Source organism: Cupressus sempervirens, chromosome 11 (assembly GCF_028749045.1).
Source record: "Cupressus sempervirens isolate cs-2001-9-10 chromosome 11, ASM2874904v1, whole genome shotgun sequence".
Taxonomy (NCBI): Eukaryota; Viridiplantae; Streptophyta; class Pinopsida; order Cupressales; family Cupressaceae; genus Cupressus; species Cupressus sempervirens.
The window spans coordinates 466,219,356-466,291,444 of NC_143128.1; the positions used below are offsets into that span (position 1 = coordinate 466,219,356).

A 72,089-nucleotide genomic window follows, 5' to 3' on the forward strand; every position below is an offset into this window, starting at 1 on the left:
TATAAATTTCAATATGAAACTAATAAAACCTTCTATTTATCCTTGTACCTTGCATGTACAAATTTTATCAGTTTCATTAGTCATCTTCACAACTTCAAAAATGTTCCTAAAGTGTGAACTCCTACATCAACATGCATCTTCACGTAGTGAATTTTGGATAGGGGCAGGACCCCTAGTTTACCACTTAGATACTCAAAAGCATCCTTAGACAATGTCTTAGTAAATATGTTAGCAATTTTCTCTTTAGATTTCACATATTCAAGCATCACTTGTCTCGCTTGTACTTGCTCCCTCGAATAATGATACTTAATTGATATATGCTTTGTTTTTGCATGCATCACCATATTTTTTGAATTATTTATTGTATTAGTGTTATCACAATAAATAGTAACATGCTCAATTCTCTCTTCTTGCTTACCTTCCAACAATTTCTTATGATATTTGAACAATTGATTGTAGTAGCAACATATTCAGCTTCAGTAGTAAATTATGAAATACAATTTTGTTTCTTGCTTGTCCATGTAATCAGTCTTTCTCCTAAAAAGAAAGCTCCACCACTTGTGTTTTTTCTTTCATCAACATTATTGATCCAATCAGCATCTGTGTAGACTTTAATATTATAGTCACCATCTTGTTTGCACCATAGGCCATAATCTTCAATGGTCTTTTCATAGCAGTCATGTGTGTTTTGTTTGGATTAGGTGAAAACCTTGCAACAATTCCAACTTCAAGTGCAATATCTGGTCTATTGTGCACAACATAATGTAACTTACCAATCATAAATTTGTATTGTGCACAACACTCGAAATTCATTTAGTAACCATGAAGGATTTCCTTTCAAATGTCCTCAATGTAATGTACTTAGGAATTCAAAACAATAAGTCTCATTTTCCAATGTCCTCAATTCAAAAGTAACTTTCCTAGAAAATGGATTCCTAAATGATACAAGCCCAATGTTTATTTCACTCAGAATAATTAAGGTTACATTATAGTCATGTGACAAGAATTCAAATATTTGTTTAATCATCTTAAATTAAGTTTAATCTTTTTCAATTTATTTGAATCTATAGTGTAGGTCTAAATTGGCACACCTTCAATTAAGAACCAATGGTTAAGATCTATTCATTCTACCAAAGTTTTTGGACACAAATATAATCTAACCTCCTCACTTTTGTTGTTTCAATTCCTTTGAACACTCAACAAGGTTTGATCCATGAAAAACTTATACAAGCTATTAAACATTGCCTACAAACCAACAAGTCTTACGTTTTACCAAGGCTGAAAATACGACTTTGTCCTTGATTGCTTTTGAAAAAGGCACACTCTCCAAGGTTTGAGAAAAGATGAGTAAAATTAATTGAAATCTAGAATCATTCAAAGCCATTAATTTTTTTGACAAACCAATGGCCCTTTAGCTTCCCAAATCCCATATTATTTCAAAACAGAGTAGATGGTTCAACAACTAAGTTGGGGTTACTTTTTTACTCTTTTCAACTGATTTTCAAAGACAATCTCTTATGCTTGACAAAGATTAATGTTTAAGTCAAGGATCTGAACCATTCAATTATAAAAAAGGTAGAGAAAGATTGATTTTTTTCCTAAAGGAATCCTAACTATCTCACAAATAAAATCAAAAAATACCAAAAACAAATTGTAAACCCTGGGAAAAATGTGAGCTAAATTCTAGGAACAAGAAGATGGAGCAACTAACTGATGGTAATGAATTATCCAACAATAGGTTTTCTCTTGAAAAGAGTTCAAGATTTTGATTAAAGTTTATGCCAAAGAAGTCAATAGAGGAAGCAAAAGAATAAAATATTCATCCTTTGGGGTTTTCTCTGATTCCAAGAGATGTAAAATAGCATGCATTGTTGAAGAATGGCAGAGAGGAGAAGGAAACCAGGGTTCTGAGATGTCGGCAGAAGGCACCGTTTGCAACAGGGCAGAGATTGGCATGCAAGCTTCAGGTTTTTATGGAAACCACCCAGATTTCAGCCAAATAAGCATGAAGGGTGTAGGGAGATCTAGAGAGATGAACATTGGCACACAAGTGAAGGTTGTATCCACCAAAAGGATGCTTTCTCCCCAAGCTCAGGATGACAAGAGACACTAGGAGATGGATCAGAAAGGATGTCAATAGGAAGTTGAAAGCAATCTACTTAACAAAGGACTCCCCAGAGATAGTTAACAATAAGGTGATCAACATTCAAATTGATTCAGAGGAACGAAAATCCACAATATCTTTTTTGAGAGAAAGGGTGTTCTTTATGAAGTGGGGGGAGGATGGTCATCTTTGGCCAAGATGAAACAATGGATCGCAGATATCTAGGGACTGCAAATGATGATCAAGACTCTGACAAACAATTTCTTTTTAATCATTATGGAATCCAAACTAGAGAAAACTAGAGTTATGTTTAATGGTCCCTTTCTGATGGATGGAGTGGGTTTCTTCATTAAAGATTAGATTCCTAATTTCAACCCTAAACAAGTAAAGGTGGAGGAAGTGCCGATTTGGATAAAGTTGTACAATTTTCCTCATGAGTATTGGAACAAGGATATTTTCAAATTGATAGGGGATAGATTGGGTTCTTCCATTAAAGTGGATGAAGCCATTGAACAAAAAGATTTTAGCCAGTATACTAGGATTTGTATTATGTGGAAACTTCATCCTCTACTCCCTCATGTTATTTAGATCAAAACGGTTGAGGGTTATTGGTGGTAGGAGATAGGGATTGAGGAAGCCATCAGCCGATGCAAACTATGCAAGATTTGGGGACACACAAAGGAAGAATGTAACATAAACAAGAAAGGAAAGGAATCGATGGTGCAAGGGCCTTTGGAATTAAGAATGGACCCTGGCCCTTCAGGTACAATGGGCAGAGAACCTATCTGAGCTGAAGTGGCAACCGAGCTCCTTTTAGATCATGGGTCTCAAAACAACTTGCCCAATGGTAGAGAAAGGTGTTGCCAACGAGGAAATGTTGGAACCTAACTATCCAGGTACTAGAAAATATTATTTGGATGGGCAGGGCGTTGATAGGGAGCTTGTATTGAAGGCTGCTTAGGAGGATTCTTCAAAGGTTATGGAGGCTAGGGTGGAAGAACACATGGATTTGGATAACCAATAAGAGGAGGAAGGGGTTAATCTAAATTCTTTACACAACCTTTCTGAGGAGCTAAAGGCCTATGAGGTTAAGGATGGGATCTATAGTGCTTGCCCCTAGTTTACATTTTTGTATAATTGTTGAACTCTTTTAGGCCAGTTTTATACTTAATTATTAGTGGTATTGTTTTGATTATCATATATTGTTTCACATTCAGTTGATTATATGATGAGATTACTTGGTACTCTATACTTCATGTATGCATGATGATTATTCAATGATTTTAGTTATTGATGATGATTAGTTAGATGGATTATCATGTGTTTTCTTATGAATACTTACCCCATACTGCATGTGTATGGTGTGCGTGTATGTTTTCTTTATGTATGGTGTTTCTGATGTGGTTAAGGAACGGAGTTGTAGTCACTTGCTAGTCGGGACTTACACGATGCACCACTTTCTGCCATTACCTGTTTAGCTTAGTATATATGTGTTTGTACATGCGTGGATTTTATTTAGATTGTAGGTACCGAGTATTGACTTCCTTGAATTGCCAGGATGAGCATACCCTATCGCATTATCTCAATGGTAAGAGAGGGGAGACAAATTCTTGAGTCCAAATCCTAAACCTTTAACCCATTTGTCTTAGAAAATTAGGAGAAGTATCTGAGTTGCTTACCTTTTGAATGCGTCAACTGACATTAATTCGTAATTATAACCTTTAGTTTGATCTTGTATGTGTTTTTCTATGATGGGTTTTCGTATTTTGTTTTATGAGTCTTTGGTAATTTTTCTATTAATTAAGTCAAATTAAATTATTAAATTAATGAATTAATTTAATGAAAATTAATTATGGTATTTTAAATATTTAATTTTATTTAATTAATTGGGAAATTAATTAAATTAACGATAAAAGCTATAAGTTTAATTTTTAGAACATGATAATATTTATTTAATTTAATAATAATAAATTTAGAGTTCATTTTTAAATAAATGCTAAATACTATTAGTATTTAAGTTAATAAATATTTTATCAATCAAACGTTCGAAAATAAATTAAGTGAAAAAGATATCAATTTATTAAAAGTTTTAAAATTGCATAATGTGTGTATGAGATTAAAATTTAACAAATTAATTGAAAAGAGAAGTCAAGTGAAAATTAAATAAATTTATTTTATAATTCATTAAACGTGCATGAAAAAGGTAAAGAAAATATAATAAAGAGTTAAAGTCTGTTGAGCAAGGAATTCTCTTAGGTGATCGCACAATTAGTGCCCCAATTTTAGGAGAGAACTCCTTATCAACAATTGAGGGTTCATTTTTTAAGGACCGTGGATTTTGGAAGAGGAAAGGATTTCGGAAGAGAGAAGGTTTTCAGAGGAGAAATTTCTCTCATAATTTTCTTGGGCATAGCGATTAGCATCAGAGTCCAGGTCGCACAATTTATTACGCTTTCTCTTTTCCTGTCTTCATCATGACTATCGAATGGTTACCTAAATAATTCTTGTGACGAATGTTTCAGTATTGTGAATTTCTTATATGTATGTTAAATCTTTGTACATAGGAAAAAAAAATTAAAGATCAATAAAATCCTTCTTCAGTAGATTTTTTTTTTTTAAATGGAAATTGAACGGGGAAGGGTTTTGTATTAAATGTGAAAAAATTAATTGAAATTCGACTGGTTGGTTGTATTTCCTCTATTAGATTAAGGCTAGAAATATATATATATATATATATATATAATTGAGGGAGGGTTATTGTTTAAATTAAATTTTATAAATTTTAAACAATTAAAAAAAATTAAAATATATATAATAATAATAAAAAGGAGGCGGGGTCATGACAGCCCCACCTCCCCCCACCTTACCTCCACCTCACCTGCCTCGGTGGTCGTAGGCTGGACTACTGATCGCGACTGTAGTATTAACTGTTGCCTGCGGCAACAGTCAAACCAGTCGCCGCAAGCCAAGATCAACAGGCCTTGTAAAACGAAACGCATGTAAAAAATGCGTTTCAATTTTCATTTTTGTTTTTTGTTTTTAAGTTGTTTTTAATATTATTAAATTTTAATTTTAATTGTTAATTATTAATATAATTATTAATTATTAATAAAATTATTACTATTTTATAATTTATTGATTAAATTAATTAAGGATTATTAAATATTAATTATTAAAGAATTTTAATTAATAATTATTAAATATTAGTAATTTTAATTATTAATTTTATTAATAAATTTTATTTATTAGTAATTATTAATTTTAATAAATTATTAATGAATGGTAATATAGTTAGTCTTGTATAATTATTAATTAATTTAATTAAATGTAATTTAATTAAGTTGAATTAATACTAGAAGTTAATCAATAAAACTCTAAATTTATTTAACTATTATTAGAATGTTGATTTTAATAAAATTGTAGTTTGTTTTAAAAATCAATGAGTATTATTTTTAATATTTTAAATAAATAATTACTTATAAGTCATTTGGAATAATTGACTTAAAATCAAATAGGGGTGATTGCACAAATTTTTTAATATAAGAATGGGTTAATTGTAAGAGTGAACTATGAAACTTATTTACTTGAAACATATATTAAACTGGAAACTGAAACCTTACTGTAAACTGAATTTATGTGTTTTCAAAATCATACCAAACTGTGAGATTATGTTGTTCTCTATGTATTGTCTATGCTTTGGGGTTTCATGGTTGACTTAGCTTTGACTAGTCTTAGGATGTTACCAGAGGCTTGGGAGTTTTGTGATTGTGATGCTATGCTGATTTGATCTCGATCTTTTAAAACTCAACAATGGTAATATGTTGGTATGCTTTATGATGAGTTGTTTTTATTGTTCATTATTGATTTCCAGTGTTCTTGTGAAAAGCTAAGGTGAATGTTATGACATATTTGACTTAACCATTTTGAGAATCTTTGATCAGTTGTATTTGGATTGCTTTCCAATCGCTTGTATAGGACTGAAGTGTTTGTATGATCTATTTGACTTAACCATTTTGAGTCTTTGATTAGTTATTTTTGGGATGCTTTTTAGTTGCTTGTAGAGAACTGATGTGTTATTGTGAATTATCTTTTGATGCTTTCCAATCACTTGTATAGGACTGAAGTGATTTTATATGATTATTTTATTTATACTTTTATGAGCCTAGGGTAGGTTATCTATATGTAATGTTGGGAAGTGGCTTGCAATGGAGGCCGAGGCCCTAAGTGGCTGTCAAGGTAACCCATTGTAAGTTGTTTAATGAGTGAAAACACTACACTAAATGATAGTAAAATGAACCTAATAAGAGTCTTTGTATGTTCTCACCCATGCCTTGAGTGCTAGTACAAACTAGGATGGGAGTAGAGAGAACGCTTGGTTGTGACCTTGCATCATTAGTATGCCTTGTCAGTACAAGAGGATACTAGTAACTCATAGGGATCACTAGGGGGTCGGGGTCCTAAGATACTGTCAAGGTAACTCTAGTGTGATTTGTTCGATGATACTTGCCCACTTACATAGTAGGTTTCCTATGTGTCTTTATGTGCCTCTGGGTTTAGATGTCGATTTATCTTGAAACCTTTGAGTTAGATTACTTTTAGGACTTCCTGGACTTAGAGAGTACTTTTGATATTTGGATGGATATCCTATTTGAGACTTGAGACTATCTCCTCAGCGCGGTGGGAGTGGGCCATTTAGGTTACACACGGTCGGGTGGTAATGTTTTTTTACTCTTACCATTGAGATTCATCCGTTGATGTCATGGCTAGAGTTTCCTTGTCTACATTTCCTTTCATTCTATTCTTGCGTATTATGGTGGATGTTTATATCTTTTATGATGGATGGTTTCATTTTTTGTATTATACTTTGTATCATGGATCCGAGGAGGATGATGAAATTCTATTTGTATAAATGTATATTCTTTCAGCCTTTCATACCCTATGACATGTACAATGGATGATTGAGCATTCTGAATTTTATTGCCAAGTGGCATTCGAAACAAATGTATATTATTTAAATGGACTTTGGACTTTTAATTATTCTTTCATATGGATGTGGTATTTATTAGACTTACTAGTAATTAAATTTAAATGTGATTCAACATCTTGGGATCCTTAAAGAATGTAATCTATTATGATTACTTATGTATGATTGTATGTTATTACTTCCGCTACTTTATGTTTGATGTGTATGTTATTCTTTCTTTCTTTTTTAAAAAGTTTTGCAAACTTAATCAAAACTTTAGGTTAATTCTTTTGGACCCCTTGGCGGGGCATTATAGGATCAACACAATCTCCTCACTCACAAAAAAGGGGGTCTCTTATCTTGGAGGAATCTCGAAGATTGAGGAGTGGTTGGGAGATGGAGACTCGACGGAAGAGGAAGGCTTGGGGAATTTAGAGCTACGCACTATTTCACAGACCAAATCAAGCAAGGCTAAAAAGATGTCAAGAGGGTCGCAAAAGAAAAAAGGTAGGAAAAACAATTTGGAATTACTAGTAGATGTAGGGAATATGCGAGGTCAAACCCGCTTGAGATCAAGGAGGGATATTGTCTCTCCTAGGAGACTATGAAATTCCTTACATAGAATATCAGGGGCTGCAATGCTCCTAACAAAAGACGCTTGATCAAGCGATCCCTTGATCAAGCAAAAGAAAATATTGTATGCATTCAGGAAACTAAGATGGAAGTAGAGGAAGTTGCGAAGGTTTTTGGAGTTAGACAAAAATGGTCAGGTTTCTTTGTTGAGGTGATCAATGCTTCGGGTGGTTTGGGTATACTCTGGATTCCAAGACTTCTAAAGGGAGATCCCCTGGTGAAGGCAAGATTTTGGCAAGCTTTTAGGTTCTCTTCACAAACTATTAACTTTTCAAGGGTTTTGATCAATGTGTATGGGCCAACTAAAACAGAAGATAAAAGGTTATTTAGGGGGAGATTTCTGCTTTCTACACCTCTCTGGGCAACGAGCTTAAGGTGATTGCAGGTGATTTTAATGCCACTTTGACTACGGCGGGTAAAAGGGGAGGGATTACTCTCTAGGTTCTGTACAGGAAGACTTTCTTCTTTTCCTAAAAAACAATACGCTCTGGGAAGTACCTACAAAAGGTGGACACTACACATGGACAAACAGAAGGAAAGGCTTCTCTCACATGGAAAATGTCACCAGTTGTCTTCGAAGGAAGAATTTTGGAATTATCAAGCTCTGACCATTATTCGGTCTCAATGGTGGTACAGAATGATGGCATACCAATCAGGTGTCCTTTCAAATTTGAATTAATGTGGTTCAGAGATGAAGGTTTTTTTTGATAAAGTGCTTTATTGGTGGGCTAGTGCTTTGCCAATTGAAGGTAATGTGGCCTTTCAGTTTTTCTCAAAGCTTAGACATCTTAAGGCCATGCTCAAGGAATAGAATAAGACTCATTTTGGGAATATCTTTCAGAAGAGAGCAGGTATTGAAGCTGACATTGCGGCTTTAAATAGCAAAGTGATGAGTGCAGGGATGGATGATGTTGACTTTAGAACAGAGCAAGATCTTTTGGGTGATTACCAAGAAGTTGTAAAAAGAGAGGAAATCTTCTTTAAGAAAAAATCGCAAGAGAATTGGCTTAAGGTTGGAGATAGAAACACTAAGTTTTTTCATAGCTCGATGAAGACTAGATGAAGTGTTGATTAGACATTGTCCATTGAGAATCAACAGGAAGTTCTTATGCAGGATTTGGACAGCATTAACAAGGAGGTTGTCTTTTTTGAGGAGTTGTAGAGGGAGGATCAGGTGGATAGGGGTAGGGCATAGGAGAGGATTTTAAGTGTAATCCCACGATCTATTTCTGAAGAAGATAACAAAATGCTTTTGGAACCAATTAAAGTGAATGAATTGAAAGCTATGGTTTTTGGGCTTGGAGGTGAGAAGGCTCCAAGTCCGGATGGTTTCCAGGCCTTTTTCTACCAAAAATTTTGGGAGCTTTTGAAGGATGAATTGTTGGAAGTTGTGGAAGAATCAAGAAGTGTAGGTTTCATTTTGAAAGACTTCAACAATATGTTGATTGCTCTTATCCCAAAGAAAACACATCTGTCCAGGGATGAGGAATTTCGGCCTATTTCGCTTTGTAACACAGTTTATAAAATTATTACAAAAAATTGTTTCAAATAGGTTAAAGTTGTTGTTAGATTCCATCATTTCCCCAAAGCAAAGTGGCTTCACCCCGAATAGAAGCATTGTGGATGGCATCATAGTAGCCCATGAGGCAATTCATTTGGCCAAGAAAAGTAAGGAAAGAAACATGATGCTCAAATTGGATATTAGGAAAGCTTATGATAGGGTCGATAGGGGTTTTCATTTTGAAGTCTTACGGAGGTTCGGCTTTGAAGACGGCTGGTTGAATTGGATCAAGAGTATGATCTCATATTTCAGAGCGTCAATGCTAGTGAATGGCAGCCCACAGGGGTACTTCAGAACCAACAGAGGTATTCGTCAAGGAGATCTGTTGTCTCCTTTCTTGTTTATTATCTTGGTGGAACCCTGGGGAAGATCTATTTCAAGAAAAAGAGCCCAAGGATCGTGGAAAGGCATTTTGATCACTCAAGGAATTGAGGCCTCCACCCACTCTCAGTTCACTGATGACACTTGTTTCTTTAGGGTTGCCTCCATGGCGGAGGCAAAATGCATGCAGCAGGTTTTGACCAAATATAGCAAGGCTTCAAGGCAATCCATCAATTGGGAGAAATCAAAAATTTATTTTTTCAACACCGAAGTGGGGTCCCAGAGGGCAATTGCAGATTTTTTCGGAGTAAGAATTGGCACACTACCAAGGAGATTTTAGGCATGCCTCTCTTTGGTGGGGCAAGTAAAGGGCACATTTGGGACAAGTTGACTGAAGACTGCAGGAAAAAGATGGAGAGCTAGAAGGGAATGGTTAACTTTGGCAGGAAGAATTACAATGCTAAGAGCAATCATATCGGCCTTGCCGATCTACTCTATGGCTTGCTTGAAAATCCCTACGAAAATCATTCTTTCAATTGTACAAAGTATGAGAAAATTCCTTTGGAATGGGGCTAAGCAAGGTGAAAGGGTCCCTCTCATGGCTTGGTCAAAAGTTTGCAAACCAAGAGGGAGGGGAGGTGTAGGGATTAGGCACTGGTCTTTCCTCAACTTGGCTCTTGGAGCCAAACTAGTCTGGCAGATCTATAGCACATGTAACCAAAGATGAGTTAAGATTCTCTGAGCTAAATACCTTGATAGTATGGAAGATGATTGCATCTTGATAGTGGAAGATCCCCCCCGAGGCTCAGTTGTGTGGAACTTCCTTTTGGAGTGCAAATTTTTAATCACAGATCACCTGACATGGAAAATTGGGGATGGGAAGCAGGCAAATTTTTGGAGGGACTATTGGTATGGGGGCATTCAATTAGACAAGTCGGAAGTCTTAGAGCAGTTGGTAGATACTACTAAGCAGCAAGGGGGGCACAAAGTTGAAAATTTCATTGAGATTCCAATCAATGGAAAAGTAACACAAGGAAAATGGAAAGAGTTGTCAAAATTAAATCTGAATCCAGCAAACAATGTTAGCTTGCAACATATTTTCAAGGGAAGAATATTAGTTCCTTCTGGAAACAGAGACCAACTGATTTGGAGTGGCTCTAAGAGTGGTAAATATACAATCGAATTAGGATATCAGCTCCTTGAAGGCATTCATAATCAAATCCCATGGGAACAAAATTTGTGTTGGGATAGCGCATGCCTTCCCAAGGCAGGAGCCTTTACATGGCTAGCTGGCAATGGAAAGATTCTCTCTGGAGAGATTGCAAAAGATGGGCTTCCAAGGTCCTTTTAGATGCCCCCTGTGTAAAAATGAGGAAGAAACTATAGACCATCTTCTTCTCCATTGCAGTTTTGTGCAAAAGGCATGGCATATGACAAAATCAAAATTGGGGTGCGGAAACCCACTATCACCCACTTTACAAGGATGGATGGAAGCCTGGCCAACAAAGAAGAACAAACAAGTGTTCAGGCATGCATGGGGGATCATTCTGTTTATAACCCTATGGGAGCTATGGAAAGAGATGAATAGAAGGATTTTTTAGGAAAAGGAAGAAGTTTGGCCGAGGTTTGGACAGAGACTTGAGAGGGCAACTGTAGAGGTAATATCCTCTGCATCGTTAGCACATAGTGCCCAACACTCAGTATACACTAGGCATGATGCTTATTTGCAATCAAGTTTCCCAACTATCAAGTACCAACCCATTCATGGGCTTATTGGGGGTAATACAATTTTGAAAAAGGAGATGGCGTTATGCATACCAACAAAGGAGGGATGGTTAAAAATTACTTTTGATGGGGCAGCAAGGGGAAACCCAGGTGTATCAGGATGTGGATGTCGCAAGAGACCATAATGGCAACATACTTGCGTTTGCAGCTAAACGCTTGTAGGATGGTACAAATAATACTGCAAAATGTTTTGTTGTCAGGGAGGCTTTGGGATTAGGAGCAAAAATTGGATGCAAACGTATACATTTAGAAGGACACTCGGAGAGCATTATAAATGGCATTAAGAGAGGAAAGATGGAGGCTTGGCATCTGGATCAAAGTATACGGCAAATCAAGGAACTACTTCTGGACTTCGATGATTTTAAGGTTCCACATTACTTTTGGGAAGTGAATAGAGTAGTGGATTGGTAAGCCAATTTAGGTACCAATTTAGCATTGGGTCCTCGATATAAAATTTTTAAGGACTTTTATCACCTTGGTGTTAATTAAAGAGAGAAAATGTGTTCAGCCATTAGACTTAATAATTCACTCATGGTACTTCAATTTGGAGTCTGAAGGGAAAGGCATCATTAGTCTGACTTATGATGACATTAATCATTCCACGGTAAGCAGAGATCTCCATGCTATCGATGTATCCCTCGCACGTGTCAAAAGGAGTATTTGGTTTGCTTTAGTTCTTTGTTCCAAATAAAACTAAGGCAGTTATATTCAGGCTTAAGGCAAGTAAAGTTCATTTGCTTTCTCTGAGACAAAAATGGAGATGAATTTTGATCTCGGCTCGGATTCTCAGATAAAGACCTATGAAGGCCAAATATCCACGTGGCGTCTGAAACATGTCTTTGTTTTTTATGACCAAAGCTTTCTAAAGGGCATTCAACAGATTTTAGGGTTAGAGTATCTGGAGGCATTCTAGAAGAAGAGATCAAAATTTGGATGTGGCATCGTTGTTTGTTGTGCTCGCATTGATGGTGGCGAGATCGAAAGAAGAGGTTCGTTAGGTTGTGGTTGCAAGTGTGGACAGGCAATGGCTTCTAGGACTCGGTGACATTATTGAGATAGTCGTTATGGGTGTTGGAATTGAGATGGGTACTGAGCCTTAGAGGCTAATTGGGGAGAGGACTCTTCCATTCAACCACCGATGGTGTGGCCTTCTTCAAATCTGCAAGGCGCTCATATCCCCAAAGCAAAACAAGGTTGGAAAATGATCATGGAATTCTTGACTGAGCACATTTGGGTGACGAAGGAGCGTGAACGAAGCTTTATGAAGGCCACACTGAGGAAGAGCACGCTAGCCCCTAGACAACAAATTCACCATCAAATTGCAAAGAAATCTCACTTGCATGAGGGCGCATCCACAATAGAGGGATTTTGGGTTGATGCCTCTCTGCTTGCCGACGAGGGGAAGGGCAGTGGAAAGTGTCACAGGCTGAGCCAAGGATCTCAGTGATGGATGACCGCTCAACTCCATATTTCCCTCATGAGTAAGCGACAAATTGGTTCAAGAAGTAGCTGACAACGAAGGTGGTGGTGGCTCTTTTTGTCTTGGTTGATCGGTTTAATGTATGGGTGGGTAGTTTGTACTTTCAGAGTGTTTATATTATGGTTTTTGTTTATCTAATGGCATCTGTATGGGCAGAGTGAGGGTAGTTTAAATTGTAAGGCTTTGAGCCATATTGTCATAATGTACTCTCTTTATCAATACAATACAAATATTATCTATCACAAAGAAAAATAGCATGCATCGTTAGTATCTTGTGCTTCAGGTCTTCACCATTCCATCTCTAAAGCAACATTGAGGTATTATTTAGACAAGAGCCCAACATTGAGTTCCAAAGGACAAGATTCTTTTGGCACTAAGAATAAGTGGACCATGACATTTCCTATAAAGGAAAAAGGTCGGCCACAGCTCACTCCTAAGTATGTTATACTCGCACTTTGAAAGGAAATTTATAGTAGATAGTAGTTTTCCACAATCCATTAAAATTCTTCACTATATTTTTTGGATAGATAGTGTTAAAGGAAATTTATAGGTTTCTAAAAGGATTACACTTGTTAGTGTTTTATAGCTTTTGTAGTGGTAATGTTTTCTCTGGCTTCTTTATGCTAGATTAGATAAGGTGTACGTAGATTTCACCTCTCAAAATTTGTGTTCTCAAATTCACGAACACAAACCCCAATGGATAACCTTCACATTAATAGCTAAAACGCAAAAGATAAAATATCCAACTCACTTGAACTTCATTACGTAACATAAACAAATTGTCTAATTTACAAAACAAACTGCCTTATTATAAATCAAATAACACGAAATTAGGCTTAGCATTTGCAAATCCTTGACATACTCTACAATCTTTTTATTTGCAACGAGCTAACTCAACAGTCAACCGACGAGTGACATTACCCATAAGCCCGTTTCGTTGCTGGAATAAGAATTGAAAATTAGAATAGAAAAATGGAATGGGAATGGAAATAGAAAAGGGCAATTCCAATCCTGTTAGGTTCACTTGGAATTTGATTGAGAATATGTTAATCCGTTGTTTGGTTGTACAAAAATAAAATAAGAATAAGGTTAAATTTTGTATTTTAAAAAATATTTCCTTTCAATTTTTTTGTTTTTTATTTATTATTTTTTGGTTAATTTTTTCAATAATAGTTGAAAGGTTAAATTAGTTTTATTTTTTATTTTTTTATTTTATTTTTTAAACAAATAGATATAATAAAAAAATGTTCAAAAAAAAAAATTAAATTAAATTTATAAAAATGGCCTATTCCAGTTCCAACTATTTTTTGGCATAGAAATATGCTCATTGTAGGGGCAAAATTGGAATATGTCTTCCTATTCTCAATTCTGATTGCACGTACCAAACAACAAATATAAAACATTCTAATTTTCTCTTCCTATTCCAATCCTATTCCAAATTAACTTTTTATGGTAAACCGTAGGGTTGCTATGTTCTCTCACAATACAAATACAAGAATGTAGGGAGATCACTTAAATGTCCATCGACAAGAGACATTAAACTTGATCTGTTAAAATTGTTATTTTACCCTTCATTCAGTAACAAAGCACTAATAATGTTATGATTATTTTGAAATATCATTGCTACTATTTTGTTTTTATTGTATACATGTTAATTATTTAAAATAAAAATTACTGTCAAATCTAAGTGGGTTTTATGCACATGGTAAGTCATGAGACTCCTTACTGCTGCTGTAGAAAACAATCAGATGAAAATCGAGAGCTGCTGACATCCTTACAAATCCACTCGTGACAGAAGCGTTCCAAAGATGCAAAATATTGGCAATAGAAATTCCATATAAATGCTTTCTGTTGCCTTAAACAACAGGCCCACTCCGGCTGTTCACAAAAGTCGGATGGTTGTGTACAGTATAATTTAAAATGAATACGACACTGAAGAAAGAACGAGGGTAAGGCTTAGTGAAGCTAGCTGGAACCATCGTCTGTAATCTCCTCTCCACATCCACTGAGCACGTGGATATCCATAGCAATACGCAAAACAAAATTGATAATATGGCATAGCTAAAATTGTCGATCTGTAATCTATTCTTCAAGATAATTAACCAAAACAAATATTTGTATATATATATAGAGGAATGTGAAGAGGAAAACTAACAGCGAAGGTCAGCCTTCAACTATCTGAGGACATTGTCAAAAAGCACACTTTCAGGGAACAACTATAAAACCTCAAAGAACTATGTTTGCATAGTCATTGGAGATTAAATAGGCTATATGACTATCCCGTCCTGTCCATCTAATGAAAGAAATGCAACTATGGTCATGAACTACAACTTGCTTATGCTCATGAACAAACACGGAACTCATGAGGAAACCCACCAAGTGAATAATCCCATTGATTTAAAGAGGAAAGGTATATTAACAAATAAGTGCAGAATAGACTACAATACATGTACTAAGTATCAAACCCCTACAACAGTCTGCAATATGCTGCCTACAAATAGTTGTAACCACATTATGACAATCCTATAAATCCGCTAGGTAAGCCTGGAAAAAAGCTATTGCAAACTTGAAATTGTATTTTACATGACCCAGTTGCTTCAATTACGATATATTTATCAGCATTTGCATTGAGAAAATCAGAAGAATTGTCTTGCCCTATTTAAATTCTTAACCAATTAAGATAAGTCATAGAACGGATGGGGCTATACACCACCAAAACATGCAGCGGCAGTAATCTTCATTCACGAAGAGAGGGAAAAAAAACTTGAATTGTATACCATTTGCTATTCTTGTGATTCTTGACAATGTATAGTAGCGAAAAAAAAACTTGAATAGCTATTCACTATTCTCATGATTTTCAACTCTGTATATTGTTCATATTACACAACACGTCAAGCTTTACGAGATTCACAACTATAAAAACATTAGATTGGACAAACAGACAAATGAAATCGCATAAAATAAATCCACAACTAGATCATTGCTTTTGAATTCCCTGGCACCAAAACAAAAATAATATACAATGCCCTCACACCAGAAAGGCCTCTTTTAGGTAATAAAAAAATGTGCATTCTACAATCAAGGCCCTGTCATCACTAAATTTAGCCAATAACATCACATAAAAAACTTGAATTCAACAGGTACAGATTTTCAACTGAGCCACCTAGCAATTCCATCTTCTTCACTTATAGCAGCCAGGATCTCAATAGACACATCCAATACAGCCTGCACACATACACATAAGCTTAATTGCAAGCACCAGAGAACTGCTCAAGAAATGCATGTCAAGATTCTAGAAAAAGTACTCTACAATGAATCTTGTTCTAAAAGCAAAATAGATTTTTAGTATAAAGATAACTTCCAAACACTCCTTGCACCAATTGAATATATTTGCAACACCCATTATTTAATATTTAGAGCATGATTTGTTATGGTGCACTACTATACAAATTACATTATAGCCCAGCTCTCTCCCATATTATGGGTGGTTTCACCTATAGATGATGTTCTTCAAGCATGGAGGACGACTGATGATGTTGATCAAGTATGGAGGATCTGAAGCCAGATTACAACTGGGTCACTGATACTGGGCCTGGTAGCATTGGAGACAAGAACAGGTAATCATAAGGCCATCCATTGATTGTCCCAAAAAACGAGCCTGGGTCAACTAGTTTCAGAAAATACATTCTTAACACTGTCTGAAAATTATGTTCCTCGACATCGTTGACATTTGTAGTAGTCTCTCTATGTAAACCTATTTATTTGTATAACCCAAATTGCACTCAGTGTATCTACTATCCTATGCCATACTGCAATACTAGTTTGGATTTATCGGATAATATTCAGATGTTGCAGATGTATCAATACTGACCTTAATTCATGCTCAAACATTTGCATGTGGGTTTTTATTTTTTCCTGGTCAGTTAGGCTATGAGTTTTTATTAAAACACCAGGAAAAATACTGGCCCGGGTTAGAGGTGGCTACAATCAGAAAAACCACCTTCCCATGAAAAGCAATAGATACACACTTATAAACAAGTCTAAATCAAAACCCACATCCATAACATCAAGACAGATGGTCATTAGGATTTACATGCTTTTCCTTTTGTCTGTGATTGATATGATATGATATGATAGATTTTAATGACGTCCACGAGACTAAAGTAGTCTATGGGACCCATGCAATCACCCTCCCGAGTCAGGAGTGGAACTAGTCAGTTGCAAAGTTTTGGTTAACTTGTCTCTCCTTCTCTAAAGTTTGATAATCAAATCCGCTGTTCTCTTCACTTGATCTTCCTCGAATAAATAGTTGAAGTCCTTGTTCTGCAGTATTTTTGTATAACCAGCTCTGATGTCATTGTAAGCCAGGCACTCCTTGACAAAGTGATGCTCTGTCTCAACTATTCCCATAGATTGGAGGGTCATTTCAAAGGAATACTTCTTCCCACTCGTCTTTTTTTCCATTTGCCAACCTGCCAACCCTCTTCCACTTTAGCTGCCTCAGTTTGCCAAACCTGGGGAATAATCTTCCCCTCAGCAGAAGGACAATCCCCTTGCTGATGCTGGTTTTCCTCAACCATTGGCCTCTCCCCTGTAATATCAGTGTTGCAGAGCTTTCAGACCAATTAACAACTTTCATAGTTGTCATGGGACCCTAAAAGAATTTTGGATGAATTTGGGAGACTTTAATTTTGACAGAGGAACCCAAGATGAATTTGGGGTGAATTTGACTGAATAGGTCATTATTTTTACTTTTTCATTAAAGATTTTTTTGCCAAATTAGGTCTACTTGACCCTCCAACTCTAAAAGTGACCACTACCAAAGGGTTGTTTTGTGTGTCATTTGTGCATTTGTGAATGAAAAGAAAAGCTTCTTGCCTCCATTTGTGTATAGACTTATTTGCTGAATATTTTATATATATATATATATATATATATATATATATATATTGTAGTATAAATTTTGTACGGACAAACCCAAAACAAATCCGAACTCGGACCAAAAAAAATTTGGACGAATTCTGAAATCGAATCGCAGACTGCATTTGTACCAGAATCCAAACCGGCAACTTAAAAAATTCACAAAGTTTGGAGTCTCTTAAGGAAAACTGACTGAGCACAAAATCAGCAAAAGTAATATGCTGATCAATATTGAAGTAAGAGAACATTTGAAACAAGAGATATGGTCTTAAGAAGAGGAATGCAAAGAAGTTAAAACCATTATTCAGTGGCAATTCCAAAATCATACAACAAATTGATCCTAACTCCTAAAGCTCATATAAATTTCAGAGAAAGAAGCTAAAATTAAAACAATAACAAAATATCTAATTTGATGGAAAGATCCCCCTGAAGAAGATGCTGAATGGGAGAATATGGAAATTCTTGAAACATCCAAGTTTAAGATTGTGCATGGGAGAATATGGAAATTCTTAAAACATCCAAGTTTAAGATTGCTTGAAAACCAACATATTTGGAAAAAGCGGAATGTACTGGTTCATGGACTTACAGGGCATGGACTGGTTCAACAAACTGAGGAGAAAACCTCAGCCTACAAGTAGAGGACCAAATGCTAATTTCAATTGATTTTAGTGGACAAAAACCGCTTAGACAAATTTGAAGACAACTCAAAGACATTAGAGAAGATAGTTCACTGCAGATAGAATGGATAAGTTCACTCTTCTCTCAAATGTTTTCTAAATATTACATTTGAATTATAATAAACTGTTAAAACTGAGGTTAGTTACTATAATATTTATAATTGAATGTGCTGCTTTAATTGTCAGTCAAATTTCATTATTTAAAAAAGAAAACAAGAAGATTTTAGAGGACACATGCAACAGCATGGTCCCATCCTGCCAGTCCCAGCACAATTGCAACCCCAGCATGCAGAGACTTTAGATTTATAGATGAATTGCTTTTGTGTCTTGTGGTGTCACCTAATGCTTGCAAAACCTGATTTATGGTTAAAAACAGTAATATATGTACAATTATGATGTTCCTTGAACTTTAAGCTATTATATGAGCTAAGTTATTGAAAAGACAGAAGATGTAAACTTGGTATAGTAAATGAATGGTTTGATGATCTTGTATGCAGTTAATTTTGTACCTTCAATTGCTTGTGGCCGTGTGTTTGAATGAAGGGAAAAAAAAAAGGTCTTTGTTGTTCAACATGAAGTTTAAACTTAAAGTAAACAAAATGTCCTCATTTAATAATTGAAATTCTGAATTCTTGATTCTGTTTAAATGAGATTATTCATTAAATTGCATGCTACTATCCATAGTTCAAAACACAAACTCATAAGCCCAAAGTTTTGGCTTGTCCTTAACACTACAAAATCTCAACGGAAACAACAGAAACTTGCAAAATACAAACAAAACATAATTACATAAAAAAGACAAAAAGTAATGTATTAAGTGAGAGCACAAGTCTATTCTAAACATCAATTTGTCACAAATCAAAAATTACTTGTTACATGACCCTCAAACCATGTAATGTCCCCAACTTTTGGGAAGGCAATTAATCAATGATTTTTATTAAATTGTCAAAAAATAAAATAATAATTAATTTAATCAAATAATAATAAAATATTATTAAATGTCACTTTAATAAATAAGGTTATCCAAATATGATTAATATTAAAGTTCAAAAAGTCACCTAATACTCTAGATGCTTCTGGAGGTCTTTATAAAGAGGTTGGCCGGGTAACATGAGCTATGCTTGTGGATTGAATATGATGACTTATGTTTTCTGAGGATGGAAACCTTCAAGAGTTTGACTTGAGTGTTGGATGAAACCCTTGCTCTTTCTAACAGGTAGAATTTGTTGAAGATTATTGCTGCAATAGAGATCTTTAACTCTGATATTGCTATATATTAAACTTCTGAGATAATGCTCTGCATTGCATCAGCAACTAGAGAAGAGACTTATGATGATGTTTCCATCATAAATACATTTGTATAATCAAGACAGCATGATGTGGCATCCAACGTGTGCTAAGTGTATCACCCAAAATATCTGACATTTTATTATGTGAAGAGACATGTTTGGAAATATATAGAGTCTAGCATTTGGAAATTGAAGAGACCATTGGCTATAATATGAAGAGTTTATCAATTAATTAATTATATATATATATCCAACGTGTGCTAAGTGTATCACCCAAAATATCTGACATTTTATTATGTGAAGAGACATGCTTGGAAACATATAGAGTCTAGCATTTGGAAATTGAAGAGACCTTTGCCTATAATATGAAGAGTTTATTGATTTTATATATATATATATATATATATACACGATTGATTTGTGTGATACGAATTGTATTCAGTTGAGAGCATTGTACTTATATTTTATTTATCTTAACAAATGAAATATTTTTCTGGTATGGCTAGGTTTTTTCCCCTCAAGTTGGAAGGTTTTCCCAGGATAAAATATTGTCTTTATGTGATTTTTTTGTTCTTCTTCTGTGTATTGTTGTCTATCTTTATTTCTGGGCTAAACGTTAACATGGTATCAGAGCCAGGTTAGATAACAGCAATTAGAGAAGTTTATTTTCACTAGCTCGTATATTTGTTGAGGTTTGCATAAGTGTTTTAGGCAATTTGTAAGTGTTATCATAGCAGCGATATAGATCTTCTTTCATCATTACTCCTGCTCATTCATCTTGTGTATTTTGTTTGTACCTCATTAAGCTTCTGATCTCGGTTAGTGGATACTATATCTCCTTATACTTTGGTTGTGTTCTCTAGTTATTTATCTTTGTTGTCTACCTCAATTCATATGATTTTCGTTGTCATCTTTCACTGCTTATTCTGCAAATGTCTTGTAAAGTATATATTGTACAGGAATCGTACCTTCTCTTCTATGCTTATAGCTGCATTTACGATGGTGCTGACTCAGCTTTGCCATGTGTGTCAGTTTTGATGACAGAAGACCTTCGTTCTATTCACTCTGTTCCAAGTTTGTATGTGGATTATTATTATTATTTGGTTGAGCCATGTATAGATAAGGGTTGCTGTTTCCCATCTGTTGCTTGTGTTCTATCTCTCAACTATCTTTATTCGTTAGTGGTGATAATTGTAACAGAAAAAGCTTTGCCATTTTTCTCCTGCTCAATCTTGGGATGTCAAGAGTAATTCTCAATGTTTTTCTTTCTTACAAGAATATGGCTCATTGTAGCGATTGAAATATCGTTGTGTCATGCATCAAGATTGCTAGAGAAGCTATTGTATATTGTATGCCCATTCTGTAAAGACTTTATTTTGAATACCGCATGTAATTATCAACATATGCAGATACTGTGATTACTCACAATAAGCTGACATTATCTCTGTGTTTGAGCTTATTGATTCTCAGGCTAAAGAAATCAATGTGATTGACATTAGTATTTATTTAGTTATCATATTATATTTTTTCTGTAATGGTTGTGCAGCATACTGTATGCACATTGCTTTGGTAAATTCAAATGCTGCATCGAGTTGTTGATTTTTTCAACATTTTATTAATCTAGCATTTTGAGCAAATGTTGTGATCATTATATTAATACTGATTCTTGTGTATGGATTCATACTTGCGTGCATGTTGAGGAGAAACGGACTACAAAGATAAAGTATACTATGATTATACATTTGAGTATAATCAGGTGCGCCCGCCTTGGCCTTGCAGAGCCAGAAGTGCAGGGAACTCGGACTACACTGTTCAGTTCCGTCAAGTTGGCCATAACCAGTTGGATATCCTAACATCGAGTTGGCAAGACTCGTAGGATTCCAATCTCTCTTGCTACGAGGAAATGTGAAGTTTATAGCTACGATAGAAATTTTTACCTCTGATACTACTATATGTTAAAATTGAGGCAATGCCTCTGCATTGCATCAGCAACTAGAGAAGAGACTTATGATGATGTTTTCATCATATATGGTTGTATAATCAAGGGAGCACGATGTGACATCCAATGTGTGCCAAGTGTCTCACCCAAAAAATCTAAAATTTTGTTATGAGAAGAGACGTGAGTTTAAAAATAAGAAGAGTCTGGCATTTGGAAATTGAAGAGACCTTCGGTTATGATATGAAAAGTCTCCCAATTCAGTGTATATTTATGATTGCTTTGTGTGATACGAATTGTATTCAGTTGAAAACTCCGTACTTGGACATTTTACTATTTTAAGAAAAGAGATATTTTTCTAGTGTGGCTAGGTTTTTCTCCTCAAGTTGGAGGTTTTCCCAGGATAAATTGTTCCGTCTTTATGTGCCTTTTCTATTCTTCTTTTGTTTATTTTTGTTTATCTTTAAAGATTAACAGAATGAAATTCATGGATGAGCTTTAATTTGTTGAGTCTTTCTCCGAAGATGAATTTGCAGTAATAAAGTTATTTGGATGTATTTAATATTTATGTCTGATTTGAAAATTCAAAAATAAGATCATTGTTTTTCTGATTGTTATTGTTGAGACATAGAAGCACTTCATTTAGTTAATTTCTGGGGTTAAATTTTCCACCTAAAGTTTCTATTGGAGTAGGGTATAATTCTTGTGGAACCCTTGGCTTTTAAATATCGGGACAAATAAACCTTATACTTGTTTGGTTGGAGTAATGTTTTTTTAATGTGCGGCCCAATCTTTAATTATTAGACTCTTCTAAGTATAGGCATAAGATTGGATAAATTTATTAATGTCCAATGAGAAACCACAGATCTAAGGGACTGAAAGCATACAACAAGGCGACAACCAACAATAGGAGCACCAAACAATCTTAAGGAAAAGAACAACGCAAGAAAGAAAAAGAACCATACTGAGCAAGAAGTAATCCAGCACCGAAGGATATGGTCCTGGGCAAGAAAGAGCCTCAGACCATCTCGTGCTACCACTAGAGGTTGGCTGCCTCAACTGAGTTTAACTCTTGTGAGGCCTCACAAACTTGGTACGACTGGAAGCAAGGAAGCCAAGAGGGTGCTTTGTGCCTCGAGTCTGGGACGTCAAAGTAAAAAAGGAGGTGATAAGCTGATTTCAGTCTAGCTCGATGGGAATTAAAGCTGCAAATGTGATCGCAGAGCTCCAAGGCCTTCTAGAGATAGAGTGCAAGATACCATTAATCGGTGTATTGGGAAAAAGGATGAAAGGGATCTGCACTCTCTAAACAGGTAATGGAACCTCCCCCGGATCTCATAGTAAATGGGGAAAGAGAAAATGAAATGTCTTTGCTTTTGTCTCCAACAAAGTGCAGAGGTGGCAGATCCAATCCTCCTTGTCAACCTAGTGGTCTATCTAGATGTGAATCCAGTGGGAGTTGACTCTGAAAGTGCCCAAGGAAATGCAGAGGGCATGACTCCGACAACAAGTAAGGTACAAAGGGCGCACAATGTCCCCATCTTGAGTATCCATATAGTGCTCAGCATAAAAGGCCATCCTTGAACGAAATCCCCTAAAGGATTTCTCCATGTCATAATAATGTACTGTTTGTAAATGTTCAGTCTAACATGCTTGTTCAGCTCATGTTGAGACAGAAGAAGTTGATTGGGGGTATCTAGAGAGAACTGAAAAGGGGGGAGACGATCGATATCAATCTCCACATAACCCAGCAAGGCAGAGGCCTAGGCGCACGAGCAATGAGCTCTGCCAATAGAATAGGAACTTGCAACCCCCTTAGGAGAGAGATAGGCCAGGTAGGAATATCTATGGTGACCATCCACCAAATCAGCAAACCCCTGAAGGCGGTTAAGGAACCAAACCAAATCGAGAATGACCTCAAGCCTGAAAGGGTGGACCCCAAACTCGACCAAAATGATGTTGTGAGTAGACCGATGAAATCTGATGATGCATTAAAGAAGAAGAATTTGGACTCTATCAACTGAAGCCTAGTCAGACACCAGGAGAGGGGCCCCGCACGTCAGATCCGTAAAGCGCAATCAACCTAATCAAGGAGTCTAGGAGGGACAACTTGGACGTGGTGTCCTCAAAGTGATGCCTGAAACACTATCTCTCCAGCATAGCCAAGGAAACTGACCCCTTGTTAACACGGGGTTGCATGGCATGTCTCAAACTAAAACAGGGTCTAGAGAGCTTAACCCTAAGGCAAGTGTATGAGGATGCAATCTTGATTTTGGAGCCCTAGGAGTAAAAGTGAAGATGGGAGGTCTTCAAGCAATTGAAGACCATCACCCCGGACTTGCTCAAGTTCACAACCAACTACCACAAGCCATGGAAGGAAGTCAAGCCATCAAGAAGTCATTGAAGATCCTCCAAGGAAGAGGCCAAAAGAACCACATCATTGACGAAAAGGAGAATGGAGATAAAAACAAGATTCAAGTAACAACTGTCATCAACGAGCGAGAAATCCTAGAGAAAAGCCTCAACCTCGTCAATATATATGCCAAACAAGGTAGCAGAGAGAGGACACCCCTGCTTCACCCCAATGGTGCTTTGGATTGCGTCCAAGAAACCCTTAGGAGTCCTGAACCTGCCCACCACTTTCCCATATAATCTCATAATAGTCGTCACAAGAGTATCAGAAATCCTAACATCTCAAGTCTCTGGAAAAAGGGCCACCCAAGGAACAAAATCAAACGGTCTGCAGATACAAAGCAGCAGTAGACTTTTGCCAAGCCATGTCGAGCCTCCTCAATCATAGTGCACGGAGTCAGAATGTGGTCCATGGTTTGAAAATCTGTATGAAAACCAGCCTGCCCCCTAGCACGACAATGTCATCGATCGAGCTCCCTAGATAGAATAGTGTTCAACATGGTGGAGTAAAGTTTAGCAAAACTGTGCCCAACCATAATGGTCCTATAGTTGCTGGCATCAGAGGCCAACCCGGTCTTATGGATCGGATAGATAATGTGTCACAACCAAGAATTAGGAAAACTAGGACAAACCACCTGATTAAAAAGCACTGTGACGAAGGAGCCCAAGGCTGTGATACCCAACATATTCTAGGCATATGAAATATTTAATCTATGCTATTGCAGTGATCATTCCTTCTAACCCAACATATTCTGGAGCAGCTTCTGCAAATTATGCAGAACTCCCTAGAGTGCAGTTCCTTCCTTTTGTGGCATGAGCATTCATTTTCCTTGCTAGACGGGCTCTGGATGAACTGTGGCCTTCGATTGGCATAGCTAGTTGATCAGAGGAACCCATTGACAACAGCAGGGGCTCTTCCATAATCACGGGCCTGTGATCTTGTTTGGTGTGGAGTTCTTTCTGGAAAGTATTCAGATTTGATTATTTGCCTGAGGCTGTTCATTGCTGTGCAAAGTTCTAAATTGGTAGCTGACAGAATCATTGGGTTGAGTTCTTGGTTACATGTTTGACATTTAGATGCATTCATTATCAGTGTACACCAATGTATGTTCACTATACAGGAGCACAGAAGGAGCAATTCTCTGCAAGGCACAATCTGTTGTTTAGTTGAACCAAATAATGAGCAATTAAATATTTTCTTTACAAACATTTACTGCCATTCACTTCCTGAGTATTGCTGTTGCCAAAAAAGACATATATACATTGTTACTGAAATTTTTATTTCCCCAAGCAGCTTGTTAATAGGATTTTAGATTTCATGCGAACAGTTAATGAAAATTCGTTGTCATGATATTACAAATTTCTGATAGAAATCAGTGAGAGTCATACAAACCAACAAATTATACTTTCAAGGCAAAAGAGAATTACTTGGAAGACTTGAGAGAGCTTTTTACAAGACACAGTTGAGACAGTTTTTAATAGGACTAAACCAAGAAGTGATAAGTTCTTGATAGATTCTTGGCACAGGAGTTGTCTCATCTTGAGATGTTTTGCTTGACATTAGTAGCACCTTGATGAGCATACGCCAAGCTTTCATTCATTGCTCAATGAGTTGTTTGGTGCATTATTCAGCTGTTGTAATTCTGGGCGGGCATAAAACTTCCTCTTCTTACCTAGTATCTTGGTAAATTGGTCATCATGGGAGGTCCATTCCCTTTGGTAACACTCATGTTGGTGCCTTATGTAACTATAGCTCTTCTGCCACATAAGGTGTGCAGCATGAGAATGCATGTCAACCATTCATCCATCATATTCTTTTACATCACTATTCCCTTGAGCAGTCATCAACAAATATCATCCCCATATAGTCAGTATAAAGATGGCATCACATGTGGCAAAGATGCCTGAATGTGCATGTTGCATTACAATTCGTGCATTGCTTTTTGGCTTCAAAAAAAACTTTGTTGGTTGCGTTTTGTTAAATTTTGTCTATGCTGAATTATGGGCATTTCATTTCCTACCTATTTGTGGGAAAAATTAACAAGATGGAAAATAAAAATCAAGGAAGTTTACCAACCACATTTTGGCTCCCTGCTCCTCTTCCGACCCTTAAGATTATGTGCAGCTTAGTTGCATGTGAAAACCTTTCTATGCCTTCATGCATTGGGAATGCAGATGTCTCAGATTAAGGTGTTCTAGATTTCTATTACAGACTGATCAGTTTTTATAAGGAAATTTAGCCCCCATTTCCCCAAGCCAAGATCAATCTTCATTAGTCCATCTCTATGCTTAATGATGATAGTTTAACTGTATGGGGAACACTGATTATGTTTCAGACTTATTAAGAAGAACTAGTATCAATAGCATCAAAACATATTTTGAATCTCAGTTCTGTCTTCTTTAGTCAATTTTTACTTATTAAACATTCCCAAAAGACCAGTGCCTTGAATTTTTCATCTGTATGCATAAGATTTTGCATGATTATTTTGTGATGGTTTAGATTCTCTCCTTAATTTTATTCATTAAAAAGTTCATATAAAATATTAGTGGCAATGAATACTTCATTCTGTATTAAACACACATTAAGCATAAAATTATCAGTTTTAGATTGCAAAACCATAAATATAGACTATAATTCTTCCAAATATCATCTTAAAAGAAAAAATCTCCCAGCAAGTGAGCTGAAATAAATAACAATGTCAAGAACCATCCAAGTGATTTTATTCTCATATATGAACAAAACCACTCACCGTGGGAACCCTACTATTTGTTAGTCTGCAATCCTCCAGCGTTGAGCCTTCAAAAATCCAACTCTCCCAAGCATCAAAATTATGACTCGCAAAGGTAAGCTCCATTTTCCTATTTACCTGTAATAAAAGCACAGCCAAAGTTAAGCAATTTTTACATATTTGCATTAGACAATTAAATCCAGAGAACTTTTTCTGAGCAAACAAAATCCAATTATTAGGATTGACAACATCTTTAGAATACAGCCTCTGTTACAATGCAACATAGATAAACAACAGCATGCAAAATATACAGTGATATACCTATTGACTCTGATCTCCGATGCTACAGGGTGTTTAAAAAGAAAGAGAGGTATAACAATTCTAGGCTAAAGTGTGGTACCAAGATTAAATTAAGGAAAGCACAGAATTCCAGAAAAGCTTGTCTGATAATATGATATATTGATCAGTTTCTCAATATTGAGTCCTTAATGCATAGTAACAGCTGCAACATAATATAATAACCAAAACCAACAAAAGGTTGTATGAAAAAAAAACACCCAAGAAGGAGAAAATAACAAAAATGATGGAGAGGTCACACTGGGTATCCAAGCAAAAAGGAACCACAAGCCCAATAACACTGATGACTGCAAGTCCCATCTTGGGTGATTGCACTACCAAATGAAAACACCTGAATTATATCAATCCTAAGGCCTTTTACCTGATCACCTACCAATTTCTTTGCATAGATACCTTGCACGGTTGCACTAATCAAAAGTAAGCTTTTTACAAAAGTGTTAAAAACCATGTAAAGATTAAAAATGCTTGTCATAGGATGGGTGGTCCATAAATGCTTTCCATACTGGAGTTCTTGTACAAAAAAGAATCAAAAAATGCCTACTAGAAGATCAAATATGTTGTACACGGCACATCGAACAATCCACAATGTACATACCCTACTAATCATCAATTATATTTAATAGATCAGTCTCCCAAATATTGAATGAGATTGTCATTTTGATGTCGGTACTATGCTGATAATAATGGCAAGATGTTGCAACCTATAATGTTTAGTTGTAATCATACTATTCAAAGGAAAATGAGATTGCTTAAATTGTAATACTAATAAGTGATTAATATAGCACTCAATATGTAGCAGGCCAGAAATTGGAATGTATAGTTGCATGTGACATATAAGAGTCATCCAAACAGATAAAGAAAGGCTCCACATTGTAAACCAGATAAGCTAGAATAGAAAATCAGCGAGTTCACAATACCACATGACACAAAACATGACCAAAGTTTGAGTATCACTTGAAAAACAATTATACCTGCAATAATTTGCCTCCACCTGCTAAGGAACGTAGACCAACATGGTCCTACACAAGATCAACCAAGGGATGTAATTTTTTAGAGAAAATCAGTACATTATAGATATGTACATGCTGTAACTGGTTACTAATTTAAAGGATTAAACTTTGGAAAATTTGAAGTTCTATTGGAAAATTTACTGCATCCACTTGCCTTGCTTTGGAAAACAACAAGAAATTGGGCAGCAGGATCTCTCTTAGTCACATTGGACATGGTGTCTAGATACCAACCACCACCTGGACCTCTTTGTCTGGATACATGGTATCCTGGTCGACCTTTTGCACGTAGTGATATAACAAGCCCATCTTTCAGGAGGTCACCTGTTGGAGAGTAAGGGGCCTTACTGATCACAGTCTGCTTCTCAGATGCTGTGTCCACTGTTGACCCACCATCACCACCACGTCTATGCCTTGTATCCTCAGGTGAAGCAAACCGTGAACTAGAACTAAGCACTTGATCTCTTCCACTAATGCTAGCACCACGGTCATCTCGTTGCAATGCTACACAGTTATTTTCTTGTTCTGGTACAATTGAACTATCTGACTTTTGGCGTGACTTACGCCGCCCAGGCCTCTTTTTGCCCTTCTTTCCTGATCGAGCATGTCTTTCTTCACGCTGACCTCCAGAGTTTTGTGAGATACCAGAATCCTGAGATTGCACTCGTTGCTCCTGAGATTGATGAAAAGTTTGTTTCTGCCGAAATTCTGGACTTGCTTGACTCTCATCATCTGGAAGCTCTCCATCTCGTACCCGTACACGCTTCTCTTTATCCTGTATCTCTGATCTTTCTTCCTGGGAAGTAAACTCCTTCAAATCATCATCTTCATCAGACACTGCAGTGCTAGGAACCACACCTTCAAGGAAATAAGTATGCAAAATTGACACAGCTTTGGCTCGTATTTCCATCCAAACTTCTTCACTATAGTCAGCACTGTGCGGTAGAACCAACACATTTGGCATTTCTCTAACCTGGTAGCCAAAAAATTAAAATACCATAAAGCTCTATCTGTATTTATGACTACTTCAGTTCATACATATTCATGTTCAGTAATTAGAAACCATGACCGAAACATAACAAAAACACGCTAGTGGAAAACTTAATTGCACCTAAAACTAGCTTTGTCCCAGACTAAATAAGAACATGACACTTCCTAACGTAGAAGATCCATATTTATTATTAATAATAATAACTTCTTCAGTTCATACATATTCATGTTCACTACTTAGCAAAAATAACTGAAAAATAATAAAAACAAGCTGATGGAAAGCTTAATTGCTCCTAAAACTAGCATTCTCCCAGACTAAATAACAATATGACACTTCCTAAACTAGAAAGAAGACCACATTCAAGCATTCATTAAAAGTTAAAACCAGTTTATACAAAACTCCAGCTCCTATCTATCCACTAAACGACATGCTCAGCAGAGAATACTATTTTTTTTAATTATTTGTAGGTTTCATGAGCAGTATTTTAAATGAAGTGGAATAATAATTACATTAGGCATTTAGGGAAAAAGGAAGAATGGCAACTGAATAATTAGCAGTATATCTGAGTTAGATACTATTGAAACAGATGCATAAATATTCTTGTCTGTAATCGAAAGATTATAGTCAGAAAATGATAAAAACAGGTGCATGCTTCTCCACAGTCATATAAGTACAAGATATTTACAATCAAAGAATAGAACCCATCTCCAAGCACCACAAAATAACAGTTTGTGCACAATGCCCCCTGTTCAATCTTCAATCTTCCAAACAAAAGATGGGGATTCAAACATTGTCCTATTAATAGAAGCACTATTTTAGTGCCATTTATCGATATCTCAAGGTTGAGAACCATGTCAAAACAATCTTTATGATTGCACCAAAGCTAAGCATACCTAGAATTTTATTTCTACTGTGAACCCTCAGGCCTTGAACTGAACTTTATACTTCTTGCAGCCGATGCTTAGGGCTCAAACATATACATCATGCTTCTAGCATTCAACCAAGATACTACACAAGCTACTAGGATAGCTTGAGCTCTCTAGGTTCAAACTATAGTTCACCACCCCTAACATGTGAGTATGCAACACCAACCTTGCCTGCATGTGATCCTGACAATGGAGTTGTCCAACTCGCATTACAGAAAGAAGGTTCCTCGGCTACCAATGCTCTTCCTGCCTAAGAAGGGTAAGACTAAAATCCCATGTCGTAAGTCTGCATATCCAGCAAAAGAACTTTTCCCATTGTTGATTGTCTCAAGGGCTGTTGAGACACCACAGGGCCCATCTTCAACAGTTCAGACATATTAATGCTAATGTCCAACTTGCAGCTCCTTAAACTTGTGTGTAAAGTTGTTAAATATGATCACACTCTAAGCCAATCATCAATGTTTTGAATTTTCCATACCAATTCAAGTAGCCACTCAACCTCACCGGGTAAGACTTCTAGACACATGCTGACATAGATAACATTTAGAAGGCAATAGCATTTTCAAAACAAGATTACATAGACTATACTCACTTTCTGATACTGATTGAAATGAGTGAATTCATAAATTGTCTGAAACAGACTGAAAGGTGAATTTGAAACTGGTTCAATACCAAACAAATGCCAACTAGAAAGAAAGCGATAGGAACTGTAGATATAAGAATTTGTTTCTTTAGCAAATGCATTAAACTGAAAAGTTAAGGACTTGCATAAATCACATACCCAAGCTTCCATCCATTGTGGACCCTCTGCACCATCCAATGCACACCCTGCCACAGTTCCATCTATCAAAAGTTGCTTTAATGCGCAATCATCCACCAAATGGCTGCTGCTACTATTCACAATAAAAGCCCCTGCAGCCCAACATACACTCCACTATCAGCGTGTACAACCAATATAAATAAAATCACAATCTAAAATCCAAATTGAGATGGAACAACCTTGCCATAAAAAATTTGGTACTTAATATGAGGCAAACATGACAATAACTCAGCATTGTCCAATGGAAACAAATGGCTGACAAAATTAAGCAACCAATAAATTGAGAAAGTACTTGCATGAAACAAAATGGCATCATCACCTGGCTTAATGTGTTGCAGTGTTTCAGCATTAAGAATCTGAAGTGTTTCATTTGTGACGGCACAGTGAAGCGATACAAGATCACTCGCTGACAATAAATCATTTAGAGTGTCCATCTGTTTAGCAGCTGGAGGAAAAGATCTCCGACCTTGCAGAGCCTTTCCTTTCACCTGAAACCAAAGATTGAAATCAGCTCCACCATTGCTAGGATTTATAGCATTGCATTAACTCATTTATCAGAGAACTCTGTATAAAAACAATAACCTCCAGCAAACAGCGAAATTCACAAAAACAGATTTAGAAGCTGTCTGTCTCTGGATTAGGATACATTACAATGTTAAATACATATTAAAAAAATGTTTTTTTATGACATTAAAAAAAAGGCATGAAATCTTCTATGAATTTCACATGCTGCAAAAGCAAGTGCAAACCATATTTTAAATTTTTGTAATTGATGGATATACTGCAAATTTCTTGTAAATGTTTCCCAGATTTATCTAATATCTCAAACAGAAAATTACTCCTTTGTTACCTTTATAAATTCAGTTATACAAAGGTGCTTTTGCAATGTATAATATCTTCTGCTATTAGTACTGCTCAGAATTTCATAAAAATTGGACTGGATATATGCAATGTTAACAGTTTAAATAAAATATTCAATAACAAATAACGGCAAGTATGCTAGGTTATATCTGCGCTTTAACCACCGTTGAAGACATCTGTATTATGTGTTCATTAGATAATTTTTGGTGCAGACAAACTCCCGATATTAATATGATGGGAGTCTCCAATGGGTTTGACCCAGTGAGGAGTCACGACCCATTGGAGTTGCGACTTCCATGTTGGAGTCAGGGCTCCAATGAATCATGACTCTTTGTCACAACAAAACAGTCGCTTAATTAATCCAGTTGCCCGATAATATGAAGACTATTCAATGCTTCAGAAATTATATTTTATCATTGCAATAATTTATATCAGGGTAATTTCATGGATATATATTTAAGATTATATATATATATATATATGTTCAATTATTGCATACATAATATTTGACATAAAATATATATATATATATATATATATATAAAATTTAACTTATCCAAATGAATTATAACATTAACATTTTTGCACATTGTCTCTCTAAGAAAAATGTGGTAAAAAGAGTACATAATTTTCAGGGTCAAATACAAAGCAGAATCCCAATTGTAACAGTAAGGGCCTTACCTAAGAAGGAAGCTGTACAATTGCTAGGCTTCTCATAGAAATCAAATATTTCAATGTAATGATTTCAAAAGGTAAGACAATCAAAGAATTTCCAATTGCACATCAATAATTGATCATAGCGTGAATGCAACAAAGAAAAACTGGAATTTAGTAAATGAAGTTTGTACCATAGTTCACCTTATCAGCGATATCTTAACTTCCCGCAAGAAGTTTTGTACGGCAATAATCTACATCAAGATATTGCCTGTGAAATCTCGCTCAAAACTTGCAACTTATCACCATTATTTTTAATACTTCCCAGCAATAACTTAATGACTTCTTGCAGAACCAGCCATACTTCTCATCCGCGCTAGTTAAAACTCCTGAGACGGCCAGCAAGCTATCATAATTCATTTGTTTCTATGGCAGAGCGATCATGGAGAGGGTAGAAAGGTTTAAGAGGAGAAAGATCATCATTTGTAGCCTTCTAGATCGATTTGTTGTAGGTTTGGAGCGAATTTGAAGAGATTTTTCAAGAAAATTCGGATTCACAAGCAAATTTTCAAGATTCTTTATTTTGTTTTAATACCGTTGTCTTGTATTTAATGCCTCCAAGTTTATACTATCTCTCTCATACCATTTCCAATCTACTCTAGCTCCTTTTAAAAGGCAATGAATAAGATCTAACACCATTTTTTGTAAATTTTTCATAGTTATCATAGTTTTCTCAAAAAAATCATCTTTTTCTTAAAAATTTCATAACCTAACACTTCAAGTTTCAGCTATGTTTAAACTTATCTAAAGTTTTACACTTAGTTTGTTTCTAAATTTGTGCCCTCACTTAGTTTGTTTCTAAATTTGTGCCCTCACTTTGCATGTAACATGTGTAGGTTGATTCTTCATCAAAATGGTAAATAGGGATGCTTCTACAACTGGGTCACTCAATGCCCCAATAGATACATGTCCATCAAGATATATAGGAACGCGCCCTAAAGGGGCTAGAGACAAGGCATGGACATAAGCTTTTGAAGGACCTAACTATAGTACTATGATATGCATAAAATGTGAAAAAGTTATTAGTGGAGACATATCTCATTTGAAATACCACCTTGGAGGGATAATAAGGCGTGACACAAGGGTTTGTCAATTCACCACGAATGAAATAATGAGAGATAAATGCCTTGCTCTTTGCCCAAGAAGAGAAAAAGTTGCAAAGGGAAAAGGCCAAATTGGCCTTGAGGGCAATCATCTCTAAATCACAAGGAATCTCAAGACTCTTACTATCTCCTTTTGAAGAGTCATTTATTATTTTATAATTACCGTCATTAGTTTAGAATCTAGATTTTGCTACAAAAACGATCATTTCATAATGAAAAAATGCGGGTTGTGACTAGGTATCCCAGCCAACCTTGATGAAGAAGATCAAGCACTTGAGGGCATAGTGGGCTCTTAACATGGCCCACAAATCCAAAAATCTACCATCCCCATGGCTTCCACTTTTGCTGCTTCTAGTAGACCACCACCACACATATCTTTTATATATGGCTTTTTTGTGCACAGCAACAATCCTGGAGCACAACCATCACCAAAAGGTACGAGTTGGAACAAGGATGTGCATCGGCAAGTTGAAATTCAATTTGTCAATTTTGGATTTTTTAACAACATCCCACTCATTGTTGCAGCCAGTCCCTATTAGTTGTATTTTGTGACAGAAATTATTGTGGCGGGAAAGGGCTACAATGTGCCTACTCCTAAAGACTTGAGTGTGAGGTTAGTTCACTTGTTTTATTTTTTAAAGTTTTATAGTTTTACAATAAAATTATTTTTATTTAATATTTCTTTTTTAAACAAAATTGTGTACTTAGTTTTATTTTGTGCTTGTAGGTTGCTCAAAAGATGTTGTTTCTAAGGCCAAAGAGGTGGTAGAAGACCAAAGATTACAATGGAAACAATTTGGCTGCATTATATTTTCAAATGGATGAATGGATGGAAGAAACTATACCATCATCAATTTTTTGGTTTCTTGCAAGGATCAAATGATATTTTTGAAATCCTTGGAGTTCTTAGAGAAGATGAAGACAGCTGAAACTTTGGCTCTAATGTTAGAGCAAGTTGTTATGGAGGTGGGGGTTGCTAATGTGGTGCAAATAATAACTGACAATGCAGCGGCATATATGGTAGTAGGTGGGATCCTCCACGATAAGTTTAGCACACTTTTTTGGTCTCCTAGTGCAGCATGTGTCCTTGACCTTCTTTTGGAGGTCTTAGGAAAATTGGATTGGGTGAGACCAGTTATAGAGGATACAAGAAAGGTAACAATAGTTATCTATAATCACCCTTGGGTTCTCCGCTTGATGAGGGGGTTCAAGGTTAGACCTGTTGCCTCAAGGTTTGCAATGTTTTTCTTAACATTGCAGAGTTTTATTAGTTCTTTGAATCCTATATAGCAACTGTTTGTGAGTCAACAATGGCTAGACTCAAGCTATTCAAAGAAGCTTGATGGACAGAGTATTGCATAAATCATCTTTGACAACCACTTTTTTGATGGTGCTACAGAAATCGTTAAGGTAACTTGGAAACTTCAAAAGTTGAATAATTAATTTTGTTGTATCAATAATCAAGTCTTCCATTATTAATTTGTAACTCTAGTCTCTGATTAATGATAATCTTTTCCTAGTTTTCAATTGTAGATGACAAAGTCCTTGGTTAAAGTTCTCCACTTGGTAGATGGGGAGGAAACCCCCGTGAGGTATCTCTATGAGGCCATGGATAGGGCCAAAGAGGCTGTAAAAAATTTACAAGTGGGGCAGCCCAAAATTTGACCTCATATAGGAAATTATTGATAGGAGGTGGAACAATCAGCTCCACCAAACCATCCATGCAGCAGGGTACTTCCTCAACCCTTGTTTTCGCTTCTCTCCATCCCATGGGGATCCCAATAGAGAGGTCATGTTGGGCTGTATAGATACATGCAGAGGATAATACTTGAGGCTAAGGTGAGAGACATCATTGTGGCCGAGGTGGAATGTAAAATTCCTCAGTGCTAACCTTATACTTTTGGATGAGATATCAGTAATAAATCTTCATAAAACAATTAAGTCTAACAATTACAGAACACAAGAATTTATTAATAACTAGATCTCTAATGCAATTATTGTATTGAAATTATTAATACTCATATACAAGGAGCTTCTGTAATTGCACCTAGAATCACGTACAGTAATTCTTCAATTACAAGTACTCTGTATAGAATCATGTACAATAATCAGTTCTGGACATTCCCCAATTGGCAAACTTCATAGTGCAAATGGATTTGTATTGATTACATGAAATTCCTTCTGCATTTGATTCTCAAATTTATGAATTAATTGGCAAATTGTGGTTCATATGAACTGTATCGTCTCCCACCCTGGCAGCTATGGCTCATTTGAGAATGATTATCAATAATTATGACTTTCTTAACCAATTAATCTAATGGAACACTGAGAATATGCATTCGATGCTCCCATCAATCCTTTCAACCACTGTCCTTATTTGCAAGTTACTCTATCACATCTGACCCCTTTATATGCATTGAATCTTCATAGTATACATGTTTCCTTCAATTCCACCCATGTTTCCACTAAGTCAGAAAGGCTCTAACAAAAGGAAAGATATGTTCGGCCCAAGATTCACCATCGGATATGTACTTCGCATTCACACGGCAATTTGAGAAGTTCTAAAATATGAGCTTTGAATTGACAGAGCAATCGGATTTGTTCTAGCAATGTGATTCCGTTCTTATCACTTTGTCCACCCTTCTCAATGTTTATGCCGATGGCATGTTCCTTCCTGTTTACGTACAGACAATGGAAGAATATCACATTGTTAGTCTCCACTAGGCCAGACGAACCACTTCTGATGAAAGGAGTTTGATCTACATTTTGGTCACTAACCATCTATATCAAATACTCGATTTCAATTCCCTGTCTTCTCCCGAGTCTGAAGCCTCTATTTAATTTGAAGAAGTTGGGTTATGTTCCCGTGGAACTACCAACACTGTCCTTAGTTTATTATATGACTAAAGCTTATTATTCATACTATTAGTTAATTTATATTAGTTCAAGATTTAAAACTAATATAAAATAATTAATATATTATACATGCCTTCATTAATCTTATTCATAAAGTCCTAGAGGGACATTACATGGAAGTGTATCAAAATGCAACAAGAAAGCTATTCTCCTCAAACTTGGCAAGAAGAGGGAGAAACACTCAAACCCCAAGTGCAATGTTTGGATTTTTTATTTTTGCATGCATCATAAGTAGATAAAAACTAAGTTACTAAAATATGTTTTCACCTTGCTTTCTAACTCTTTACTATTGATCTTGCAAATGCTTGGTAGCAAAATTGGGGCGAAAATGTTCCAAATCTGCGTAAACTTGACCTTCGCATCTTATGTCAGTCACTCATCCTGTTGTGAGCGTAATTGGAGCTTATTTGAGGCCACTCACATGAAGAAAAGGAACAAGTTAGCACAAAAAATGCCTCAATGACCCTGTTTATGTGTATTATAACCTTAACTTGCACATAAGAAAGGTAGAGTTGGCAGCAGTTGGTACACTTGATTTGGTTGACACGGATCCCTACTGTGATTGGACATCCCATAAGCAGCCTCCATTGTTCACAGACAATGAGATCTATGATTTGGGGAGGTGGGCTATAAAGAGGAGTGGATTCGTAGTGGGATTGGATGACAGTGATGAGGAGGATTAGGGCATTGAGAGTGACAAGGATACAAGTGATGAGGAGGCATTGCTAGTGTCAGCACCAAGTGCATCCAGGATAGAGGTCCAATTACAACTACAACCATAGTAGTCTTCTAAAAACTAGACTCCCTCCTACTCCAATAGTTTTTACAAGAGTTGTTGGGAAGGGGAAGGGGAAGATGTAGCATAATTTGATATTGTACTTGACACTTGTATCTGCTTGGAGTTTAGACTATTAGACTATGGCTACAAGCCATCAACATTCCACGTCAGGATGCAATTTTGTATCCTATTTGCATTTAAATATACCTAGATCAACTTGTTTGGTTTGTTTACTCATTTACTAACTTGTTAGATGCATCTCCTTATTGAGTTTTAATTTAAAAAATGCATTTCCACTTAAATTTAAGCAATTTTTTAAGTTCCCAATATTTTCCCGAGAAATTGCCAACTTATCTGCAATATTGTTAGTATCTTTTTTTTGCCCTCGACAATAAGTTGTCGATAACAATAGGTTGAACTATGGTTTGCAAAATGTCATATTTTAAACATACCTACTTTGAATGAAGGATTTATCTCAAGCTCATATAATGGAAGTTCTTATTATTTTGTTTCCTTGGAGAGAAGCAAGAGTGAATCAAAGATATTCACTAGCCCTAGAAAACCAAAATCATCAAGTGAGTGAAAAGCAAAATCAGTCAAAAGTTATTATCTAACTGCCACAAATGCAATCTTTGTGCTTGTTATTTAAACCAAGCATACCAAATAGACTTTCCAACTAAAAAATTTAAAGAAATTTCAACTTTACAATAGATTAGAAGTGTGAAAATTAAGGAACTTTTAAAAAATCCACAACATACAATGTGATTTAACTCAATATTAAATTCCTCATACTATATATTTCATTTCATGTCTGTAACAACTCCAACTTTGAGAGCAACCTAAAGATGGCTTGTGACATGATAAAAAGTCACAAAAATTAGGATCTCAATAGGCTACCTGTATAAACTAGTTTCATGCACTCCATTTTGTTGCACATATTTTGCAACAAGTTGAAGAATAAACAACACATGCAATCCAAAATCTACCCCTATATCTTGCTTCAATTAGAACCATGTCGCTCTACAATTCGTAGCAATATCCCTTATAACTTGGACAACATTTTAAAACTCCACCACCTAAATGGATTCTCTACAACTGTGCATCTTTAGCATGCCCCTCATAATTGAACATTGTCCAACAAATTGCCCTTTTAAAGCATGCTACAATCATGTTAGTTAAAGGCCTAGTTTCGCAGTCATTCAATCAATTAAAATGATATAAACTCTCATTACGATCCAAGATTCCCTAATACGAGAGGTATATATCCTTTGAAGCATGTTTTCCTTGGCCATAACGTAGTTTCACACAATTCATGACCAAGATATGTATAACCTACTAAGGGGTCAAAAGGGCAAGACTATTCTTTATGCTGAACAATGGCCACTTACTCTAAGTTGTTGACTCCTTAACACAAATAATGACGCTAAGTGATAAGGCACAATTGCAAGTATGGTGTTAGCTACATCTAATGAGCTGAAAATTTTAAAATTACGAGATTGGCAAACAATGATCACCGCTTTACAAAAAGTAAAATAAACTAATTGGAAGCTGGGGTGAGGAAGTCCTCAAAGGAGGATCGTACTCCAACTTCAAATTTCAAGGAGATCATTTTTGCATATAGTCACCTAAGTGCACATGCACTAGGAAAATATATGTCGATTTGTGGCATTAGACAAGACCCTATGATGGCAATATATAGCAATCAGCCCTTCCCCCTAGAGTGAGTCAAAAGAAATATTTAAGCCACTTTAATCTTGTTTCTCAATTGTCACTTTTGGGACCTTATGCGCCTCTTTTCTAAGTGTAAATGCTAGTCAATTGAATGATTTAGATTGAGTTAAGCAATACATAGGCATGGCATGCATCTTTTATTGCCATGTCCAAAGCTACACTAGGTATTTTCACTATTTATGGTAAGCTAGTTTATTTCTTCCACCTAAATTTGGTCTACGAATTTTGGCTACTTGCTTTGAAATGGCAATTTTATTTCATGGTGAGGAGGAAGATGACTTTACGTCACAACGATCAGCAGTCTAGAGGTCTCTAAGACACAATTGAATGTCATTTTCCACACTCCAACTGCAATCCTTTAGCATTTATCAAAGCTCTTAGCTCCTTGCTCAATATAGTGTCCCCTTCCTAGTCGGCTTCAACTATCAAGGTTAGCCAATCGTTGAGTTGTTCTAGACTAACAAGGATGATTAACGGACCTACGTGTTAATTATGGTAGCTGTCAAAGATATTTCTCCTATTGGCCACCTCTACTTTGCTGGCTGACCTAGCTAAGAAATCAACTAGCATCATATATATAAGAAGATTTGATCCTTTCAGTAAATGCAAGCAATCCGAGGGAAATTGCACAACTGCAGCAGAGCAGTAAATTAATCCTCAGCAGCAGTTCATTCTTCAACATTAAGCATTGTCAATTGTGTTTCACCTAAAAGATAAGTGTCTCCTCGAGTGTATTCTCAATTTGTTCATATATAGAAAAGTTATATTTGGTTGGGTTTTCCTCCCTCAAACAGGAGGGCTTTCCCAGGATAATTCATTGTGTCCATTGTTGTTGTATATGTTATCTCTGCTTGGTCTCATTTTTTATCATAAAACTAACATGGTATCAAAGCAGGCTTAAGAATAGATGTGATCAGATTTGAGTAAGAGGTGAAGGCAACTTGCTAACGTAGTCTGTAAAAAAATCAAGATGGTGATTAGCATCAAAGTTAAAGACAACTCGTGGAAATTCAGAAATCTAATTGTCCAAGAGGAGAATGATCTCCAAAATCACATGGAAAAAGATGTACCTAATCCTGACGATGGTTCAGAGAATATTCTATGGAAGAAAAATGGAGCAAAGGCTAGATCATGATCGACTCCAAAAAGGACCACCTAGTTCCTATGATCCTAAAACTGAAGACGGCCAAAGAAATATTCAAAGCACTATAATGATAGTATAGATCAACAATACAAGTCGAGCACTTGTCTTGAGACAACAACTTTATCATATCAAGATGGCTAAAGGTGAGTCAATCGTATCATTCTTTATGAAGATTTCTAAATTGAGAGATCAACTAGGCAATATTTAGAGATAATGATGATAATAGAGATCTAGTCATGTTGGCCTTGAATGGTTTTCCTCAATCATGGGAGTCGTCTATTCAAAGCATCAGTGGAAGATGCAAGCTTCCCATGTTTGAACGTCTTCAAGTTGATTGCATCCAAGAAAAATCCAGGCTGGCAGCAAAAGGAAATGGGTGAAATCCTCACAATGAAGAGAATCGTGTACTTGTTGCACATATTCTAAAGCAGAAGGAAAGAGAGGCTCATTCAAGAGAAATAGAGACAGGAAATCAGATTATGCTCAATAAACAAAGAGTAGAAAGGACCTCTCTCGCATGCAATGTTATAGATGTGATAGGTATGGCCATTGTACTCAAGATTATTTAACTAGATCAAAACAACATGGTTCTACTGCAAATGTATCATCTCAAAAGGAATCCAAAGACAAATCAGAGGGATTTTTGTTCATCTTTGCGCTCTCAATTCATATTCAAACCAACAACGATACTTGTTATAGATAGTGGTGCTTCACGTCATATCATTGGCTACATGGAGCATCTCACCAACTTAGTAGAGGAAAAGTCAAATCTGCAAGTAGTTATTAACTTATTGGTGATGGTGCGAGTTATCCCACAAAGGGGGTTGGGGCCACCTCTTAACAACTAGATTCAAGTATTCCTCTTCATTTGAGCAACGCATTGCTTGTTCCAAGGATCAAAAGACACCTTGTCTCCATTTTAGCATTAGAGGACAAAGGGTACACTGTTGATTTTTCTGAAGGGAAAGTTCTTGGATGGTCCAAGCACTGCAACATAAAAGATGCTGACATAGTTGGCATTCGTCAACATAGCCTATACAAATTATCAGTACAAGCATTATTACACAACTCCACTAGTCCAAGTGAGCTATAGCGTAAGAGACTTGCTCACTTATACTTCAAAGCTCTTCCATCTATTGAGAAGATGGTAACTAGCATGGTTACACCGCCCTGCGGGACGAGGGGACAGCAGGACGGGGGACAAGTTTGGGAGGGCGGCGGGGGACGGGGGGTGTCAAGGGGAGCAGGGATGTATATGCTATACATATGGTACTTAAAATGCTAGTTATGAAAAGATGTACTACAATTATACAATATAAGATATAAAGATGTTAAAAACTTAAACATTGAACATTGCATTGAAGTTTTGAACTGGAGCATCATGATTCATAATCAAATGACAAACAATGAACATTGAACATTGAACATCAGCAAATGAAAGAGTGTCAAATTATATAATTTTAAATTTATAATATATATCAATCTTCAAATCAATAGTATGAGTATCTACTTCTAGATTCTACTATCTAATAGTAATCAATGATCATGAGTCATAATTTTATTTTTTAATGTCCCCCATTTTGTTGCCGTAGGAGACGTCTCGGCGTCCCCCGCATTAAAGGGGACGCGGTCGCATCCCCGCGCACCCACCAGGGGACGCCAAGACGTCTCGCCATCTCCAGCGAAGGTGGCGGTCTGAGTGGCACCGCCCAAGACGTCGTCCCCCCATCTCAAGTGCAGCCCCGTCTCAAGTGTGGCCTGGTTTTGGTGGGGGGATGCGTCACTAAAAAATTATTGCTAAAAGGTTTTTTTTGGTTTGCACTTATTCCTCACATTTCTAGCTGATAAGATTTTCTGGGTAACTAGTATATGTTTTCATAAGTTATTTCGAATATATTTCATGCAAGCACATCATAAATCAGAAAACACAAAAAAAATTAACACAGGATTTGCAGATTATAGCATTCCAAATTACAGTTGAACATTACAATCAAAGTGCCTCAATGCATAAGGATTTGGTTTTAAAGGTAGCAAAGGCCAAATGAGAATTTGAAACTTGGGATTCTTACGTTTTTTCTACTAGTGGAAATCTAAGTTATATTGTTCCTAGCTGTCATGCCCAAAACATAAGGGTAAAACACACACAACAATTTTTTTTTTTAAGGAACAATGATTAAATAAGATAACTTGGTCGTAAAAGATTTTAAATGTTTAACTATAATGGAACTGATTTGTTCGATAAGCTTTAAGTGCAGATACCCACGGTACTACGAAACTAGAGGCAAGTTCACCATTGATATAAAAAGGTTACAACATAGTTTGAACTTTTGTTGAAGAGATTATTAGGGTAATAGAGAGTTTCTAGTAAAACAATTAATTAAATTAAACGACTAATCCATTACATCTCAAAGACCTACCAACTAAAATGTCTTTCTATCTCCTAGTTACACAACTTGTTTAACACCAATCTAATTATGATCAAAAACTACATCCTTGAAGATGACTTAACTAATTAGCCCCTTTTTATTAAATTGATAACTTGAACGTCATCTCAATTTTAATCATTTAACATTAAGAGAATTTGATGCTTTAGAAGATCAATTTAAGTCTAACTATCCCACGCAAGCTAACTACATTTGAAATTTGAATCCAAAATCTAATCTAACTTATTAACTCATTATTTACAATTGAAATTGATGTCTAGAATAAATTCAAAATCTATAACTTAATCTAAACTTCATTTGAAACTATCCTCATTTTAAATCCTCATTAATAAAGTCCATATTAAAAACAATCTAACAATGCTCACAACTGTATAAACTAATTAATAGAATATTAAAATTTTGATTTAAAACTTTTAAATTAGAACTAAATAATAACTTAGTAACTAAGTCACTAATCTAACAACAATTTAAAGCTAATCTCATTTAAAACTATTAATAAAATTATATGAATTAATAATGAAACAATTAAAAAATTAAGATGCTATAACAATTAAATTAACTAAAAATCAAGTTCCTAAAGTACTAACACTAAGTAGGAACCACATTTAAAATATTATCAAAACCCATTCTAACTAAAAATAACTATTCCACTTTCTAAAAACTCAAAGTACCTACTACTCTAAATACTAAATTAATGAAAATCTAATCTAAAACTAAAAATACAATCTAACTTAATAAAGTATCCCTACACTACCAAATTAGCAATTTAATAACAATAATAATAAAAACATATAATTTAACATAATAAAATTTAAACTAACCTAAAACTACAAACTAACAACTACTAACAACTAAACATAATTAACATAACCTACTAACTACTAATCTAACCCCCAAACCCCTAACCCCCTACACCTACCTAGCCCCTCCCCACGGTCCCCCATGCACTCCACGCTTCCCCGAAACAGCCTGCACGCTGACCAAGGTTGTCACCGCTGGCAGGCCTGCTCCCTCAGCCCCCTTGCGTGCCTTATAAAGGCAATCAGAGGTGAGCGCTAGAATGAAGGGGGGTGGGTAGGTAAAGTTGCAAGTTTAATGAATTTTTTTTATACTAGGAATGAATACTAACCTATTTACAACATTGATTTTCAATGAACAAGCATACTACAAGGATGTGAAAAAGGTTATATTTTCTCCCTCTCTCCTATAATTTATGTTTTATTAATCATTATACATCAAGGTGTATGATTTTTTATTTTATTTTTGAATTCTAGGAAATACATAACCTCATTGATCGAATTGATTTTGTTCATAATGAAACTTAACAATGAAAGTGATAACCTTGTTATCACAATGTAGGATTTGATTACATTTAAAACTTAGACATCAATTTGGGACTTCAACATAACAAATTGCCTTCCATTAACATAATTGAAAACTTGGCAATTCATAATTCAAAGACATTATCCACCAATCTATTTTCTCACAACATATGCAAAATTTGAAATCACATGAGAGCAATACAGGGAGGTTTTCGTAATCTTTTTCTTTCCCTATTATTCATCCTGGTTCAAGGCTCCATCGGGAAAGAACCAGTAAGAAAACCTGATGTCTTTGCCAATACATCAAAATTCAATTACATCCTACATAATATTACAATTCAAATTACATCTCTTCAAAATCCTTCACAAGTGCTTACTTCCAATACTTTCAAAACTTCAAGGAAAACAAGGAGAAGACAAGAGCTGACCCGGGTGAATCATCACAACATCAAGAACAATTCAAGCATGCACCCTAACCTGGTTTTGCACAATAGGTCCAAACATAGAACCTGACTAGGGGGGAGGTGGATTTTCTCAATAGAAGACGTCAATCACCATGCCATAACAGAGCCCTTTCGAGGCTAAAAACATCAAGAACTTCCGTTCTTCCACAAGGCCCTTTCGAGGCTAATACCACAAGGATTTTCATTCCTTTCCATATTCAAGACTTCACAATATTAAACAAGGCATGTGATGACAAGTAGGAGCCCATACACCCTACTCTCTTTCCCTCCTCTCACCATGAGAGAAGACTCTACACCATTGAGGTCCAACTAAGGCCCTACCCCCGTACATGGCCACTTCTTCCCTATCCAAAGGTGAGTGATGCCAAAACAATCCCCATGAAATCCTCTCAAAACACAACACATCAAGACAAGCATAAGAATGCATCAAGAACAAACAAGAATCCCTCCAAACCCATCCCAACACACAAGCAAGCACAAACAAAGAACAACACATCAACTTATACATGATTCAAGCATAGACAACATGAAGAACAATTCAAAGGAGTGAAGAATCCCTACCTTCACCAAAGAGTTATGGTAAATGATCAAATTGAGAAGAGCTCTTTCCTTCCTTGCTTCAACCTTCCAAGGCTCCTCTCTAAAAGTAGAGATTGGGTAACCACCAAAACTACTCCAAGAAGGGCCTCTAAATAAGACTCAAACTCAACCACCAAAAACGCAATAACTTCCTCCACCCACCTACAAATCTAGAAGTTTCTAACTCAACCCATACTAAGGTTAACCGCTAAAAGTGGAGTTGAGGTGATGCAACTCATGGTAGCCACTTGCAATTTTCGCACAAAGGCAAAAATAGACTTTTTGAGTGACCTCAAAAGTCAATAAAAGGGGCTTAGGGGGTGGAAAATACCCCCAACCCATACCCATACCCCTTGGGTATAAATATTTCATGTTTAAAAGGTCTTAGGAATTGATTCGGGACCAAACAAAAGCTAGGAAAATTTAGGAACATCTAACAACTCCAGAATGCAGATTAGGCACTAATCTGGATTAGGGGTGACTAAACTCGATTAAGAAACCTATTAGCGAAAATGACACTAACTTAATCCGTCTTAGGTCCAAAGGTTACACAATTAACCCTAACTAGCATGCTGAAATGCATATGAAAATTCACGAGTGTCAAGTGACACTATAAGAACACAATTACGAAACATTAACATTTACTAATCACGGAGAGATACATTCATACATCTCACAATACAATAAGATACGAACAACATGGTTTCCACGAATGGCACATAGGGATCAGTTCCGTTCCTCCGTTGGGTTTCTCGGCTAAAATATCCTGCACACTCATTGCACACATCAGTAGTCCCATAAAATCACATGCACATCTGTATATACGTATCAAGAAATCACATAAATTAAAGCATACATCTCTCAAATCAATCAGGGTTTCTCTCATCCTACTCATATTCTTAATCATTACTATTTCGAAATCAAAGTGTTAAATCCTGCATTTACTTACTTCTCCAACATACATGTTCATAAAGCATTAAATGACGAACTCAAATATCTGAATGTAAACATCACACAACATGAAATAATATAATATGTTCAAGTATCTGATAGTGTCTCGACATCTCGAGTTGTGAGTATCAAAATAATAAGGTATCAACTATGCTACGAAGGGTCAGGGTGAGGCCTCACACTATCAGCTGCAAAGGAGACAATTATTATGTGGAAGTTGCCAATAAAAGCAACCTAACCGACAATATCAACGGGAAATCACTAAACCAATAGGAGGAGCAAGATGCAAATAATTGTTCGAGGGGAGCTGTAACTTTTATGAACCTATTGTACTGATGTTCACAATGTCCAAGAGGGCATTATGGTTGCCCATAATACATGACAATGATTTCACAATTCCAATGTTTTGTTCAAATCACTATGGCTAACTCACAAGGAGGTGTTCCATGGCACTCACTTTCCCTCAATAGACATGACTATGCACCTTGGGAGGTAGCCTGCAAACAAGACAATGAGGTGTAAGTTAAACAAGAGGATGATAGGGAAGATGAAGTTTCTTCTAGCATGTGACATTCTAGTGTATGTTACCAGAAGCCATGGTCTTTCTTCTGTTCTCCTTTTTGTTGTTATTTCTAGAGAAGAAGCATGGTGCTTTGTGGCCCCCTCAAAAGTAGCATTTTGAAGTCCATCATTTTATTTGTTAAGTTTAGTTTTATGCTTGCCGCTATTAGACTGAAATGGTCATTAATATGGTGATTTGCAAGTGGTGAAGCATCGTAGTCTCTGGGCTTCATATATATGCTCGCATTTTGAGTAAGGTCAAAAGGTTGGTAGGTTTAGTTTTCTACAGTAGCTATTAAAGAGTGCTATGGTCATTACTATGATCTACAGGAATGTAATGTCTATTTTACCTACTTTTTGAGATGGGGACACAATAGAATCCAAAAAATAATTAATAAAAAAAATTAAGGCAGTACCCTTCCAACTTCTTTGATCTTCCCCAAAATTAGAAGTACAAGGCATAGATGCATCACAGAATGAAGTTGAATGGAACTCTGTTGGCATAAATACATCACCTAATGAGTTGATCTGCAATATCTTTCAACTCATTTTAAATGCCCCTTCCCAACTGGCCAGGACCTTTTGTTCTTTTGTGGGTAAGAGGAGTACCATCTTATAAGGTGTCACTGAATAAGGATGCGAGTTAGCCACCATTTGGACAGGAGCTGATCTCTGGCTGGCTTGCTTAAATTGGAGTCCTTCCTCAACAAAGAGCAACACTTTAAACACAATGTTTTAGCTGTTTTATTCACTTTATCTTACTCTTCTATATACCTAAAAAATTGTGTTTATCCAGCTTGCTTGCAAAACTCTAATTCCTTTACCAAGAATTGCACAGCCGTATGATTTTCTCAATTCAATTTTCTTAACCCTGTACAACGCCAAACATAACCCTTTACACTTGGAATCTACTTTATAATCATCAGGTTTCCAAAACAACAAAAAGGAGTCAATTTTGAATTTGCACCAAAAAGCTAAATTGCTGCCACTGTAAGAAATAACCAGGGCTGCAAGTCCGAAAAAAAAGACAAAATCATACAAAAAACAAGCCCTACTCCTCCATTGCTTCTCGAATAAATTATAAAAAATATTACCCAAAAACTTAAAAATGAAACCTATGAAGAATCAAGCAAAAACTCTTCCTTGTTACAAACTTCTCAATCTCCTTGGCAGCAAATAACACCTATGGTGGCAAAGCCGCTGGCAAAATAATAAGGCAGAAACACTACTTGTTGAGATTTCTATGTTAGGGACCAAAAATGAGAGTGGAATAACAGTAAGATCTGTTTTATTTCCTTTGCCTTATCCCTCAATATTCAAGTTTATCACTTAATGTTTTCAGGTTCTAATGCTTACAGTTTTTCAATCTTCCTTAATCAATAAATAATCGGAGGTGATTGAGCATGTTTCTACAGAGAGAACCAAAAATAGAACGTACCAGAGCTGTTTTGAAACACATATAGGCTTGGGACTAAGACTGGGTTGAATCACATACAAATCTAACAGAAGCTGAGAAGAGAAACAGATAATTTAGTTAGATCCTGATATGCTTTTAATTCCAAATGCAAGGCCAAAGATGTTCTTTAGTTTCTTCTCATATGTCTTGTTTCTAAGAGTATTTGTTTGGCCACAACTGTTTGGTGGAATTTAGTTTTAAATAGAGTACCGTTGGCCAAGAAAATAAAATATTGTACTTTTAAGGTGAAAATAAGAGATTTAGGTGTTTGCCTTCGCATTTATTGTCTTGAGTACTCAAAAATGGACTCACCAGAAGAGTTGCAATCTCAATTGGCTACACAAGTGGTAAATGAGCATGCATTGAGCTCTCTTTCAGTCAAAGGTTTATGGATGCTCATCTAGTTAGGATGAACTTGATAAACACCTTGACTACTTGTGTGTTTGTATACATTTAGTGAAGCATACATTTTGGATTCAAAACCATTTAGCGGAGTATAATTTTTGAATGGAGCACTTTCGGCTAAGAAAAAGAGTTGATATACATTAAAATGAAGTGGAGCTAGGGGCAAGCCAGATTGCATTGAGTATCGAGGTTGTAGAATCCATCAAAGAAGGGCTGGAGATGGAACCTTTCACGATGCAAAACTTTGAGACAGGCAAAGGAGGGACAAACTTGAAATTTCAAGACCAGAGATGTGCTATTGTTCTTCACCCACATCAAGTTCAAGTTCCAAAGCAAATGAGCTTGCAGAGCAAGATGGTGCATGAACGTCATGACAAAGTTTCGGTTGGGCACACAAGCCAAAAGAGAGCCCTTGGTCTACTGGTGAAGTTGAAAGGTTCTCAATGAGCCCGCCAAGGATCAAGTCTTGCTGAATGCAAGGCTTCGACATCATAATGGATGAGGCCAAGATTGTGCCCTGGGAAATTTTGGCAGTGTGGATACCCCTCAATCCTTGGCTCCAAACCGAAGAGGTTTCAGGCACGAGTGTGCCCGTATCGGGTTGATAAAACGTCTTTGTGGTGGCCTTCGCTGGTTGGTAGATCGAAGGCTTCATGCCTCTGCTGGGCTGCCTTGCAGGTCTGAACCCTCCATCAAAAAAAAAGAGAACCCTTGCACTCTTTGAAAGGAGCACCTACTGGTTGAGAATGAGGGTGAATGCGGATGAATATGTTAATACATGTCTCATTTGCCAGCAGGACAAGATGTTGAATCAAACTCTAGGTGGGTTGCTTAAGCATCTACCTGTTTTAGTCAGACCATGGTCAAAGGTAAGTATGGGCTTTTATCACTGAAATAAGGTGGGTTTGCAAGTATCATGGTGGTTGTCGATAGGTTGTAAAAGTGCGAAATGTTTGTTTTGTTTAAGGCACCATGTACAGTAGATGACACAATAGATTGCTGTTATCTGGATCTGTTCAAGTTTTGGGAACTGCCCTTGCACATAATGAACAGTAGGGATACCCAACTTAAATTTCAATTTCATGATTTAAATTTTTTATTTTAAAATTTTATTTGTTTTGCTTTTGTAATTTTTACTTATTTTAAATGGTTATAATTTTTTTTTAAAGTTTTACTCTTGATTTTTCAAGTTTTCCAATGATGATTTTAAACCTTGAATTTTATTTATTTAGAAAAATATTGTTTAAATTTATTTTTAGTTAATATTAAACGAGCATGATTCAAAATTGGTCACAAATGCAAAGAACCCATTTGATGAGGAAGGCTTCAGTATCTTTCAAATGGCCATTGTGTTTGATGAAGTGCATCTGAATCAACTTAAGTGGGAAACTGATGTTAAGACTTCATCATCAAGAACTACAGTCTCATTGGCTACAATTGCTTTCTGTTTCTTTGTAGTTTGTCACTTCTATAAATTGAGATTCGTATTTATTTTTATAGTTTGTACTTAAATTTGAAAGTTCAAACTTTAAAGTGGAACTCTAGTAACAACACACTATACAGTGTACACCAAAAACCCTGATATCAAAATTAGAAGAGAAAATCTATGTTTCAAAACTAATAGTGTAAACTCCCCCCTACTTCCACTATCTCACACCCTATGCAATTAAGATAACCCTAAATAAAAAAAACAACAACTGTTCATCTTTATTAATTTTCCTACTTTTTTTTCAGATCCCAATATTTTCTTTGCCAGGATATTTCCTAAAAAGGATAATTGCTTCTAAAATTTATAAAAAATTATTCAGAATGACACCTATACATCTTCAATTAAAAATTTAAAAAATTTAAAGAACATGGCATACCCTGTAAATTCTCTATTTATATAATTAGGATATACATAGTGTCGTAAACCCAGGGCTGAATTGACAAATTTTCAACTATATTACTTATTTGAGCCTCTTCAATTCATACTAGGTGATCAAAAATCAGCTCTAAAAGAAATCAAAAACAAAAAGAACCTTACTCTGAAGGCTTGATCAAACTAAAACACAATTAAAATAGTTCTTACAAAGGCAAATCTAACCTTTCTTAAAACGTAACTGGTGATCCAAAATCAAATCTAGAATACTCCTTTCCCCACTTTGAACCTATCAGTGACATTTTTCTAGAGATAAGTTGGTCCAAAGTTGCTAATTTTAACTTTTATGTTCCTTTGGGGGAACCTAGTCCAATGGTAGAAAGATCCTTGGAAGTGGCCAGGAGGAGGCTACTTGAAGTAGTGTGAGATGCTAGCTTCAATTTTGGCCGAAATACCTTATAGTTCCAAGGAAGAATAAGATTTCCTTGTTTGGGGCCAGGAATCAAAAGGAATTTATGCAATAGCTCTTGGCATTAGACACTTGAATCATATACAAGAGGCAGTGTGCAGTTTCCTTGGTTAAAAAGAATATTGACAAGTATTCAACGCCAGCAGCCACCGTAGAAATAGTTCAGGGTAGGTTTTTCAGGTACTTAGAAATTTAAGACTTGCAGTACATTTTATTAAAAGGATGAGATTTCTTGAAAAAGTCTGAAAAAAATGTTCTAGAATGGAGTTTGACAAACAGTGTGTTGTGCTCGTAGAGACGTTCCGATTCAAAAAAGAAGTTTTCTGTTTACTAGTGTACAAGACTTACATGGGCATCTCAAATAAAAAAATTATAAATCACAAGTCAGTAGAAGTTATTCATGAAGTATGATCCCATACGTGGATGTCTACACAGATTTCTCCAAAGAAGTTTTGCATGACTAGTACGACGTATGAAGACCTAATGTTCGTAAAGTTGTTTACGTAAGATCCAGACCTCATCGCAATCATAATAGAGCACTCTGATCTTGAAGGCGAGACTCCTAGTAGCGAGTGCACAAGCCGAAGCTGATCGGCCAACTATCCCAAGAACAAGCCCCCTACAGCGCCTCATCCCACGGCAGAGCGGCTGCAGCGAACCAAGCCAGCCAGAGGTAGAAAAGCCCTGTTTGGAGAGCAAATGTGTGTGCCGAATGAGCCCAAGCAGCAAAGCCATAACGGAATCTGCCACCTCCTCTGCCCTGCTGGTATCTACATGAAGCAGCTGTAACCCCAGATCCGTAGCCAGGGCCGAATCCACAGCCTTATCAGACGATCCGAGGCAAAGGATAAGCTGCCAAGGCTGCAGTCTCCTCTGAGCCGCCCGGGGCAAATACGCCAAAGAATGCAGCAGCACGGCCATGGCCGCCTCTATACGGCCATCCGCTATACGCGAAAGCTCAACATGCTGGAAGAGAGCTATACCATTGAGGGTTTCCTCTTCGAACTTGCACTCGTCCAAGCAATTCAGCGCCACGACCAGCGGCAGCCCGTCCCTGCCATTGTTAGCAGGGACGACCGCCGAAGATTCCATCTTGGTCATCTGGAAAACACAGATCCTCTCACAGGAGCATCACAGCTGAGCTCATGTGGGTATTTGTTTGTTTGATCAGTTGAAGACTTCTTTGTCTACTCCAGGCCTCCCTTCCTGGCCTCTTAGTTCCAGGCCCGGCTCCTGATCAACAAAATGGTACTTCCACTACAAGGCTACATGTAGTTATAGTCGCAGAGTTGTCAGCAGCTGGTTACATCGAGGGAATATGGAGGCCAGTGTACCGTATGTAAAGTCCCTCCCAACGGTTTGCAGCCCGCGGTCCCGTGGAGGGGGCTACTAGCGATTGAAAAGCAATGTTTTGGCGTGATTGACGAGCGGAAGATCTTGCAGGGGCTTAAACTGTGGGCCTCGCCAGCCACCAGCTTGATTTTGCCAACCCAACCTCAGTAATGAATTGCTCCTCACTTGTTGGGGGTCAAGATGAACAAAAGTGGGCATTGGTTTTCGATTTTTCCAAAATTTGGCAAAACGTGGTTTTGGATTTGTCGAAATTTTGCCCAGACCAGGTATATTTGGATTCCCACCATATGCTCAAATCGAGCTGGGGACCTGGACCTTCAGTTGCTTCTTTTTTAAAAAAAAAATCGCGTCAAACATCATATATTTGTTTTATTCGAGGTGCTAGCAATCAAGGAGAAAAAATATTTATGGTTTAATATATTTGAGGTAAATATTATATGTTATCAAAGGTCATATCAGCTCTTCCTATATATATATATATATATATATATATATATATATATATATATATATATATATATATATATGTATATATATATATTACAAGTTAATATTATCTATATAGTCTATATCAAAGCCAAACTTCACTAGTTAGAAGTGGGTGTGTGATCAAGCTTTCAAAGAGTTATTTTTTATTCTTCATCCTTGTCATTTCTCACCAGATAAAAAAAGTATAAGGATGGTCATGCAATGCTCTTTGTGCTACCAAATATTTTCTAAGTGGTTGCATGTCATTATGTCAAACTTTTCACAACTCAAGAGGCCTCACCTAAACAAGAAAGGATTGGTAAAGACTATCTTAGGGTCATTCCATCTTGACTTGTTGAAGCCCAATACACCTTTTGTGAGTAGTTGCCCTATGTTGAAGATCTCCAGGAAGTTTGCAATTTCATGGCCAATAAGGCAACTAGGTATGACAACTTTCACTAGGAAATTTAAAAAGCCCTTTGGTTATGTGTGGGCTCCAACTTGCATAAACTATATCTCGAGGCCTATCGTAATCAATCATCATGAGAATCAATTGACAAAGTACTATCAAATTCATACCAAGGCCTGGTGACCCCAAAGACATGTGTAACTGAAGGAAAGACTTTCCACTCAATGTCTCACACAAGATAATTGCCAAGGCTTTTGCAAAATTTTCGTCTTTAGTAGGTGGCTTCATCAAATATAGGTTCATCTTAGATAATATTATTGTTTCTTGAAATCAAATGGGCTCATCGCTCCATAGTAAATGTGATTTTCCTTTAAAGTGATTTTTCCAAACCTTATGGTTATATTGAATGATCTTTCATAATGATTATGTTGGGTTCTCTTGGTTTTAGTCCTCAATCCATTAAGTCTCTAAAAAGTTATTTAGGGATGCATTTTCATGCATTACCACAATGACAATCTTTGGTTGTTGAGTTTTCACCATCCATCCACTATGGTTGCCTTATGGATCCCTCTTTGGATGTTTTGGCGGTTGAATGCTTTGATTATTTGTTGGAAAACTCTTATCTCTTATAAGCATGCAATGTCTCCTCTTGGGACTCTACTCTAATTTTCCGTAAAATTCTCAAATAAGGTATGTATTATAATTAGGAATGTAATTTGTCAACTATATATGTTGATTATCAAAAAACTAGACTAGCAAAACAAATCCATGGGGGGCAAGCTTATATGGAGACTATTCCATAATCTTAATAGTAAATGGGCCAAAATACATTATCACAAATACCTAGATCCTTCAAATAGTTTAAACTTATTCAAAATTAAGAATGCTCCCAAAGGATCTAAAGTATGGAATTTCATGATGGATTGCAAAAATATTATCATGGATAAACTCTCTTGGGATATCAATAAAGGTAATAAAGCCCTTTTTTTGGGACAATAATCTAGAGTACTTTGACCAACCTTTGGGGGGACAAAGTTGAATATTATATTGCATTTCGAGAAAACGATCCTTGCCTTTCCTGGAAATGGAAATCCTTTGAAGATACCCCTCTTCTTAATGCTGAAAAATCAGAAATTGTTGCTAGCCTTGCCTCTACAAAAATCATTGCTAAGAAGATTGTCGTTTCCCATAAATGGTTGGGATCAAAGATAGGAATGTGTGAGGTTAAGGATGGTTATCAAACTTCAATCGACGACTTTGGGAACCTATGGAACTTTTGTTACACTTATGTTGGGATAAATTATGTCTTCCTAAAGCAGGAATGTTTGTTTGGGAAGCTCTTCAAAAGCATATCCTAATGGTTGATTGGTTCCAAAAAATCGTCCTTGAAGGTCCTTCCTAATGTCCTCTTTGTAAAGTTCAAGAAGTGTCAGTAGAACACATTCTTCTTGAATATTATTTCACTCAAAATTGTTGGCAATGGTTAAAATGAAAACTTCAATTCAAGTTTCCTCTACCTAACAATATCCTAGACATCTTTAAGAGTGTAACGCCCTGCCAAGGGATCCAAAAGAATTAACCTAAAGTTTCACTAAGTTTGCTAAACATTTTTTTTTATTATTATTATAAGAAAGTATGACATACACATCAAACACCTAGTAGCGGAAGCAATAACATGTAATCACCGACAAACATACATTGCAAGTTACATTTCTTAAAGATCCCAAGACGTTGAGTCACGTTTAAATTTAATTAAATCTAAGTCTAACAACTATCACATACATATGAAAGAATAATCAAAAAGTCCCATGTCCATAATATACATTTGTTCTAAATGCCTCTCGGCAAACTAATTTGGAATGCTCAATCATCCACTGTACAAGTCACAGGGTATGAAAGGCTTAAAAGAATATACATATGTAAAGATCAAGATACAACATCCCCAAATCCATGATACAAAGTACAGTAAAAATATATGAAACTATTCACCATACATGATACATCCATACATCCATAATGATAAAACATCTATCATCAAATCTAACCATCCATCATAATAATCCAAGAACATAGTGAAGGTAAATGCCAATCACGAAAACTCCAGCCACGGTGACCACGGAACGGATCTCAATGGTAAGAGTAAAAGCACTACCACCCGACCGTGTGGAACCTAAATGGTCCACTCCCACCGCGCTGAGGAGATAGTCTCAAGTCCCACATAGGATAACAAAACCTATAATCAAAATTACTCTCTAAGTCCAGGAAATCCTATTGTAATCACCTAAAAATGGTCATCTAGACTATTAGCCCCCTTTTCAACATTTTGGCTAAATTAATTTAATCACTTACCTAAGCCAAATTGCTAATAATCAATTTATTTGATTATAACCTATAGTTTGACTATGCTATCCTAAGTTCATTATTTGATTAAAAGAACATGTCCCCTTTTAATTAAATAAAAGACCCCATTCTTCTAACCCACTTAAAGTGCACACATAAAGTCCTTTTTCTATTTTGCAATTAAAAGAAAAGGCTTTGTGACTTTTGTCTTATATGACAAGTCAACTTATATTCTATTGGTTGATTTGTGTGTGCACATGGATCACTCCTATTTTCGAATTCCACCGTTGATCATCCACCATCTTCATCTTGATCTCCACCGTCCATACATCTTTAAAAGGGAGAGAGCTTTCCCCCTCAATCCATCCATCTTTTGAACATTGTTATGCTGCAGGTTTTCTAACAGGTTTTCTTTGGAGCTTTGTGGAGAACTTCTCTACATTCTCTCATCCATGGCATTTTAGCTTAGATTCATGTTGCATGTTAGTTTAGCTTCTATTTTGCAATAATCTCTCACATAGCTTAATATTTGGATTGTAACACTCTCATTCATATTCTAGCATAGCTGCATTTGACATTCTCATTCTAGCTTAATCTTCATTTTCATTGCATCCTTGAGAAACTCCTTGGGACATTTGCATTCTTGCATCTTGTCTTTGGAACCTCCCATTGCATGGTTTACTAGCAAGAAGAGTATCTCTAAGGCTCATCTGAGAGCCTTTTTATTCTTGAAATATACTCTCTTGCACTCCATGGATAGGGAGCTCTAAGCCGGCATCTAAGCATTCCAACTCATGGAATTGTTTGGATAGAAGGGTTTAGAGTGGGACACTTTCGAGTGTACACCTATAAGTATGCTAACTCAAGGGTTTCTAAAAAGATCGACATCTAACTCCCAGAGGTACCACAAGACACGTAGGAAACCTAATATGCAAGCGGGAAAGTGTCATCGCAAAAGTCACGTAGAAGTTACCCGAGCAATCCCTTAGGAATCCCGGGTCCCTACTGATCCTGCGGCCACTAGTATCCTCTCATACTGACGAGGCATACTATGGAATGCAAGGTCGTAACCAAGCGTCCTCTCTACCCCATCCTAGTCTGTACTAGCACTCATGGCATGGGAGAGAACATACAATTATCTTGTTAGGTTCATTTTCTCTCATTTAGTGTAAAATGTTTTCACTTATTAAAACCGACTTACAATGGGTTTCTCAAGGCAGCCTCTTAGGGCTCTGACCCCCATTGCAAGCCACTTCCCGACTCTACACATAGATAACCTACCCTAGCTCATGAACTCGTAAATCAAAGAATCATAATAAAACCATCTCAGTCCTATACGAGCAACTGAAAAACATCATAAAAAGATAATCCACAAAATTATATCAGTTCTTCATGAGCAACAGATAACATCAAAAGTAATCACATGATCACGACAGTTCTCTATCAGCAACTGAAGGCATCAATGATAAGTCACAAAATCCAATGGTTCTCCAAGGAGCAACCAGAAAGTAATACAAGTATAACTGATCGAGACTCAAAAATGGTTAAGTTAGGTATTCTCAAATACATACACCTCAGCTTCACACAAGGAAACTGGAAAGCAACAACAAACAGTAACACAATCATGTCGTAGAGCACTTCATCACATTACCATGGTCAGGTTAAGAAAGATCGAGACCAAATCATCATGACATCACATTCACAACCCCAAGCCTCTGGTAACAACCTGAACTGGTCAACGCTAAACCAACCCCAAAACATTCAAAGTACAAAGACAACATCAAAGTCTCAGAGATTGGATCTGAAAGTATATTGTTTGAGTTAAGGTAATGTTTATGTTTCAGTTTAATGTCAAATTCAAGTAACTAGGTTTTCTCAACTACCCTTTACGATTATCCCTTTTCTATAATAACTTTCTTTAAATCAATATCCAAATTTATAATTTAGTCAAATAAAATTCATTATTAATTAACTTAATTAAACTAATTTTAATTAAATTAATCAATAATCATTTGATCTAATTACTTATTTTAATCTAACCATTAATTGTTAATTTATTAATATTTAAGCAAAATTATTAATAAATTAAAATTTACAAACTATGTCTATGCATTTAATATTTATTTATTAAATATTAATAAAGTTTAAACTATTATTAAATTAAATATATTATAATTTTATTATTTAAAAATTTTAAATAAATAAAATTTGTTTTAATAAATTAAAAATTATAAAAAAAAAACAAAAGCGAAATCAAAGTTTTATATATTTTTTATATTCAAACAACGTTTATAGCCCGTCGGCTTGGCCGCAGGCCTGCGGTCGCAAGGCCTGCAGCGGCAGGTACTGTCGGCCTCCGAGAGTGGGGGGCGGGTACGGGGTGATTCCCTCCCCCCCCCACTATATATTATTATATTCTTTTTTATATATATATTTTTTTATTTTATTTTATTTTATTTTATTTTAATATAAATAAAATAAATCAAGTTTTATTTTCAAAATTAATTTTGTTTAATTTTCAATAAAATAATTTCTTCCAAAGGATAAATATATATATATATATATTTATTTATTTATTTATTTTTATCTAGAACTTTTCAATTTCAAAAAAAATCAAAACCCCTACTAAATTAAATGTTAATTTCTAAATCAAGAAAACAAGGGTTCTAATAATTCATCCAGTCTCCATGGATACAGAAATTATTGAAGAGAAATTAATAAATTCACAATATTGAACAGTTAAAACTTTCATCACAAAGAATTTAGATCTACAAACCCCAGACACGAAGAAGGCAGGGAATAGAGAGATTGCGTAAATAATCAACGATCAACACACAAGACCCTACCTAATCCTGATGCTAATATACAATCTCCAGGAACTGTATAAGAATTCGCTCCTCTCAATAACCTTCCTCTGGAACACTTTCTTGGTATCAACTTTCTGAAATTCGCTTCCAAAAATTGTCTCCCAAAAATTCTCGTCCAGATTCCTCTATATCTCAAAAATGAACCCCCAAAGTTGTGATAACCAATTTTTCCTCAATTCGGGGCACTAATTGTGCGTTTACCCGAGAAGACTCTTTGCACAACTCAGTTAACTCCAATTTAACTTTTATTATCTTTTCTTATTCTTTTGCATTCAACTTTCATGCACATTAAGTTGAATTATTAAATAACTTTATTTAAAATTTCACTTGACTTCTATTCTTAATTAATTTATTACTTTAAATCTTATGTGCACTTTTAAGAAATTAAAATAACATTATTAATTTTTATAATTTAATCTTTTAATTTAATTCTTATATTTAACTCATGTTTAGATCATGCGATCTAGAATTCTTAATAAATTAATATCTTTCAACTTTTAATTTATTTTACAACTTAATTGATAACATGTTTAATTAATTTAAATAACAATAATATTTAGCATTTATTTAAAAATGAACTCCAAATATATATTATTATTAAATTAAATTAATATTATCCTGTTCTAAATTTATCTTTGAATTTTAATCTCCAAATTTAATTCTTTTAATTAATTAATTAATTAATTAAATATAAAGATATCATAATAATTCTCTATTTAATTAAATCATTAATTAATCTTTTTTTTTAATTAGACTTAATTAGTAGAAAATACACCAAGGACTCATAAAGCAACATACAAAAACCCATCATAGAAAAATACATACCATATCAAACAAAAGGGTTATAATCACGAAATTACATCATTTGATGCATTCGGAGGGTACTTAACTTAGATACTTGTCCTAATTATCAATTAGGACAATTGGCTAAAGGGTTTAGGATTTGGACTTAAGAGTTTATCTCCCCTCTCTTACCATTGAGACAGTGCGATAGGGTACGCTCATCCTGACAATTCAGGGAAGTCGATACCCGGTACCTGCAACCTGCATAAAATTCACGCATGTACAAACACAATATTCTAAGCTAAACAGACAATGGCAGGAAGTGGTGCATCGTGTAGATCCCGACTAGCAGGTGACTACGACTCCCTTCCTTATCCATAAGAAGCACATGAAATAATAACCCATCTAACTAATCATCATCGATAACTGAAACCATTGAATAATCATCATACATGCATGAAATATAGAGTACCAAGTAATCTCATCATATAATAAACTGAGTGTAAACATCATCTGATAATCTCTAAAATAATAATACTACTCATCAAACATAAATTGGCCTAAAAGAGTTTGGCAAATCATATCATAAATGTAGCTCGAAAATGTAAACTAGGGGCAGGCACTACAAAGAGTTTGTCATCTCCATCTAATTACAATGCCTTCTCTCCAATAAGTAAAATAGCTCCCGTAATTCTAATCTATATAATTTGGAAGGAAAGAAATCAAAGAATTTTCCAAGAGATCAAAATAGGTTCTCCCAATCTCTTTAATAAGATAGAAGTTAGTATTGTAAAAGTCATCAACAATAAACTGACTCACATCAAGAATCTAAATTCTATATTCTCATAATGGGACTCGAAGATCAACAAACTATGGTACAATTTTAAAGTTCCTCTACACTATGGAGAGGGAAGAAACAAGTCTTTGGGCAACAAACAAATTTGTAGTTAGGCCCCTCCACAACAAAATTGATTGAAATTAAATTTTGATGGTGTCTCTCGAGGCAATCCAAAAAATGCAGGGATTGGTTGTATTGTACACAATTGTGAGAAAGTAGTGCATGGAAGAATAACCAAAGGTATAGGATCAACAACTAATAATATTTTCAAACTCGAAGCTATTTCTGAGGGCTTGAAAATGTGCCATAAAATAGGAATTAAAAACCTTGAAATTGAAGGTGTTTCTCAAATTGTTGTTAATGATTAAAGAACGGGATCTACTCTTAATTGGGTTTCAAACTCCAAACTTCAGAGCATCAAAGACTTGGCAATATTTTTTAGTGACTTCATCAAACACATCTATAAGGAAGGAAATATGAATGCGGATAAGTTGGCCAATTTAGGTATTGAAGGCTTTAAAATCTTTGAATTCAAAGTTTTACAAAACCAAACAAACCCTCCATAAGAAAAAAATTTAAAATAATACAACTAAAATAGCTGAGGAAGTATAAAACATTAACATATTCGACTTAATAATTTTAGTGAGTATTCTCAGAATATATAAAGCATTAAAACATTTCATATACTCTAAATAGGTTTAAGATTAGCATAAAGAATTAACATGGTATTTTGTCTCATTCGATTATTTCTAATTGAATAAGTAACTAAAAATATATTCAAATCTTAGATAAATACATATAGCTAAAATACTACTGGCAGTTGCACCAAACGAGGTGCAGTGTTTAAGCTTGTAGCAAAATGTATAGTATTATGTTAGTTTAATAAAAAAAGCTAGACAACAAATAGATGTGTGTTTCTCTCTTTTTTACCAATAGTAAGAATTATTGTATCATTTTTTTAAAGTGAACTCCATGTTTCAAGAAATTTATCATTCTATAATGCTTATCATAATTTAATTGACATAGGAAATTGCAACTTGTTTCCAACAACCCACATCTTGTGTTATATTTTTCGTACAACTTTTCCTACAATTTCAATTTCACAAATTTTTATAATTTTAATACAATGGTTAGTTCAACCTACGACCTATATTATCTCTCAATTGTTTGTGGTGATGTTGTTGGTGAGACTTCCACTGTTGTTTTCATAATGATCTCAACTAATTCAGTGAAGTAGAAATAACTATTGATGCTTATATTTATTTGTCTTCTCTTCTTCCTCGTATTCTTTGACTCCTCCACCTCTTCCTCCTCCTCTGCCATCTCTTGCTTCCACTCCTCCTCTTACTCCTCTTCTTCTTACTCCTCATTGTCTCCTCTAATAAACACAATTTTTTTGTCAATTGACATTTATTTCTATTTTCCCTCCCTTAATAAACAATTATAGAAGTAAAACTATTTATCAATTTTTAATTCTACTTCATAATGTTTAAAATTTGTATTACTAATTTTATTTGATAAAATATGCAACTTTTAAATATTCTTTACTGTTGAATTTTAGACAGTACCAACAATCTTTCATTCATAATTTTTTTAATCATAGACAACTCCTCCAAATAATTTTAGTCTTAATTTTGTCAATATATCATAAATTTGGTGAAATTTGTATTGTCTATTCAAATTATATTATATGTTGAAGATAGAAGATTTCCATAATCCATGAATTGTTTAGTTGTATTTATGGACTGAGATTATGTGTAAGTTTTTTACCATCGACGTTTTTTTATCATACTCCATGATCCATCATCGAGATGAGAGAGTGTAAGAATGAAAAATGAAATACAAATGAACTATATTATATGTTTTATTACTATAAATACATACAAGCTTTACAAGTTATTTCAGTTTATACATTGAATGTATGAGATGGATGTGTGGTGAAAGTTTTATCGGTCCAAGTTTAAACTACTGATTCACCTAGAAGTTTACCTTTCCTTGTTGTAATTCCAACAATTGGTATTAGAGCCTTGTTCTCTGAAAGAAAAGCTTTGCAGCTTTGAGGAAAGATCTTGAAATGGAAGTCTACAAGTTGGGAAAGACTATTGAGAATCAAGAGATTAAAATACATCTCATTCTACATCAACTGAATGAAGCAAGAGAAGAACTAAAGAAATTCTTGAAGAGAAGGAAGGAAATTGCTATTGTAGAGAATGACACAAAATATGAAGAGATAAATAATACTAAGCTATTTGTAGATGGAGACTCAAATTAATTTGATGTAGTAGTTGTAATCACCTAAAAATGGTCATCTAGACTATTAGCCCCCTTCTCAACATTTTGGCTAAATTAATTTAATCATTTATCTAGACCAAATTGCTAATAATCAATTTATTTGATTATAACCTATAGTTTGACTATGCTATCCTAAGTTCATTATTTGATTAAAAGAACATGTCCCCCTTTTAATTAAATAAAACACCCCATTCTTCTAACCCACTTAAAGTGCACACATAAAGTCCTTTTTCTATTTTACAATTAAAAGAAAAGGCTTGTGAGACTTTTGTCTTATGTGACAAGTCAACTTATATTCTATTGGTTGATTTGTGTGTGCACATGGATCACTCCTCTTTTTGAATTCCACCGTTGATCATCCACCATCTTCATCTTGATCTCTACCGTCCATACATCTTTAAAAGGGAGAGAGCTTTCCCCCTCAATGGATCCTCATTTTGAATATTGTTATGCTGCAGGTTTTCTACAAGGTTTCTTTGGAGCTTTGTGGAGAACTTCTATTTCTTGTCTACATTCTCTCGTCCATGGCATCATGGCATTCTAGCTTAGCTTAGCTTTCGTTTTTACATGTAGCTTAAATCATATAGTCTAATAGTTGGATTGTAACATTCTCATTCATGCTTAGAATAGCTGCACTTTTCATATTCATTCTAGTTTAATCTTTAGTTGCATTGCATTCTTGAGGAACTCCTTGGGACATTTGCATTCTTGCATCTTGTCTTTGGAACCTCCCATTGCATGGTTTACTAGCAAGAAGAGTATCTCTAAGGCTCATCTGAGAGCTTTCTTATTCTTGAAATATACTCTCTTGCACTCCATGGATAGGGAGCTCTAAGCCGGCATTCGAACATTCCAAACTTATGGAATCATTTGGATAGAAGGGTTTAGAGTGGGACACTTTCGAGTGTACAGTAGTTGCAGATCTAATGAAAAAGAATAGATCCCAAGTTGAGAAAATTAGAAATCTCAAGTTAGAGCAAGAATCATAAGCCATATTGCTATGTGAGGTGACTGAATAGAAGAAGAAATCCATGGAAGAAAAAGCTATGATTGAAGAAGACAAAAGAGTTTTGGCCAACAGACTGGAAGAGAAGTCAACAAAACTAACCAAGATCTCCAACATGCAATTAGATACTCTAAGTCAAATGATGAATGCCAACTATGAATTGAATGTCAAGGATAGTGAGATAACAACATTGAAGTTGCAAAATGAACAATTGAAGAGTGACTTAAAAAGGGAAAAAGAATTTGCTGAAAGTTTCAATAAGCCTAATGAAGCCATCAAATACTTTGAGCAATTATTGAGATCCCCTAGATCCAATAATGACACATCTGGATTGGGATACACAAGCATTGAAGAAGAAGAGTCATCCAAAAGTGATAAAGAAAGGAACAACAAAAGTGAGAATTCCAAACCTACTTGTCATAATTGTGGTAAGAAAGGACATACTGCTAATGTGTGTAGGAGCAAGACTACAAATTAGAATGCCAATCATAAGAGCATGGTTCATTTTCATAAGCTCAATAAAGAAGGTCATCAGGCACATGAATGCATAACTAAGATCATACACACAAAGATTTGAAGGATATTGTTATAACTATCAGAAGTATGGACATAGAGCTTTTGAATGCAGATCCAAAACCATGTGGCCATCAAACATGCAAACAAAGGTAAGGAACAATGACAACTCTTATATATGGGATTATAATACAAGGTATAGATGTCATTATTGTCAAGAATATGGACATGTTCTAGAGAATTGTATTAGGACACACTTTAGAGGTGACTATAAGAGGTGGTTGAGTCAAACCACATGTTTTAGCTATTTGAAGACTGGTCGCATCAGTAGATATTGTCCAACTAGGTCAAAGGCACCAAGTTGTGAGTTTGATAAAGGGAAAGGCAAGAAAGATGTTGAAAATATCAAAAATAAAATGAATAAGACATGGAAGAAGAAAGATGATTTCAACACATCAAATAGAGAAGGGATCACTTCACCCAATGGGCCAGGTGATCACACCTCATCAAACTAGGCAATCAAGAGGTATGTGGGACTGATATTTATAAGGTTATATCATTCATCGGTTCCAAAGGATTTAGTACTAAAAATATTACATTAGCACGAATAAAGATGCAAGATGTTATTAGGAATTCAAGAAAAATCTTTAAGTTTTCATGTTATTGCCAAGCATGAAATATTTCCTGTATGTGCCGAGTGAAATGCTAGAAGATGTCGAGCTAACAAACTGGCTAGTTGATGTTGAGCTCGTAATGGTTACGGACTGGTTGAAATGTTAATGGATGCCAAGTGAACCTAAAATTGGTTAATGTTGAGCTTAAAGCTCTGTAAGCACTCAACATTTATTGCAAGGTTTTTAAAGGGCATTTGATCAATTTTAGCTCATTTCACATCATTTAAAATTCAAGAAAGAGTGAGGAGAGAAGAAGATGATTTGGAAATCCATTCAAAGTAGTTGTAGAAGATCTAAGCAGTGATTCTACACCAATTCATCAGATCTTATAAGGTATTTATCAAGAGCTGAGCTACACGGTTTATATTTTCGTAAACCCTAGTTTCGCACAAATGGCATCTAGTTCAAAGAATGAAGATGGAAAGGAGGTTTTGAATGTTCAATTAGTGAGTAATTAAGTTAAGCAACAAATTTTCAAAGCTATTCCTAATATTTCTTACAAGCAAGACCCTTCCAGTGTGTTATCCATGATACCATTGAATGTTTTAATGGTGTAAGATGTAAGAAAATGTTGTAACTATAAAATTGGTAGCATTGGTGACATGGAGATTAGGGAAGAATACAATAGACTCTGTGATAATGGTGTACTAAAAGAAGAATTCAAAATTGTAGAGAGGAAAGGGTTAAATTGTGCCCTAGATTTTCCAAATGTATTCAAGATAGAATGGATAAGGATAGTGCTTAACCGAGTTTATGATAGTTCATTATGGTTGGATAATGGACCTATCAAAATTACTAGGAGGATAATTCATAGGGTTACTGGATACCCAACCCTAGATCAGCCTAAGACATTGAGAAGTGACTCAAAAGAGGTAACCGAGAAAAACATGGAGCTGTATAGAGCAAGAGAGGCATGACAATTGACACAATCATTGATCCTTTGATAGAGTTTTCTATAAGGGTTATTTCACATAACTTTTACCAATCTAGTAGATTAAACAGTGTGCCCTATATAGTTGTGGATGTGGGATACAAAATTGTTAAGAAAGATCACACATATGATCTTGCAGAGCTACAATTGCAACTACTAGTTGAGAAACTTGGAGCAATTAGAAAGACAAAAAGTGCACAGTGTAAATTTGGTTATATTTTGATATGCATATTCTTTTATGTGAAAAACACCTTTCCAACATTTGGAATAGTTGCATGGAAAACCAATAGATTAGTAGCAGTACATATTGGTGAGTACATTGAAAAATTAGGTGAGAATTTTGAATCTATGATGACAAGCTACTTTGAAGACTTTAAGCAGTCAATAAAGAAGAGGTTGAGAATACCAATGTCACTAGTAGAGAAACACTATGATAACATTTGTTTCCTGGTGGATGTCTACTATACTTTTGTACAAGCTACTACACCAAGGGTAAGATGGTTGAGACCCTTAGGATATAAAATAAATATAGATGAAGCCTCTATAGCTATAACAACTTTACTTGTAGAAGAGGTGGATAAAGATGCTAAGGTATTTGGAAACTATGAGTTGGAAAAGTCCAAAATTACCATGGAATTGAAGACAACTTCTGTAATAAAGAAGAAGGATAAGCTAGTGAAGAAGCTAAAAGCTAAATTTGGAGAGGGTGCCGAGCAGGAAGAAGGAGAAGAAGAAGAAGAGGATGAAGAGGAAGAAGATTCCCAAACACAAGCAACACTAGCTTTGCTACAAGGTATGGGAGAGGACTAGCCAAAAGAGGAGGGAAGTAAAGTCACTAAAGGTACCAAGGAAGAAGAAGTTGAGGAAACCCCTACTCCCACACAACAAAAGAAAAGGAAGGCCAAGGCACAACCTGTGACAAGGGCTAAGAAGACTGTCAAACCAAGCAAGCCCATTACACCCACTACAAGGGCCAATACATGTGCAACTGTACAAAAGGCAAAAGAGAAGACCAAACCCACATAGAAAGGAGGTCAAGTGTAGAAAAAGCCAAGAAGGAAATATGTGGCACAAGCATAATCTGGTGAGGAGAAAATAGAATCAGATGACAACAACCAATTTAAGGTGGTGAGTCACAATCCTCTTTCAAACTTAGAAAATTTATGTGAAAATGTCAAGAATAGTTCAGACTTGTCAGGATTTACACATGTTGATTTTGATAATTTGGTTGAAATTTAAAAGAATCAAGTAGAGGAAGCCATATATGCTATGATGGCAAAATTCAAGACTACCCCACTAGAGATTGCCAACTCAATGCCAAAGAGTTTATATGACAGAGTTGAGCAAAAATGGCACTATTGTATAAACTTGGAGAGACAAATTAGAGAAACATCTCTAGCACAAGTGATGCCTAAACTAACTAAAGCATAGATAGCTAAGGTTGTGAAGAAATATGTAGTTAGGTTTGTACCTAAAATAGAGCCTTTAGCATTTTACAAAATAATATTGAAGATGTAGTTAAGAAGTCCACACAAATGTGGAAAGTAACATATGGGTTAACTATAATAAAGGAAGGTGACGAGGAACCCATTGAAGTGAAGGATGATGAAGAAAATGATAACAATGATAACACTATTGAGGGAGGAGCATAAATGAACATAGATGGCAAGGCAATAGTTGAGCTAGAGCAGCAAGAAGAAGAACAAAGTGTGCAAGACACACAATTGCCTAGTGTCAACCCCCAACATGTAACAAGTGAGAACACTAAAATGGTAACTGATAAGGATGTTTCTAATGTCACAGCATAGAACATCAATCCCCTTACAAACAAAGATCTCAAGAAGATCCTAGATTAGTCCACACTACAAACAAAACTTTGTGATAATCCTGTACTGGTTAGTGTGGATGAATTGCAGAAATCAGTGACTCAAACAACAAGGGTAGAGGTGAATCGACAAGAACCACCTTTCATCATCCCTCAAGTTACTCATGCACAACCTTTGGACAAAATACTAGAAGCTACATTTGAAAAGGTTGATACAATTGAAAAGGATACAGTGGAAACAAAAGTCAGTACTGAAGTACAACAAGAAATAGGTCAGATAGAGTTATCTGCACCTACAACATAGGTACAAGGTGTATCACAAGCCATTGTGGAAGTCAAGGTCAAGTCTGAAGAGATAGAACTAACACCTAAGGTGAAGGAGAAAGTTGCCATCCAAGCCTTGGTAACCTTACCAACATTTGGCACTCCTACTCAAACTCTTTAGAAGCTTAGGACAGATGCAACTCCATTGCAGATCTCAATGCTGAGCCCAAGTTCATCAAAGGCAGAAGAAGTCATACAATATGGAGATGTGAGCCTTGAAGAAGAAATCATTCTGCCAAAGTATGATTATGATACAATGACCATAGAATAGATAGGCATACTCCAACAAGCCCTAGCAAGGAAGAAGCATAAAGAAATACTTAGAAGGGAGCACAGATAGAAGCAAACATTGTAGGATATAAAAGACATCTTTTTAGATGCATTTAGTCTACCAACTCTGGATGAGACCAAGTCACTAATTGAACAACTAACAAACATAGTGGAGAAGGTTAGTCATATAGACCTAGATACAAATACTAAGTTATTAGAATGGTCAGAAAAGAAGTTCCAAAGTGAAGTAAATGAAAAGATATCAGGTGATATAGCACTAACACAAGTTGCATTGGCAACTAAGGTTGAGGATTTGAAGAAGGCACTTGAGAACATATTCTCATTGTACACTAAATTGTGCAATCCAACAATCTTCACCCAAGAAACCAAAAGTCACATCTTAAGCTTGGAAAGTCGGATCAATTCATCAGGTGCAAAACTACCTATGAATCCAGCTTAGAGTGAGAAGCACTTTAGGATATTGCTTCAAACCTAGAGTCAAATAGTTGCATTGTTAGTAGATGAGGCCAATATAAGGGTCAAACTTATTAGCATCTAGACCACTTTGACCCCTAATATGGAAATTTTGCACAAGGAACTAGGGTATACAGAAACCTTAATGAAGAAAGACCCAAATCTTTCTACACTAGATGGTCTAGTCCACCTTGTTGCCGAGCTAGCTATCTAAATCAAGTCATTGGATGTAACATGTGAGAACTGGGATGCAACTCTCAAGATAATCCTAGATGTCCATAAATAATTTTTAGACAAACACACTATAAGTGTATAGCCCATTGACATAAGTGTCAAAAAGGGGGAGAATAAGAAGAATAAGAATTTTGGGGAGATATAAGGAAAGGGAGACATAAAGATAAGAGAAAATAAGGGAGACAAAGAAAAAGGGATAAAGCAAAGACAAATTAAGCTAAGGGGGAGCAGACACAAAATAACATGAAGTCAAAGAGTATCAGTTGAGGTATATTAACTCTGTAGGAGTACATAATTTTGGATATAGAATAGACATATCAACTCAGGGGGAGTTATCAAATTTTGAGGTATACAAGTTGTTACAAAATTTTGAAAAGTTGAAGTTTTGTAGATAAGCCAAGTTATAAATATGTTATGCTCGTGAGATTAAGGATATTAATGCATACTCAAGTGTTTTTGACACTCATTTTAAAGGGGGAGATTGTTGATCTCAAATTGGTTTTGACAAGTGAGTGTCAACACACATAAGTTATTTACTGAGTTCATGCTAAACAAGTAGTACATGCCGAGCACAACATGTATATTATAGAGCATGTCAAGTTCACAGTGAGTGTCAAGCCACTCAAGTGCCAAGCAGACAATGTATGCCGAGTGATTCAGGAGCCAAGTAAACAATGGATGCTGAGTGATATGGATGTCGAGTCACAACAAAAAGATTATTGTATGCTGAGCATCAAAGACTTCAGGTGCTGAGTAAGACAGTTTTGACATATTTGTTTGTAATGGCACAAACAACTATGTAAACCATTTTTGAGCTAACTTAAGGATGAATTATGATATTTTAGAGATAAGGATGAACCTTAAGTTGGATTCCCAATGTAATTACATGCAACCAATTAGAAAATTAGAAGGATTAAACAACGAAATGGATGAATCTCATCCATAGATTCATACCTAACCCTAAGTCACCAAAGCCTTCTTAAGGAGGACAAACCCTAAACTCTATAGTGAGTGTGTAAGGTGTTGAAGTAGAGTATAGAGAAGTTTGCATGCAAAAATAGAGCATTCATGGTGGCTAAGGAGTTATGAAATGAGATTACATTGTAGAATCAGTTAGAGTAGAACAGAGGAAAGAAGATAACATATTGCAAAGAGACATATGATCAAGAAGGATCAAGAAGACATCAATTTAGAGGTGATTTGTTATTAGGCAATCAAGTGCTAATCGTAGGATCAATGCTGAGACATTTTACTAGGTGATTTCAGTCAAAATCTCTTAACAGAGTAGTCCTGATAAACTATATTAAAATCGTTTAATAGGGTGCTTACTTAATTGTAAGTTAAAGTCCTTTAGCAAGGCACACTTCTAATAGGGTGTTGAAATCCTTTAACAGGGTAGACCTTTCATAGGGTAGATCATGTCTCATGATCAAAAAATTGTAATCTTTATTGGATACACTTTATTACTGCAGTAGTGAAGATTTGTGGGTGTCATCCCCAGCCCAATTTTACCTTATCACTCGGAGGGTTTCTGGGTAATCATATCTGGTGTCATATGTGTGTGAATGTTTACTTGCTTACATGAATTAGATGTACGTTCTTTACATGTTATTTTAGTTTATACATTTAATGTATGAGATGGATGTGTGGTGAAAGGGTCCAAGTTTAAACGATTGATTAACACCCCCCCACCCCTCTCAGAATTTTACCTTTCCTATTGTAATTCCAATGTAGAAGAAGGGAATAACATACAAAAGAGAGACATCTGATCAAGAAGGATCAAGAATACATTAGTTTAGAGGTGATATGTCATCAAGCAACCAAGTGCTAACTGCAGGATCAATGCTGAGTCATTCTAGCAGGTGAAAAGTTAAATCTCTTACCAGAGTAGTCCTAACAAGTTGTATTGAAATACTCTAACAAGGTGCTTACTTAATTGTGAGTTAAAGTTCTTTAACAAGGCACATTTCTAATAGGGTGTTAAAATCCTTTAACAGGGTGAGACCTAACAATCTTTTAAAGCCTTTAACAGGGTAGATCATGTCTCATGATCAAACATTGTAACTTTCATTAGATACACTTTATTACTGTAGTAGTGAATATTTGTGGGTGTCATCTCCACCCCATTTTTACCTTCTAATTGGAGGGTTCCTAGGTAATCATATTTGGTGTCATATGTGTGTGAATGCTTACTTGTTTACATGATTTAGATGTATATGCTTTACATGGTATTTCAGTTTACTTATTGAATGTATGAGATGGATGTGTGGTGAATGTTTTATGGGTCAAAGTTTAAACTACTAATTCACCCCAACCCCACCCCACTCTCAAAAGTTTACCTTTCCTATTGTAATTCCAACAATTGGTATTAGAGCCTTGTTCTCTAAAAGAGAAGTTTTGAGGAAAGATCTTGAAAATGTAAGTCTACAAGTTGGTAAAGATCATTAAGAATCAGGGAATTGAAATACAACTCATTCTACATCAACTAAATGAAGCAAGAGAAGACCTAAATAAATCTTTAAAGAGAAGGAAGGAAATTTCTATTGAGGAGCATGACACACAATATAGAGAAATGGACACTACTAAGCTATTTGCTAATGGAGACTCCAATGAATTTGATGCAAAAATTGAAAATCTAATGGAAAAGAATAGAGCCCAAGATGAGGAAATTAGAAATCTCAAGTTGGAGCAAGAATAACAAGCCATACTACTATGTGAGGTGATTGAACAAAAAAAGAAAGCTATGGAAGACAAAGCCATGATTGAAGAAGACAAAAGAGTTTTGACCAATAGATTGGAAGAGAAATCATCAGAGCTAACCAAGATTTCCAACATGCAATTGGATACTCTAAGTCAAATGATGAATGTGAACTATGAATTGAATGTCAAGGACATTGAAATAACAACATTGAAGTTACAAAATGAGCAACTAAAAAATGACCTAAAAAGGGAAAAGAAATTTGCTGAAAGTTTCAATAAACCAAGTGAAGCCATCAAATACTTTGAGCAATTATTGAGATCCCCTAGATCCAATAATGATACATCTAGACTGGGATACACAAGTATTGAAGAAGGAGAGTCATCCAAAATTTATGAAGAAAGGAGCAACAAAGGTAAGAATTTCGAACCTACTTGTCATAATTGTAGTAAGAAAGGACATATTGCTAATGTGTATAGGAGCAAGATTGTAAATCAAAATGTCAAACATAAGAGCATGGTTCACTACCATAAGTGCAACAAACAAGGTCATCAGGCACATGAATGTAGAGCTATGACCATGCACACACAAAGATTTGAAGGATATTGTTATAACTATTAGAAGTATGGACATAGAGCCTTTAAGTGTAGATACAAACCCATGTGGTCATTACATAGATAAACAAAGGTAAAGAATAATGACAACTCTTACAACTGGGATTATAATACAAGATACAATTGTCATTATTGTCAAGAGTATGGACATGTTCCTGAGAATTGTATTAGGACACACTTTAGAAGTGACTACAAAAGGCGGTTAAGTCAAATCACATGTTTTAGTTATTTGAAGATTGGTCACGTTAGTCGATATTGTCCAACAAGGTCAAAGGCACTAAGTTGTGAGTTTGATAAAGGCAAAGGCAAGGCAGATGTTGAAAATTTCAAAAATGAAATGAGCAAGACATGGAAGAAAAAAGAGGATTGCAACACATAAAGTGGAGAAGGTATCACTTCAACCAATGGGTCAAGTGATCACACCTTATCAAACTAAGCAATCAAGAGGTATGTGGGACTGATATTCATAAGCTATATCATACATCAGTTCCAAAAGAATTTAGTTT

General features: G+C 35.6%; 1 protein-coding gene across 1 annotated transcript; it reads right to left on the reverse strand.

Annotated features, from left to right (window-relative positions):
- Positions 1–15,656: 15,656 nt before the first annotated feature.
- On the reverse strand, positions 15,657–51,980 carry AN (NAD(P)-binding Rossmann-fold superfamily protein). The gene is made up of 7 exons (XM_089811433.1): positions 51,187–51,980; positions 31,231–31,399; positions 30,873–31,003; positions 28,332–29,147; positions 28,139–28,186; positions 26,832–26,948; positions 15,657–16,072 (listed from the first exon to the last, which is right to left on the reverse strand). Exons 1-7 carry the CDS (start codon positions 51,769–51,771, stop codon positions 15,998–16,000), a joined length of 1,941 nt encoding a protein of 646 aa, XP_089667559.1. The 5' UTR covers positions 51,772–51,980; the 3' UTR covers positions 15,657–15,997.
- Between the last annotated feature and the right edge of the window lie 20,109 nt (positions 51,981–72,089).

Bases quoted from the DNA above. Each gene is read 5' to 3' on its own strand.
- AN (XM_089811433.1), bottom strand. From the start codon at position 51,771: ATGACCAAGATGGAATCTTCGGCGGTCGTCCCTGCTAACAATGGCAGG. The intron at 26,949-28,138 runs GTATAATTGTTT...CTTTTATTACAG, and splicing joins GTGGAGGCAAATTATTGCAG to GTAAATAGGAAAATGGAGCT. The intron at 16,073-26,831 runs GTGAGTGGTTTT...GTATGTGTGCAG, and splicing joins CAAATAGTAGGGTTCCCACG to GCTGTATTGGATGTGTCTAT.